General features: G+C 37.2%; 2 pseudogenes across 1 annotated transcript; one reads left to right on the forward strand and one right to left on the reverse strand.

The window, feature by feature from the left end:
• The first annotated feature begins 31,333 nt into the window (after positions 1-31,333).
• Positions 31,334-33,814, forward strand: LOC101175714 (annotated as a pseudogene). The gene has a single exon (XR_001114060.2). The product of XR_001114060.2 is annotated as a shieldin complex subunit 2 pseudogene (transcript).
• A 17,974-nt stretch (positions 33,815-51,788) lies between these two features.
• Positions 51,789-52,274, reverse strand: LOC100583122 (annotated as a pseudogene).
• Positions 52,275-72,089: the final 19,815 nt, after the last annotated feature.

Consider the following 72,089-nt stretch of genomic DNA (forward strand, 5'->3'; position numbering starts at 1 on the left):
ACCAACATGCAAGAGCTGAACCTATAAAACTCTTAGAAGAGAGCGTGGACTACATTTCAGTATCTTAGATTTGGCAAAATGTTCTTAGATATGACACTAAAGCATGAAGAAGATAAAAATAGGTAAATGAGACTTCATCATAATTAAAAACTTTTAAGATTTAGGGGAAACTGTCATGAAAGTGAAAAGATAACACGAAGAATGGGAAGAAATTTGTAAGCCACGTAAGGACCTTCTATCCAGAATATGTAAAAAAAAATCTTACAATTCAATAATAAAAGAAACCCCATTTTCAAAATGGGTGAGTGATACAAATAAACAGAGATTTATCCCAGGAAGATATACAAATAGCCAATAAGTACATAAGTGATGCTTGTCATCATTGGGTCATCATGGAAAGGCAAATCAAAACCACAATGAGATAACTAACACTTCATACCCCCTGGGGTGCTTAAAATCTTGCTTCTGTCACCACAATTCCTACATTAACTTTGGCCTTCTGACTCTCTCTTACAAAGGCCCTTGTGATTACATCAGGACCAGCTGTATAATTTAGGATAACTCTCATCTCATGATCCTTAATGTAATCATATCTGCAAAGTTCCTTTCCCCATGGAAAGTAACATATTTTCATGTTCCCAGATCTAGGATGTATACATCTTTGGGGGCCATTATTCTGTCTACTACAACCAGCCTGTTAAACAGTTGTGACAGGTATTATTTTCTTCTAATATCCATTCTCCCCCTTCTTCCATAGTGAAAAAAGTTTCAGATGGACATAGGTCAATCAGATAAAAATGATACGTCCTAACTTTACTTGCAGCAAGGAGTGGTCATGTGACTTGCATTGAACAATAAAATGTGAGCAGTAATGACGATATCACTTGTAGATGAAAGTCTTTAGGAATTGATGCACAATTCATCTCTTTTTCCTCCTGTTATGGCAGTCAGTGAAGCTTCAGCCTGAATTCTCGAATGAGGTTTATACTCATCAGGATCCCCACCAACAACCCAAATAAAATGAACATCAAGCATGAGCCTTCAGGATTATTAGTTACTAGATAATAATCTAGTTTACCCTGACTAATAGAGCATATTTACATAAAACAGTGTATATCACACATGTGGTGATATATACTGCTGGATGCCCGCTCAATAGTCATTTTCTTTCCCCTCTCCTGGTTGGCATAGTCTACTTCTTGTGACAGAGTCTATAAATGCCAAAAAGTCAATTTCCTTGCAGCAAGATCGTGGGAACACAAACCAATCTTAGTCAATAAGACCTTTTTGTGTTAGGCTGTTCTTGCATTGCTATAAAGAAATACTTGGGTGGGGCGTGGTAGCTTGTGCCTGTAATCCCAGCACTTTGGGGGGCCGAGGCAGGTGAGTGGATCACCTGAGGTCAAGATTACGAGATCAGCCTGGCCAACATGGTGAAACCCCATATCTACTAAAAATATAAAAATTAGCCGGGTTTGGTTGCACATGCCTGAAATCCCAGCTACTTGGGAGGCTGAGGCAGGAAAATTGCTTGCATCCAGGAAGCAGAGGTTGCAGTGAGCCAAGATCACACGACTGCACTCCAGCCTGGAGGACAGAGTGAGACTCTGTCTAAAAAAAAAAACAAGAAATGACTGAGACTGGGTAATTTATAAAGAAACTAATTTTAATTAGTTCATGGTTCTGCAGGCTGTACAAGCATGGTGCCAGCATCAGCTGAGCTTCTGGGGAGACCTCAGGAAGCTTTTATTAATGGCAGAAGGCAAAGCAGGAGCAGACACATCACAGGGCCATAGTGAGAGCAAGAGAGGGTAGGGAGGTACAATGCACTTTTAAACAAACAGACCTCATAAAAGCTAACTCACTATTGCGGAGACAGCACCAAGCCATAAGGGATCCACCCACATGACCCAAACACCTCTCACCAGGCCCCACCTCCAACATTGGGGATTACAATTCAACGTGAGATTTGGGCAAGGACAAATATCCAAATTATATCAAGATCTAATTGAAATCTGTGAGGAATTTTCTGGGAAAGGTTTTTCTATCTAATCAAATTTGACCATTTCCTATTTTCTCATTGTGGTTTTGGTGTTATCGTATAAAGATATGGAACTTGGAAGTAGTGTAGTCATGTTTCAACCATAAGAGAAAGCCAAAAATCTACTGAAAGTAGTTTCATAATTTCTGGCATTATCAAACTGCCAAACCAAGTGTGGTAAATAGCTAGTTATGGATGTCGTATTATGTGGGAAAATATTGTTTGGTGTCAATTAATATGGATTATGTCACTTAACACTGGAAGACAACAATCCCAGTACTGGGTATTTACCCAAAGGATTATAAATCATTCTACTAAAAAGACACATGCACACGTATGTTTATTGCAGCACTATTCACAATAGCAAAGACTTGGAACCAACCCAAATGCCCATCAATGATAGACTGGATAAAGAAAAAGTGGCACATATACACCATGGAATACTATGCAGTCATAAAAAAGGATGAGTTCATGTCCTTTGCAGGGACATGGATGAAGCTGGAAACCATCATTCTTAGCAAACTAACACAGAAACAGAAAACCAAACAGCGCATGTTCTCACTCATAAGTGGGAGCTGAACAATGAGAACACATGGACACAGGGAGGGGAACATCACACATTGGGGCCTGTTGGTGGGTGGGGGGCAAGGGGAGGGAGAGCATTAGAAGAAATACCTAATGTAGATGACAGGTTGATGGGTGCAGCAAACCACGATGGCATGTATATACCTATGTAACAAACCTGCACATTCTGCTCATGTATCCCAGAACTTAAAGTATAATAACAATAATTAAAAGAAACTGGAAGCATACAGTATTTGACATATTAGTTATTTATCTCAAATGTGGTATATCAGAAACCAAATTGATTCAGATGAGATGTATTTTGTGATAAATCTGTTGCTAACCGAACTCTTGCTTTCTCTCTCCAAAACTCAGAAAACAAATTCCTTCAGATAATGCCCAGTTCCTTGATGGCAAACAGTCACAGTTCAGACCCAGAGACTGATGATATTTAAAGGTTTATGTGTATATGGTAAAATATACACACATATCCATTCACACACTGTCAAAGTATAGTTAGAATAAGATTTTGGGAGCTGGATGAAGAGAACACACGGACACATGGGTTGGGGGAACAACACACACTGTGGCCTGTCTGAGGGTGTGGGTGGGAGGAGGGAGAGCATCTGGGAGAATAGCTAATGGATTCTGGGCTTAATACCTAGGTGATGGGATTATCTGTGCAGCAAACCACCATGGCACACACATTGTTTACCTTTGTTAGAAACCTGTACACCCAGCACATGTACCCCTGAATTTAAAATAAAAGTTGGGAAAAAAAGATTTTATTTTTAAATTAACTTTCACTCTAAGTATAAATATTGACTTTAAAAGAAGTGGTTAGTATGTTAATAAGATATGTGTTCATTTTATAAAAATATATGTATGTATGTATAAGTAATATATTGTGCATTTTATACTTGAGGTATTTTTCATAAAAAGAACAAAAGAAACTAGAAAATACCTGTTTTCTCTTTCTTTGAGTCCATGAAATGCCACTGAGAAGTATCAGTGGGGTAGAAGCAGAGAAAGGAGAAGCAGAACAAAGTTTTACGGTGTGTTCTCTGTAGCTTTCACTGTTTTAATTCAAGTGATTTCTGGTCTTTTAGGTATAACGAATTCTATACAATGATACTTCCATGTAACTTAGCATTTAAGTTTATTTTACAAAATATCTAATATTTCAGAGGCATGTAAACTAACTAAGAGAAGACAAATACGGAAATAAACTTTCACGTTCCATATGAGATAATGGAACAGAATAAGAACAACAATTTTTCCTCAAACACTTATTTTTAATAACAGCTGTTTGAGCAGATAATGCCAATTACAATGTCAGGGTTACTTAAGTCACTCTGAACTGCAGGTCCAGCATGACCTCCTTCTCAGGAAACAAACACAGAGAACAATATAAAACATTGCAGATCAAGGGTGCATCCTGACACCAGTAGCCTAGGAAATTTGTCAAGGTCATGACCATGAGATCTTTCAGCTTAGGCTACAGCATAACAATATGTGACCTTTACTGGGATAGTAAAAGATTCATGCCTTCAGATGCTCAGTGGACAGATGCGCTCTATCCACTGAGACAACATGAGCAGCCACTAAATGCTACTTGTTGAAGTTGGTAGCAAGGGTTAGATTTTTCCCCCCATTTTCCTTCATCTCTTGGTCATTTAATTCATTCTTGCAGCTATTGAACTCCAGGATACCACTTAACTGCTCTACTTCCCAAGAGGCAGCATATGCAACTTCTATTTCTAGTATGGTACAGGATTGCAGAATGTGTTTAGTTCCAACAAAAATCCTTTGAAAACCTAACCCAGTCTAGAAAGTGTATCCAAACATGTTTTATGCAGAATGAATTATTTCATGCAATATGGTATAGTACAAAATGCGAGTTTCCCTTAAGAAGATGAGAAGGGAATATAACCTACCAAGGAGAAAAGAACAGAAAATGGGGAAAAGGAAAATAACTTGACAGAGCTAATCAGGAAATAAGTAAGGTGATTATTGTCAAAAGGTAAAATTACAATAAAACCACAGTTAGAACACACTGTTGCATTATTACATTAATTTTATTATTTATATAGTATAAAATTCTTTAAAATAAGTTTTCTATTATAAATACTGATCTATGTTAGAATTAAGTTGCATAAGTCATATGCCATATTTCTGCAGTCTTAAATATTTTTGTAGTAATATTGCATTCTTTTAATCTACCTCCATGACAGTCTATATATACCAGTTCTCATTTGCTTCCTGGGCACAAAATTAGACTACATTTCCCAGCCTCCTTTGCAGTTAGATGTGGCTGTTAGACTTGCTTTTGTCTAGTGGACTGTGTAAACCATTTCTGGAACTGGCCCAGAAAATTCTTTCTCACATGATATTCTGCTTTTCTCTTGACTAGAAGCTGAAAGCAAAGGATCAAGTATACATTTCTGCAGCCCTAGAGAACAGCAGAACTACAAGATGTATAGTGGGTATCTCTGAAAAACCATAGGCAGTTCTCCCACCATCGAGGAACATCCACGTTAGACTTGACATAGCAAAAAATAGACTTTTGTTGTGTTCAGACAATAAGAGTAGTTTTGTTTTCTGTGGAAGCTACTATTAATTTCCCTAACAACAATAATACCATATAGGAGGCTTTATTGCCTTGTATGCAAATTCTTCCATCATTGCTCAATATCAACGTCCATTAGATGAAACATACAAATTCAGCAGATAGGGAAAGAAAAACCTGTCAGTGAGACACAGGTGCATTAGGAAAGATTCTATAATGTAAATAGATTGTATATCAAATTTGTCCCATTATAGGAAAATTCCAAATAGGTATCAATAATATTGTGCAAAGAGTTACTTCACAATGTTTCCAGAGCCACTACAGGACCTGCTTGTAGAGTTGATGTCTTTCTATGTTTTTCCCTTTAAGCTGTGTTCTACATTGTACAGAACCACCTGCTTGAGTGATTGAGGCAAAAACAACGTCCAAAGTGCTTGTGGGTTAAATCAATACTACAAATGGCCTTCGAAGGAAACATAAAATAACCAAAGCCTTTACGTTTCAGCTAGTTAACCATAGAAGCCACAAACATTTATTCTAAGCACAAGTAAGAGCCTGAATAAAGGAAAAGGAGTACGTTTTCTACAACAGTAACAGTGATTGTGACTTCTTTAACTTGATCTCTAGCAGGTGAAGGAGGGTGTATGAAAATGCATCAACTCCTTGGGGTTTGTTTTCAAGATAGTTTACCTCAATTTTTAAGGAATTCATTGTCCCTACATGAATAATGAGATGTTTCATTGATAATGAGGATCAAGAGTATAGAGCATTTTTATAAGTTACTTATTGTTGTGAAACAAATAACCACAAGTTTAGCAGCCTAAACAACATGCACTTATCTCACAGTTGCAATGGGCCAGGACTCTGGTCACAGCTTAACTGGGTCCTCTGATTCATGATCTCTCTTTAACCTGCAATGAAGGTCACAAGCTGGGTTGTGAAAGTTCAACAGGGGAATTATATGCTTCGATGGTTACTTACCTGGTTATTGGCAGGATTTCATATATGGAATATTGTTGGACTCAAGGACTTGTTGAGTATTGACCAGATTTCTCTTAGTTAGTTACCATATTTTCTTCTCAAACTTTTAAGATTTCTTCTGTCAGCAAGAGAGAGAGAGAGAGAGAGCATGAAATCCTACTAGCAAGAAAGAGAAGTCACAATATTATGAAGCTGAATCATGGAAGAAATATCTATTCCTGGAAGCAAATAACTAAAACCAACCCATACTCAAAGAGTGGATATTACACAAGGAGCTTCTACTTTAGCTTGCAGTCATCCTGTTTAACTTTAGTGTATAGGTTCTGGTGGACTTTTGTGGACTTTAGTTCCAATGAAAGTTTACTTACCTTGTTTTCTTTGTTCTTATTGCACTGCTGGGGCCCCAGCTCAATCCTTTCTGGTGATGTAGAAGGTATCTTCTGAAATTGCCTGCTATTGCTGATTTATGTGGTTTGGATCTTCCTCCCCACCAAATATCATGTTGAATTGTAATCCCCAGTGCTGGAGATGGGGCCTGGTGAGAGGTGATTGGATCATGGGGGGTGGATTTCAAATAAATGGTTTAGCACCCTCCCTTTTGTACCATTCTTGCAATTGTGAGTGAGTTCTCATGACATCTGGTTGTTTAAAAGTGTGTAGCACTTCCCCAGTTTCTCTCTTTTGCTCCTGCTCCCACCACGTGAGATGCTTTCCTCTCCCTTTGCTTTCCACCATGATTACAACTTTACTGAGGCCTCCCCAGAGATAGAAGCCTGCACAGCCTAGAGATAGATGCTTCCTGCACAGCCTACAGAATCATGAACCAATTAAACTACTTTTCTTTATAAATTACCCAGTCTCAGGTATTTCTTTATAGCAAAGCAAGAATGGACTAATACAGAACATTGGTTTCAGAAGTGGTACATTGCTGTAAGGATACATGAAAATGTGGATGCAACTTTGGAACCAGGTTATGGGCAAAGGTTGAAAAACTGTAGAGGACTCAGAGAATATATGAAGATGAGGGAAAGTTAGGAATTTCCTAGAGATGGGTTGAATGGTTATGACCAAAATGATGGTGGTGATATGGCCAGTGAAGGCAAGGCTGATGAGGTCTTAGGTAGAAATGAGGAGCTTATTGGGAACTGGAGGAAATGTCACTTTTGTTATGCTTAGCGAAGAGCATGGCGGCATTGTGCCCCTGCCCTAAGGATCCATGGAACTTTGAACTTCAGAGTGATGATTTAGGATATCTGGTGCAAGAAACTGCCAAGCAGCAAAGCAGGGGTGCCCTGGCTGCTTCCAACAACCTATGCTCATATGAGTGAGCAAATAAATGACCTAAAGTTGGAAGTTAGATTTATAGGGGAAGCAGAGGGTAAACATTTGAAAAATTTGCAGCCTGGCCATGACGTAGCAAAGAAAAGTCCATTTTCATGGGAGGACTTCAAGCAGGGTGCAGAAATTTGCATATGTAAAAAGGAGCCAAGTGCTAATACCCAAGACAATGCAGAAAAGGCCTCAAAGGCAATTCAGAGAACTTGTTGGCAGCCCCTCTCATAATAGACCCAGAAGCCTAGGATGAGAGAATGGTTTTATAGCCCAGACCCCATGCCCCACTTCCCTGTGAAACCTTGGGACACTGTTCCCTGGATCCCAGTAGCTCTAGCTCCAGCCATGGCTCAAAGGAGCCCAGGTATGGTTCAGGCTGCTGCTTCAGAGGGGGCAATCCATAAGCCTTGGCAGATTCCATGTGGTGTTAAGCCTGTGGGTGCACAGAGTCCAAGAAATGAGGTTTGGGAGCCTCTGCTTACATTTTGAGGATGTATGGAAAAGCCTGGATATCCAGAGAGAACCCTGCTGCAGGGATGGAGCCCTCATGGAGAACCTCTACTAGGGCAGTGCAGAGGGGAAATTTGGGGTTGGAGCCCCTACAGAGTTCTCACTGGAACACTGCCGAGTGGAGCTGTGAGAAGAGGGCCGCCATCCTGTAAACTGCAGAATAATAGATCCACAAACAGCTTGCACCCTGCACCTGAAAAGTCTGCAGGCACTCACTGTCAGCCTTAGAGAGCAACCGTGCTGGCTAAACCCTGCAAAGCTATAGGGGCAGAGATGCTCAAGACCTTGGGAGACCATCCCTTGTATCAGTGTGTCCTGGATGTCTGACATGGAGTTAAAGAAGATTATTGTCGAGCTTTAAGATTTAATGACTGCCCTGCTGGTTTTGGAACTTGCAAGGGGCCTGTCATCCCTTTCTTTTGGCCAATTTCTCCCTTTTGGAATGGAAATATTTACCCAATGTCTATACCCCCATTGTAGATTGGAAGTAACTAACTTGTTTTTTTATTTTATAGTCTCATAAGCAGAAGGGACTAGGTTTGTCTCCAATGAGACTTTGGACTTTTGAGTTAATGTTGAAGTGATTTTAAACTTTGAGGATTGTTGAGAAGACATGTTTTTGTTTTGCAATGTGAAAAGGACATGTGATTTGGGAGGGGCCAGGAGCAGAATGATATGGTCTGGATCTGTATCTCCACCAAATCTCATGTTGAATTTTAGTCCCTAATTTTGGAGGTGGGGCCTGGTGGGAGGTGATTGGATCATGAGTGCAGATTTCTCATGACTGGTTTACACCATCTCCTTGATACTGTACTTGCGATCATGGGTGAGTTCTCATGAGATATGGTTGTTTAAAAATATGCAGTACTTCCCCCCTTGCTCTCTCTTGCTCCTGCTCCCACCGTGTAAGATGCCTTGCTCCCGCCTTGCCTTCTGCCATGACTGGGAGCTTCCTGAGGACTCCCAAGAAGCAGAAGCCACTATACTTTCTGTACAGCCTGCAGAACCATGAGCCAATTAACCCTCTTTTCTTTATAAATTGCCCAGTTGCAAGTATTTCTTTATAGCAATGTGAGAACAGACTAATACACTGAGTGATCTTTAAGTGGGGAGTGAATTATAAGCTGCTGAGCCTGCCTCTTCCTATGCTATTTGGTAGAGGGTAGGGAGGCAGAAAGTTTTGCTATTGCTGTTGCTGCTGGCAGATCAGCTTTCAGACTCTAAAAGTCTGATTCCAGTCTAACCCGGAATGGTTGTGGAATGGGGACTAGTCAGCTCTAATTGTGGCTACTGTAAGGGGATCAACTGCCTGCTGATAAAATGTAATACATTATTTTATAGGAGAAATAGAATTCTATGTAAGAGTAATGAAAAATAAATAACATGGGGTTGATGATGAGAAAAATTTTCTGATAAGTGTACCTAATTTGTATGACCATATATCCTAGTTATCCCAGAATAGTTACTGTGTATGTCTGTTCTTTTGGTGTAATTATTACTAATTCTTTTGCTACTGTCAAAAGAATCTCATGTTGAACAATAAATTATGTGGTCACCCTTTCTATAAGTGAAAATAGGGATGACTTGCAGTTATCCAGATAAATGGCCAGAGGTAGAGAATTTTTTGACAACAGTAAATGTCATGCATGTAGATCTTCAGACAGAAGAAAATATAGTATGTTAAGAGTATACTACTAATAAATAATTACTGTTAATTGGATGTACAGTGTGATTGAAAACTAAAGATGAGGATAAGTAGTTAATTGGGCTTCACAAATGGAAACTACACAAGCTTACTTAAAGACTCTGCCCTTTACCTTAATACAATGGAGAACCTTTTAAGCACAGTAAAAGTTAGATTTGACTTTAGAAATATCACTGTGGTTGAACTGTAAATAGTGGATTTTGGGGATTTGAGTGAGATAGAAGAATGGCTATGACAGAATTTCTTGATGCTAGAAATGACAGATCCTGGGAGGCTAATCCGAAATACTGGCCATGGGGATGAATGAATGAAAAAGAATTTGAATAATATTTTATAGTTACAAGTTGTAGAAATGGGTGGGTTGCTGGAATTTAGGGGTTACGGGAGTGTTAAAGAAGTCCAATTGCCCAACTAAAGATGGGCCTCTCTGACTTGAGCAACTGAGTGGTTGGAGGTATCATTCAGCGAGCCAAGAGGAAAAGGAAAAGTGGTATTCAAGATAATTTGTAGAGAAAATGATTCAACTAATTGAGAGTTAAACATGGGGGAGAATGATAACTGACTGGTGCCTTATATTTCCAAATGCAGGTGGTTGGAAAAAATTATGACAGTTAGCATGTTTAAAAGGAAGAGAGAGCCCATATGGGAATAAGGAGGTTGTTTTTAGACATGTTTAGAATAGTTTTAAAGGAAGAAAAGGTTTAGGTGTTAAATTTTAACAGTTAGTTATGTCTAACAGACCATTAGAAAGGTCCAGGCAGATCTCAATAGACAGAGTAAGACCAGACACAGAAAGCAGGCATCCACTGAGAGAGGTAAAAACCCTAAATGTGGCTAATTTCCCAAGAGATCATGGGAATAAGATGCTGGGACATGAACTGTCATGGGAAGAAAGACTGGCGGTGCTAGTTATTGTAATTTTAGCTACAATTCTAGTGCTAAAGAGCAGTCAAAAAATGCAAATTTGACCATTTCAACATGAGCGATCTCTGAGAAAATACTTATGTAGAATGAAGGAGATGAAAAATTGAATGAAATCTTTTATGAGTAAAAGAGTAGTGAAAAAGAAGATCCAAAGGATCCAAATTACTTTTGTAGCAGATTTTTTTTTTCTGTAACATACAAAAAAATGACTGTAGATTAAGGCCATAGAAGAGGTGAAGCATTGTTCCTCATGGATGCATCAAATGGGAATGTATTCGTAGGTAGAGATGAACCATTGGAGAAAGAAAGTTTCAAAAGAAATTTCAAACAAATCAGTGAAAGTAATGGACCAAGTTCCATAGATTAGAATAAAAAATTACATATTATTTATAATCCAATAGAAAGACATTTTTATTTAAGAGGTAAGAGGGGAGTAAAAGTGGACTGATGAAGATATGTTGGACAGGGGTAAAAACCAATGGAGAAATATGTGAATAATATTTTTTAAACTTCTTTTGTGAGTGATGCTTTGTACTGGTTCTATCCTAAGTAATCCTCACTAGAATTCTTGTAATTATAGATCTACTTAATCAAGTTATGTTACCTGATGTAACAACAATAAAAACAACAACAACATTCCAAATATTAGTGGCTTAAATAAACTACAGTTTACTGCTTACTCACATGAAGGTAAAATGCAGTCATTTGGAGGCCATCCAGACTGACTGTCCTGGACCATTGGGTCCTTAGTATTCTCCACTGGATGGCAATGGCCAATAGACCAGGGAAAAGTGAATGTGAAATGGATTGAACCTAAGCTTTTAAGGGTCAGGCCTCAAAGTAGCATGCATCATTTTCACTTAGTCACATAGCCCTGACTCACTGGCAAAGCCTGAGAAGGGAACCTCTCTGAGTGCTTAGAAACAAAAGACCAAACAAGGCCTGGTGAGTTCATGGTAATACCCATGAGACAGCATGTATTGTTATCCACTTTGCAGAGAAAGAAACTAAGATTTAGAGAGTGCTTAAGAAACTTGCCCAAAGGTCACATGGTTTAGTAAATTGAGTCTGATCAAGTCAGTAAATCAGAGCATATTATCTTCCACAAAAAGTGACAACAGACCACAGAAGACTGAGAAGCCTTTACTATTGGGGTAAAACAAGTACATATGATGTGGGAAGAAACTCACTGAAGAGGAACTAAAGCTAGAAACAGACATCTCTCTTGAATCCAATTATCTCTGCTTTAAAGACCCCTTTCAGGACACTCAGCAGATTTTATTCATTCGTTTTATATTTAAAAACAATTATTAGATGCACACTAGCTATCAGACACTATTCCAGATGTTTAATGTACCAAACAGATTTTCTGACCTCATGGGGCTTATATTTTGGTTTGCAGATCCAGAGAAGGATAACCATGTTTTCTGATTTTGTTTAACTTATAAGAGAAAGTAAAATAATGTATTGAGAGAATATGGGTTAACTTAACGTAAAACAAACAAAAAATAACTAAAGAATTAAATTTGTACAGAAACTATGGCTGCTCTAAGTATCTATATAACAAACTAATGGGGAATGTCTTCGGTGTGGAACAATTGGGATAAATGGACTCCAAACATTTCAGTCTTTAAATACTTTGATTGACACTCAATTCCAGGAAGAGGTAATCTAAGTGAGCTGGATGATATTTCAACCTTTTGGCTAAGGTTGAAATATTTCAACCTTTTGCCTTCGAGGAAGTTCCCACCAAGACAGTTAAAAAAGAAAAAGAAAAAAAAAGGCTGGGCGTGGTGGCTCACGCCTGTAATCCCAGCACTTTGGGAGGCCGATGCTGGCGGATCATGAGGTCGAGAGATCGAGACCATCCTGGCCAATATGATGAGACCCCGTCTCTACTAAAAGTACAAAAAAAAAAAAATTAGCCTGGCATAGTGGCACGCACCTGTAGTCCCAGCTACTCGGGAGGCTGAGGCAGGAAAGTCATTTGAACTAGGGAGGCAGAGCTTGCAGTGAGCCAAGGTGGTGCCATTGCACTCCAGCCTGGCCACAGAGCGATACTCCTTCTAAAAAAATAAATAAATAAATAAATAAATAAAAAAGGTGGCCAATAATTATCTAAAATCATGATTCATGAAACAATTACTAGAAAAATAGGAAATAGATGTAAACAAACAAAAAGCATCAGAGTTACCAAAAATCCCTAAAAATAAATTAATTTTAAAAATTACTTCAAAATGTTAAATAGTATGAGAAAAAAATTGAGTGACAGAATAGAAAATAATTGAGAGAGTAAGGTAGTTTAGATAAGATGGATAAGGCAAGCTGCCTTAATTTCCTCGGCATTTGAGTCCTGAAGGAGGGGATGCCAGTCATGAAATCAGCCAGGGCAAGTCTAACAACACAGGCAATAACAAGATCCTGGGGCAGGGCATGTTTTTAGGAGCAGAAAATTTGCTACTATAGCTCAAATATAGTAAGAAGCAAGGGTAGAGAGTGTGTGGAATTCACACCAAGTTATGATGGATTGTTAAGTTTAGATTTTATTCAAGAGGCTGTTGCTATTTTTAAAAAGTGCATATTAACTCAGGAGTGTCAAATAAGTGGATTCTTCTTTTCTTTTCTAGGAGAACATAAGAATTCCTTTTGTCTTTTGCCTACTCTTCTCCTACTACCTCTTTTCTACTACAATGTTATGATAAGAGGAGCTTCCTTGGCAGTTTCTAATTGCAGGTAAGAGTCTTAGAGGTGCCATCTGTTCTTGACAGCTCCTTTGGTTGATAACTCTCCTGTCCCAAGGGTAACAAACACATTGGGAGTAACTCCTTGGAGTAACTCAACCCAGGATCAGTTCTAGCTGAGCCACTTCCTACTCACGTGGCCTTGGGCAAGTTATTTAGCCTCTCTAATCTCAGCGGACTCATTTTTTAAGGAATACAATAATACCAAATTCCCAGGGCTGTAGAACAGGCTAAATGAAATAACATATTTTAAGTATCTAGTCTATTCCCCAAAACATAGAAAGGGCTCAATAAATGGTAACATTGAAAAAACATTGTGAAACACAGAATCAGGTGCTCAAGGAGAAATCCAGCAGCACTCACTGCAGATGTCAGAGCACTTCAAAACAGAAGAATGAGATTTCTGGAGTCCTGTCACAACCAGATGATTCTTTGTGTTATTTGGAAATTGACACTCATACGTTTGTCTGCTTTTCTCTGACCATGTTTCAGCCAAAAAGGCTCGTCTGGTGGATATTGTGGGAACGTTTGAAGAAATCATTGGTAAAAATTTGATTTTCAAAAAGTTGAGATTGGCTTTATAACAGTCCCAAGCTCATTTCATAAGAGATTTAAAGTAGCTACAAAATGATAAGTGAAAATACAATATAAAAGATAAGATATACTTAACTAATACATTAAGTCAAATTTAATCAACCTTTGGTTCTTTTATTTATACCTTAACTACATTAGGAATAAAAACTACTAAAATACAGAACCAATATTATAAGTTAGTTAATGGTGAAAGGGAAAAAGAAAATAAGCAAGAAAAATAACGTGAAATGAAGCCATAAATATGGGAAATATGTTATAAAAACCAAACGGTGCAAAACCAAATAATTAACGGGAAACAGGCACATGTTATACATTAGTGAAGGAGGCCAGTATGAGGTCATGTGGGTGGTGGAGACTTTGGTCATTTACTTCCTTTAAAATTCCTCATGTTGTTGCTAGAATTCTATGCACGTGTGCTTCTTTACCTATTTCTAAACCTATGTGTATTTGTAAAATTTCTGATTGTTCAAACATAATTTACAAAAACAAACCAAACCAAAGACATTTATAGAACAAATTAAATCCCTCAGGCAACCAATTAATGCTCCCTGCACCCAAACCCTACTCCAATTCCTCATAGGCCTTAAGGTTAGATGCCTTCTTGCAGCTAGTGCATTCGGGGGAATCCTAGTCAGATATACAATTCAAAATATCTACCAAATAAGAACAAACTAATTGTTATAAGAAGAATAATTGCGATCAGAAGAAGGGAATAGAGAGGACTTTCTGTGCTGTAAGAGGCAATGCAATTCACGTATCCTTAATATAGACGTAGCAATTACTTCCTTGGTTCAATTCAACAATAGTTATCAGGTAGATTGTAGTCACTATTGATATTGGAAGGAAAAAAAAATCCATTCAGTCCCTGACAAAAGATGGCAGATTCTTAATTTTCACAAACTTTAAAAACACAGCAATAATTTCTTAATTCCTTACTTAATCAATATTTTTTATACATATCTTTCTCAAACTCGTAAAAGAAGTGAAGTATTTTTTAGAATATACGGAGCTGTGAATTTTCTTTTTCATTCATTATTGAAAATTCTTATTACATTTTGAGATGGTGCAAAATGACACTTGAATTTTTTTCAGAATGTAAAATACCTGCATTAAATACCTAAAAGGCTATAGTAATATGCATTATAAACACTGAAGATTTAATGAATGCTACTAAAACTGCTAACACTTTTAATATTTTGCATCATTCAATTTCACAGACTGGTAAAACTGTAACACTTTTGTTCATAATTTCGTATAAACTACTTAAATTTTTTGACATATACTAAATTTAGATTATATTGTTGCTGTGTAATTATTTAATTTAGGTGAATTCTTTAATGGTTTAATATTTCTGGTCCATTTGTTCCTAAATATGTTTTGCACATCTTCTAAAGCCTAATAAAAGTTCCCAGGGGGTAATAAACAGTATGGATTGTAGATAAAATGTATTTTAAGGAAATAAGGAATGCATTTTCAAAATATTTTTGTATGCTTGCAATAAAACTTGCCAGGTTTTTCTTAGGAATGTAGTTTAATGAAGACAAGTTAAACCATTCTTTGTGTAAGATTTTTCTATACATAACCAGTTATTTAACCAGAAATGGATTGAAATCAACTGCTATGTATCTGTGATTTCCACTAAAATTTAAATTTTTAGGCAGTAAAATTTGATTTATATTATATATAAATATATAACATAATGGAACTTCTCACTGTTTATGGCACATGGTAGGCACTTAATAAATGTATATTAAATAATTGATACGTGTGTGCATGGGTGAGGCAAAAACACTGTCCCTCTTTAAGCTAAAATTGCATTTAGCTTATAGCAATGATTGTATCTATGTATATGTGAGTGTGTATAGTGCTTTTATTCTGGGATTCCTAATACCAGATTGTTTTTTCTGCCTAGGGATAAGATTTCCATGCTCCAGTTGAAGCACGTTATATTTTTATAATATTAATTAAATATACAGTCTGCTCACTTTTACATCTGTACTGTTTTCTCCCTAGATACATTTCTTTAAACAAAATGGCCTTACCATTCTGTTTCCTTGTTAGATTTTTGTCAGAGGGAAAATTAATTGAAATACAAAATGAAAAAGCTAAAGAAAACAAGTGAACTACTGTGAGTCCCTCAGGTTCTTCATTCGGACCAAAGTTTTTTCCGTTGGTGAATAAGAGCCACTTACTGCTGCTGCAGTTATGGGTAATGGACACCTTTACTTAATGAATTTTTCAAGAACGACAAACTCCTCTTGTAAATTGGGAATTACCAAAAACAATGAAGCAAATTCTCCTTTACTTCTTATCCTTTACAAGGAATCAAATATAGGCAAAAAGAATTGCTACATAAAGAGAAAATAGAATTTGTATGTGCTACTTGCATTTGATTCACTCATATATTTAATATGCTTTCAGAAGCCAGCTTCTGAAACATTAAATATAAATTAGGACAGAAAGCTTTACATCAAAGACACTGAAGATTTTACCATAGTAGATAAACTATTTAAGGTGAGAGTAAGTGTGAATTTAAAGGACAGGCATTGATTGCTTCTGGACAGGGTCAATGGCTGGCAATAGGATTTGATGGGGCAGATAGTGAAAAATTCTTGTGTCCTTACATTTCTCTTTGTGAATGAAGCCATTGTTCAAATGGTGATAGCCTATATTAGTCCATTTCATACTGCTATGAAGAAATACCTGAGACAGGGTAATTTATAAAGAAAAAGAGTTTTAATCAACTCACAGTTCCACATGAGTGGGGAGGCCTTACAATCATGGTGGAAGGTGAAGGAGAGAAGCAAAGGCACGTTTTAAGTGGTGGCAGGCAAGAGAGTGTGTGCAAAGGAACCGCCCTTTATAAAACCATCAGATCTCATGAGACTTATTCACTTTCATGAGAACATCACGGGAAGAACCCACTTCCATGATCCAATCACCTCCCACTGAGTCACTTCCATGACACGTGGGGTTAATGGGATCTACAGTTCTAGAGATTTGGGTGGGGACACAGCCAAACCATATCATAGTCCTACTTTGGAAGCTTCTAATTAGAAACAGAGGTGATCTATACAATACATCTAACAGCGTATTGTGCCAAATGCACAACTCTCATAAAGCATAGAGGCCTCTGGATAAAATTTAAATGTTCAACATTTAAAACCCCCTTATTTTTCTTAAACTGGGAAGCCCCAAAGCATGAACTTCTCCTGATAAAGGTTGACCATAGGTCTCCAGTCGCCTAGACTGTTCTGGTTTATGAGGTATAATTATTAATAACATTGCTTTACATTCTCAAAATTATCTCAATTTGGGTGATAAATTATATGGTAATCCTATTAATAAGGGATTTTTCATTGGAGATTTGGGTGTGACAGTTAGGAAATATGATCACTTTGGCAGGCTGAGGCTTCATTATAGGATTTCCTGAGCAGAAAACAGAAAGGTTGACAAACAAGGTACGGAAAAGACAGAGACAACCCTTCTTCTTATAGAGGAGAAGGCTGAGAGCAAAACAGGTAAAAGGAATTCTCCTAAGTTGTGCAGTTGGTAAGTGCACATATGGAATAATAATCTAACTCCTTTAGCAAAAGCATTATTAAAATAAAAGTATTTCATAAAAAAAAATTTATTTTATTTTTTATAAATAAATTACTTTTTATTTCAAAGGTTAATCTTAACTTTGGAAATCTAGAAAGTAGAAAGCTCTACCTGAAATGTGTATAAAATAATTTGTAGTTCTGGTATTCTAAGTGTTTGTACAAGAAGACACTGCCCTCTTCTCCTAAAAAATTCAGCAGTATCTTAAGAAGCCTGGGATATGCAAAAATATACAAGAACCTAGTTTGGGATGTTTAGCATAGACAGCTAACAGAGACTCAGATATGGTTGGAAGTTGACAGCTGGGGAGACAGGAGGTAGAGAGAGGAAAAGCTCCAGCAATGTGGCAGGACGCCCAGTTGGAGGGAAAGAGGCAGCCAGTGGGGAATTCCCCATGGCAGTAATGGTAAGGGACTCTGAGAAACAGAAATGTTTAGCTGTAATTTATACATTTCAATCTCAGTGATGTAATTTTTTTCAGAACATTTTATTAAACATTCTATATTCAGAACTGTGGGAAATTAAATGATTGGAATGAGGCAGGAAGCAAGGCCTTGCTATATCATCAGACATTGGTGAAGGGCATAGATGGTAATCCACAGTGAAGAGAAAGGAGATGTTGGGAATCTCTCAGAGTCCTGGGAGGAACCCAGCGACCAAGGAAAGCTGGCCACACAACAGGCTAACCCAAAGGTGGACAGGATCCAGGCTCTATTCATCCTAAATATATTAAAGAAAGGTAAATCTCAGTATTCAAAGCCCAGCTCACACCTCATAGCTATATGATCCTTGACAAGTTATGTACTCGCCAAAACCTGCCTGCTCATCTGTAACACTGGAATAATAAAAGAACCTACCTTTTTGGTCTGCTTGGAAAATTATGTGAGATGATGTTCTTAAGACAATCAGCCATGTGGCTGGAAAGTGGCCAGAATGCTATAGAAGCTAGCTGATAGGATCTAGCATTAGTATATCATTTTGCATGATTTCTATTTTGTAAAAATCACTTGGTATTTTAGCATAAACATTCTCCTATATCACTAACTATTGTTAGAAAACATAATATTTAATGAATATCTAATAGTTTTCTTTAATGAATCACGTTAATTTAAGTAATTCTCCAGTTTTTTGTCATTTATTTTTGTTGCTTCAAATTTTTAACCATCATAAAAGACAATGTCAAATTTCCATGTTTAAAACTTGATACACATTTTGGTTATTTAGTCAGATAATATTCATTGGATACTATTTATGTGTGCCAAAATATACAAATATTTTAAGATTCTTCATACATGAACAATTTGTGTTACAGGAAAAGAATACCATATTACACCACTTTGATTATGGTGTTCCAAATTGCAAGTAAAACACAATTATCAAACTGGCTTAAATAACAAGAAGAAAGTATTAGATACTCCAAGGGTAGGGAAGACTTCAATGTTGATTAAGCACAAAATCATTAAGAACCTATCTTCTTTCCATCTCATCCACCTGTCTTTATTGGTGTTGTTATCATACTCAGGCAAATAGCAAGGTGGCTGTGAGAGTTTCAAATGTTCCATCCGGACAGAGCAAGGCCCAATGCCACTTTTATACAAACAAGAAAGTCATTCAAAGAAGCCTCCACAGACTTCTCTGGTTATTGGTCAGATTGACCATGTGTCCACCCCCAACCACTCCCTCTAAGGGAAGTTGGATGACCATAATTGACCTGACCAGTTACTTAGGATGGACTGGGGGTACAGAAATCAATAATAATAATACCCACGATTTCCATGTCAGTGTTTGTCAGTATGACTTTGATTTCATCCTCACCAATACTACATATTTTGGTAAACTTCCATTTCTGTTTATATCCCATTAGAAAATGTGTTTGGGTACAACATACTATGGTTCTGCACAAATACTGTTCACTGACCCTTGGACTGAATTACACAATTAATGACTAACTGATGTACTGGGAGTTACCAAGTCTTTCGTTCAATTGAGTTGTATTCTACAAAGTTGAACACTACTAGCTTGAGAGGAGATGGACCTTTTAAAATACAAAGGGGATATTATATGAAGTGAAAAGGTCTTGAGCAACATTACCCAATAGCTAAATCATTATTTGGGGGAATCTATAAATGAACTGTAAATTAAAATGTGAAAATGATTGTAGAAAGAAGTGAAGTTTAAGCTCTCAATGGGATAATCCTTCAGCTGAAATGGCTTCACACTGTTTTTCTTGGATTATTTTGAGGCCCATTGTATTATCTGAAGGAAGTCTATTGAACAGTGATTGAGTGGTGCTGACCTGGTGCTCCACTCACTTTGCACAAAAGCTTCTCTGCTGTAATGCTTGGTGAGGCTATACATTGAAGCCAATTGTGACCCTGAAACAAAACGAAACCACTTACTCACTCCTTAAAGGTTTTAAGTATGACACATTTTATTATAATTTTGAAAAGCATCATTTTTCCTGATGGCTAATTATTAACTTTCAAATAGATGCTGTGAAAATTGCAATCAAATATCTTTACTTTATTGAATGCATATGTTGTCAGGAAATATAATTCCACATTAAAGTGTTTCACAGATTTACTGACACCCAGATCTCTTTGTTCTGATTTTGTTCTCCCTCCTGCTGCTCCTGGCAAATTGAAAAACTACTTTATTGAGCTCCATGCTTCCAAATTCCCTGATGTGTATCACAGTACAACTAAGGTTACTTCTAAGCTTTTTTTTGTTGCCATTCTTTCTTTCTTTACTTTTACCTGAATGCTGTGGAGAACCTATGGTCCAGCAAAAGTGTTTAAATAAGAACACCAAATATTATATGTAAAGATGTTAGGTGCATATACACATTTCTATCCCAAATTTTAACTTGACCATTGTTCACATCCAGCTTTGGAATCTGTTTATAAAATGGTTAGGATCTTTGGGTCCAAATAAATATGTATACTTATGAATAATTATATGCATTTATGAATAATATGAATAGAAATGTCTATATATACAAAAATATATATGCAAATATGTATTATATATAGTATATAGAGATATTTATATGGATGTGATAAATATATATGTACATGTGTATAGAAACAGACACACATAGTATGTGTACATTGTGTGTATGTGTATAGGTATATACATGTGTGCTAAAATTGACAGTATGTTTTCATGAAATCTATCCCTCCAGGTTTAGGTAGATATTTCTTCTTTCTGTTCCTTACCACTCTGCATGTTCCTGTTCTGTAGCACTTATCAATTTATATTGCCAATGCCTATTTCACAATTAAGTTGTTAGCTTCTTAAGAGCAGGACCAGCACGTTTCTGTACTCCCATGCCATCCATTTCCTGGATCTAAGCACTCAACAATAATATGTATTACATAACTGGATTACTTAATGAAAGAAGAAAGAAACCTGTTTAATATTTACCCCCACTTGAAAAGGTACTTTTAAAAATATTACGTTGCAGGAAAAAAAAACCCATAAATGATGTCTTAAATATTGTACTACTAGATTTTTGAACTTGCAACGCAAAATGATTGAAACAACTGCTAAAAGAGCAATAAAACAAAAACATTATAATTGGCCTGGCACGGTGGCTCACGCCTGTAGTCCCAGCACTTTGGGAGGCCGAGGCGGGCGGATCATGAGGTCAGGAGATTGAGACCATCCTGGCTAACACGGTGAAAACCCGTCTCTACTAAAAATACAAAAAATTAGCCAGGCGTGGTGGTGGGCACCTGTAGTTCCAGCTACTCGGGAGGCTGAGGCAGGAGAATGGCGGGAACCCAGGAAGCGGAGCTTGCAGTGAGCCAAGACCGTGCCACTGCACTCCAGCCTGGGCTACAGAGCGAGACTCGGTCTCAAAAAAAAAAAAAAAAAAGGTATAATCTACTCTAAACAATATTGAAAAAAAAATGAATGAATCCAATAATTAAAGAAGGACAAAGCATAAACTCTAATCCTTGCACGTTCCAGTGACCTAAGTCCCTTAGATTCCAATAAATAACATTGTGCAAATTGTGAGAATATCAATGACACTAAAGACTGTAGGATTCTGTCTTCAAGAATCATTGTACATTTGAGATGTGTGGCTTCTTGGACATAATCTAGTTTTGCCTTTCATTTTATGTGTGAGATAGCAGACTCCCAGAAATAGGATATAATTTGCAAGGATTAGCTCCTGGACATGGAGAAGGGAGGAATTCAGATACTGAGTAGTCAAAAGTACACAGCATTGCTGATAACTGGAAAGGTTAGAAGTGATGACTGCAAAATTGGATAAGCAAATATTATGCATCCAGATCACTCAGAAAGCTTTTGTAAGGCAGGAGATGACACTAGTATTTTATCCTCAGGAACAGTGGTTCTCAACAGGGGCCAAATTTGCCCCTCTGGGGATATACAGTGATATCTGGAGACATTTTTGATAGACAGAAATGTGTACATGTATGTGCAGGGGGGTGGGCGGTGTGGCAGGAGGATTGCTACTGGAATACAGTGGATAGAGATTGAGGATGCTTCAAAATCCTGCAAGGCCCACAAGAGGTGAATAGAGAGAGTTTTGTTAGTCATTCTTTAAAGTGCATAGAATTGCACATACATACACAAGTATAGTCATCTGCGGCATAGTTGAGCTGTGCCCAGCAGAAGTAGCTCACAAGGTTAGTATTCACAGATGGAAAGATTCCTCAGCTGTGCCAGCATGCGAATTACTATGAGGCCATATATCTGTGAAGTTGTGTTACCCGTGGAGGAGAGCCTAGACATAAAATGGCATTTAGAATCTTAACCAGGAAGTCAGCCAGCAGTCAAGATTGCACCTGTTTTTCCCTCTACCAAGATGGCTGTGCTCCTTTATCTCCTGTCTTAGTGTGCTTTATGTTGCTATACTAGAATATCACACTGGGTAATTAATAAGGAAATAAATGTATTTCTAGCACTCTCACTGGATGGCACAAAGTTCAACATCAGGATGATGGCATCTGGTGAGGGTCTTTGTGCTGCGTCATCTCAGGGTGGAAAGGCCAAAGGGCAGGAGAGCATCCAAGAAAGCAAGATGGAGGCAAACTCACCCCTTTTATCAGAAACTCATTCTAGTGGCAACTAACCCACTCTCATGATAACAGCATTAATCTATTTATGAAAGCAGAGCCATAGCATCTTCCTGGGCAAGGAAGATAGCTCCTTCCTTCTTGGCAAAAAGGTTTCAGCTCAAACACCAGCTAGCAGCCATTTTTGACGATGGAATTTAATTTGACTTTGCCATCTTCAGACAATTTATGACATCACTGCTTTCATGATCTGAAATAAGAACCTTTGTTCATTTGTTTGCTTGTTAACTATTTTCCTCCACCAATTCAACCAAGAGTAAAATTTTTGGAAAGGCAAACCTATTTATAGTCTTTTTCATGATGATACTTTTAGTGCTTATTGTAGGTGTTCAATAAATATTTAATTTTTCCAGTTTATTCAACCAACATTTATTGGGTGCCTACTGTATAAAAGATACTCTTGGCCAGGTGTGGTGGTTCATGCCTGTAATCCCAGCACCTTGGGAGGCCAAGGCAGGTGGATCACCTGAGGTCAGGAGTTTGAGACCATCCTGGCCAACATGGCAAAACCCCATCTCTACTAAAATACAAAAATTAGCCAGACGTGGTGGAGCAGGCCTGTAGTTCCAGCAACTTGGGAAGCTGAGGCAGAAGAATCATTTGAAAAGATACTCTTTTTTGGGGGGAGGAGGGGGAAGGACTCTCTCTCTGTCGCCCAGGCTGGAGTGCAGTGGCACCACCTTGGCTCACTGCAACCTCTGCCTCCTGGGTTCAAGTGATTCTCCTGCCTCAGCCTCCTGAGTAGCTGGGACTACAGACATGCACCACCACGCCAGGCTAATTTTTGTATTTTTAATGGAGACGGGGTTTCGTTATGTTGGCCAGGCTGGTCTCGAACTCCTGACCTCAGCTGATCCACCCTCCTCGGCCTCCCAAAGTGCAGGGATTACAGGTGTGAGCCACTGTGCCTGGCCTAAAAGATACGCTTATAGTCATGAAGAAAATTAAGATTCCTGACCTCATGGAGCTTGTGAATGAGTAAATAAATGGATAAATACATGAATCTACCTAGAAAGCCTAGGTAGTAGTGACAAAGAAGAAAACAATAGGCTTCCAGAAATAATAACGTAAGCATAATGAAAGGAGGTCAATAAAAGTAATGAATCACCATACTTATGACTAGAGTTTACCAGAATGTTACTTTTACAATGACTGTGGGGCAGCTAAACGAACTGAATGTCTGAGGCAGTGTTCATCTTGTTGGTGGAAATAGTTATACCCATTGATAGTAATTGAAAATGTTATAGTATTGCAATTAAGCCTTAACATATTATTCATTTAAGCTTACACTCACAGATAATACTTCTACGAAGGGCCCATCTGATTATCTTGAGTCGTGTGAAGTCGAATGGATAACTAACATATTCATATTATAAATATGAGGACACTGAGGCTAAAATAGATAAAATAACTTGTCCAAGATCACACAACTACAAAAATACAAAACATAGCCTGTATGTATGTCATATGTATTTTCCTTACTTTTTTTGTGACCTGAAATCATTTTGCAGTATTTACTTAGTGAAGACTGTAGGTGAAAAAGGGAGATTGGTAAAGGGAAAAACAGAAGATGTGCATTTGTATAAACCAGTGAGTATAAAATTAGGAAGGGTAGTATAAATTTTAAATTTGTTTAGAAGTAGATAGACTATGAACACATCATCTAAATATGTATGTCTAAAAGGACTTTGTCTTAGGGAAATATATTTTTTTCTTTGTAAATGTCATTTTTAACTTATTTATGAATAAAACTTTTAATTTCCTTAACATCATACAGTAATAGAATGTGAAAGAACTTTAGTGATATTAGTCTTTTATTTGTTATTCTTCTCCTTTTCAAGTAATTAATTGCCATAACAAAAAGTATATATATGAGAGGTTGATAAAACTAAAGTACAGAGAAAGCAATCAGAACTATGGAAGGAGAAAAATATATTTTAAATGAAAATCATCCATGTCATTAGAATTGAATATCCCAGGGCACCTTGGGAATCAGAATAATTTACATAGTTTCCCTTATTTAAAAAAATTGAAGCAAATCAACCACTTCTTTAGCAGACATGACTTTTTCCTGGCAGTAGATTTTATAAGTATCTTATATAGAAAAGAAAATTACTTAGTTAATATTCTAACACCATATATTCTTTTTTTTTTTTTTTGAACAAGAGTTTAGGTACGTGCAGGGATAATATGTTTCATTCACTCATCCAGTGATTCGGATGACTTCTATTGATTTTGCACATGTTCCAGGAATGTAGAAACAGACCATGTCTCTGTCTTTGTGGAATACTGAAAGGATGAAAAGGATTTTTAAATTAGTAGTCTTATGCTAAAATACAGAAATACGTAAGTGTTTTGTTCTGGAACTATGGAAGTGACAGCATTCAGTTTTGTTCATGTGAGAATCCTGAGGAAGATTAGTGATTATTTTGAGTTGATTCTGGAATTGAGAATTTCACAAATTGATAAAGAATGTGATGGACATTTTAAGAAGAGTGAAGAGAAGGAAACATCAAATTGCATGAGAACTTTGGAGAAATATAAGTAATTCCATCTAAGAAAGTAGGGAGGGGTGACATTGGAAAGGCAGTTAAGGTTTTCTATGCCAGACTAAGGAGTTAGCTTTTAGGCTTTTGGAATGAGGGCCATTAAAGGATGGTAAGGGCTGAGGATTAAGATTCTATTTGTATTTTAGATGATAAGTCAGCTGTATATATTTTTAAGGTATTTTCTATATTTATAAAGAATAAACCTAAATCATTTACTCAATAAGTGTTAAACATCTGTATGTGCCAGGCACTGCACTGGATATTAGTAGAAAGAGCTCAATAAAGTAAACATGATCTGTGTACTCATGGAGCTTATAGACTACTCTGAAGACAGGTATTAAAAATGGTCATAAGTAACTATGTAAACAGTTACAAGTATGTAAACTACTATGAGGGAGAAATAGAAGGACCTATAGGAATGTAAAACAAGAGGGAACCTCACCTTGACTAGCGAATCTAATCTTGACAAAATAGGCTTCCCTGAGAAATTGATGTTTAAGTGGACATGTTGGTTAGATTTAGCTAGGTGATGAGAAGGATTCGCAAGACTAGAGGAGGCAGAGAGCATGGCTTTTTAAAGATTCCTAGAGAAGCCCAGCATGGCTGGAGACGAGAGACAGGGAAGAGTGGTGCAAGATGAGGTCGGAAAAGCAGGAGGGATTGAATCAAGGAGGCTTTACAGACCCCATTAAATAATTTATTCTTCATTTTAAAGGCATGGATGTTGGATATATTTATGGTATAAATTGCAGTGATAGTTGCATGGGTAAATATTTATCTCTACACTTATCAAGTTTACATTAAATACACAAAGCTTTTTGTATGTCAGTTTTACCTCAATAGAGTGGTTTATAAAAATTAAAAATAAATAATTTGATGGCCTCAGGAACTTGGTGAAGTCCTACCTTACACAAGATTCAGCTTCGCAATAGGCCCTGATTTGTATTTGGTTCTCTATTTTCAGCAGGAAATTCTAATGTTGAATGGACTAAAAGGCCTAAGGCATGCCAACAAGCAATGGTTTTGGGTAAATGTTGAGCCATTCTTGGGCTTCTATAGTCTGGATAATATCTTTTCTGTCAATGGAAGATTAATTTCCTCACTGAACCTGTCAGCCAATCCTTTATTTATTTAAAGGTTCAAGAGAAACATATACTTTGTGAGTGAGATATAAAATAACTCATCTGGCTTTGCCTCTTACATTTATAACAATGGAGAATGCAAGGAAAAAGCTGAATAATGTGTTGTTTTAGGGATAAGGGAAACAAACACTATGGAATCAGAAATAAGGCAGAGTTTTCACATTGGCTGAGTGATCCACTCTTAAACAATTAAGCCCCATCTTTTTCTCACCTTACCCCTATCCAGCTTCAGGGAGAGATGCTGGGGTGCTGTTGAATCACCCTACAAAAACCTGCTATTTGGATAATAATAGTGAGGAATGGAGGTTACAAAGGCCTCATGATGCAGGGTGATACTATGTTAAAATGGAAAACACCTTAACTGGTCATTTCATGTTTTGCCAGTAACTATCCTGCAGAAGGTGGCAAAATATGTTATCGTTGACTTAAAGTGGAGCCTTTTCCCTTAATGGTACAGCATAGGTCAGCACAGTGACTACTAATATTTTCCTGCATATCATATTATGCTCTGAAAGTTGTCTCATTAAATTTATATAAAATAAGGAATGAGGTTGCAGTTAGAAAACCAGTGTTGTGACTATGAAATTACAATATTTCAGTTTTATAACTTTGGCCTCATAATCACTGCAAGCATTTTTCCCCGGAGATTAGATTTTTCATCAGCCATATTCTACAGGGAACAGCAAACTCGAGACCTTTTCACGCCAGTATGTAAACATCAGCAAGAACTGGTACATAGAACAACCTGCAGGTCATTTCTTCATGCAGAAGCTGCAGAGTCCCTTCAAAGCAAACATCCCTTCCACATATGGCCACCAGTGCAGGATTTCAAAACTGTCTTCTAACTCTCTCCCTGCTTCCTGTCTGCCTTATGCCCTCAACCACAATCATCTACTTTGCATACAAATCTGCCACTACTTGCCAGATTACAATCAGGTTTTCTTACCTATAAAATTAGAGATAATATCTATACCTATTTTATAAGTATTGTCAGTGACTGTATTAGTCTGTTCTAATTTATAAAGGAAAATATCTAATTGACTCACAGTTCCACATGCCTGGGGAGGCCTCACAATCATGGCAGAAGGCAAATGAGGAGCAAAGTCACATTTTCCATGGTGGCAGACAAGAAGACTTGTGCAAGGGAGCTCCCATTTATAAAACCATGAAATCTGGTGAGACTTATTCACTACCAAGAGAACAGTATGGGGGAAACCTCCCCCATGATTCTATTAACTCCACCTGGTCCCACCCTTGACACACGGGGATTACTACAATTCAGGGTGAGATTTGGGTGGGGACACAACCAAACAATATCAATCACACTACTGTCATTATCTGGTACCCAGAGTGAAGCATTTTGTAATAATATTATTAAATATTACAAAAGTAGTTTCATTAATAACCATAAAATATGGTGAATAGTAATAATACACAGAAAAAAAACAGTGATCATTTTATTTTATTGAATTTTGTATATATATAATTATGCCAGCAAATTAAACATGAATAATTATAATAAAGCAATAAATTAATATTTTTAAATTACATTGATTTTTTGATAAAGGGGAGACTATGTATACCCATGTATTAGTCTGTCACAAAAGTGAACAATTAAGTAACAATTAAATAGAATAAGGCATTTTAATTCCAAGGATATTATTAAAATGTAGTAAACTATTTTCTGTACCACGCACAATAGCCCATCATGCATTTCTCACTATTTCATTGTTTTAAATTTTAAACTAATAAAAACTTCAACTGACCATACACAATGACAGAATAAAAGCCACTCAAAACTCACAGTATCAGCAATTATAGGATTTAAGCCAACAAATGATTTGTTTCAGGAACTACTATTTTATCATTGACATTTTAAAGAGTTACCAATATTGGTTACATGGGGATAACAATAGTTTTACAATTGTTTTTAAATTGCTGACAGAAAAATGCAACTTCTTATTGCCTATGTAAAAGGGCAGACTGACACCACTGGCTGGCCTGTGGTATGTTGCCACTTGGATGCTGAGGAGGTTAAACTGGATTAACATCTAAAGTAGTTAGAAGAGGGCCTGGCATACAGTAAATGCTCCATAAACTTTGTTATTACTATTAAATAATTATGATGCCTCAAAATACTGTCTATGCTAAATATACTTTGAACACAAGGCCTAATCTTATTGGTATATTTAAGACCATCTATTGTCTGGTCACGTTCTAACTCCTAGTTATTTATTTCACTTAAATGAGTGAAGAAAATCCTCCAGTAACACTGAAATTTTTATTCTTAATCAAATGTATCATTCATTCACTGCCAGGTCTTCTCTTATTTTCTTGCTGGCCAGCCCTGGTTCCCCTTTTATTTCCTGAGGACCATTTCATTCTTCATTCCTCTGATTCCCGCTCACTTTTGTCAACTTTACTGCTCAGATAGAAGATTCATCATCCATCTGTCCATCCATCCATCCATCCATCCATCTATCCATCAGTCCATTAGTTTTCTCATCTACTATCAGAATGTTTGCAATGCTCATAGCAATATTCTGGAAGAAAAGCGTGAACAAAAACGTGATTACTATCTCAATCAGCGAGAGTCTGCTGGGGAATATAGAGAAGTGGCAATTACAATTCGCTAATTTTAGTGCTATCTTTAGATACAAGAATGGAGTGCAATGGGAAGAATACTTGGGAGGGTAATTTAAAGTTTGGGAGTTCACAGAAGGCTTCTTAAAGGGTATCAGAGGTATCTAACCTGAAATCCGAAATCTGCCCCAGCAGAAAGAGGTTAATAAATGGGGAGAGTGGGGAGAGTGTCCCAGAATTATCAGGAGCATGAATTATAGCTTGGGGGAAAAATATACAGAGGGAACTAAAAAGAGTCTTGTGTTTTTGTAGGACAGAGAAGAAACTTGAGAATGGTGAACAAACTCTGGAGTGGTAATCTGAGGCCATATACAAAGCTCTGTCAATCCTATGTTCAGGAGTTTGGGTATAGGCTGTGAGCACCAAGAAGCCACTGAAGGTCTGAAGGTTTTTTTTTTTTTTTTTTTTTTTTTTTTTTTGAGATGGAGTCTCACTCTGTCACCCAGGCTGGAATGCAGTGGCATGATCTCTGCTCACTGCAACCTCCGCCTCCTGGGTTCAAGCGATTCTCCTGCCTCAGCCTCCTGAGTAGCTGGGATTATAGGTGCCTGCCACCATGCCCGGCTAATTTTTGTGTTTTTAATAGAGATGGGGTTTCACCATATTGGTCAGGCTGGTCTTGAACTCCTGACCTCATGATCCACCTGGCCTGGCCTCCCAAAGTGCTGGGATTATAGGGGACTGCACCCGGCCCCACTGAAGGGTTTTAAGTGGAGAAGTTATTTGATTTACAGTTTTAAATATGACTCTGTTAGTAGAATATCGATTAAAGAAGGAAAATACTCATGAAGAAAGATACTTTGGTTGTGTAAGGATCTTATCATGAGATGATGGATGGTGACTCCTTTAAAATGGGACAGTGGAAATGGACTTTAAGGATTTAGAAGTACAATGTACAGTAACTAGTGATTGGATATTGGTAGCTAAGGACAGGAAGGGATCAAGGATGGTTTCTGGACTGACTTCCCAGATGGACAGTAACACCAATTACTGAGAGGGAGGAGATCTGAAGAGATGATGCTGGTCACCAGGATTGGTCGTATTGCTGGTAGCAGGTTTTGAAGAAGGATGATGAGCTCCATTTTGCTTTTGTTCAGTGTGAGAGGTCTATGGAACATGAAGTTGGAAGTGCCAAGGGAACATCATTTGGAATTCATTCATTAAGAGACTAGAGTGAGAATAAGCTGTCAAAAACCGTGTAAAGGGTGTGAGGAGAATCTGGCTGAGTACAGAGCTCTGAGTCATGCCAGAGTTACAGGAATGGCAAGTGAGGAGAAGCCAGCAAAATAAACTGGTTAGTGGACAAAGAGGTGCAAGGAAATCTTGAGAAAAATGATGTTGGGACAACTATTTTTGACATTTAGCATTCATTAGAATTCTGTATACATTTATTCATTTTCTTGACTAGAATTCCATCTTTTGAGGACAGGAAGCATGCTTTTTGTATGCCTAGTATATATTTTAGTACCCAACACACCTTAGGTTCTCAGCACATGTAAACAGATGGAAAAAGATACCTATAGTGCCCCAAAATAGAGGTAAGTTTTCAGTCTGTTATTTTTCTGAAACAGCTAAACATGTAAATGATCAGGACTGGTGAATTTAGATAGAGCTAGTGTTGTCTGCTGGAGAGAGTATGCGAGTGTGTTATTCCTCATTGTGACAGTTTACACTAATCTGAATGATCTAAACGTGAGTAACCCTGGCTTTTGGTTAAAAGCCCTAAAATAGATGGCAAGTTGCAATTGTGCAGAAGAAAAGCAGTCCGTGAAAGAAATAGTGTCAGTCATAATAAGCCAGTGTAGATTCCAAGAAGTTCTGATCACATTAAAGAAAACATGTCAAATGCATCAGAAACCATGGACCACAGGGAAAAAGTTGTAATAAGAATCTTGCAAGAAAGAGCCTGTCCAATCAGTGAAGGCAGGAGGTATGTGCCAGGATAGAATGATTTATGTGGAAATTTTGAAAACCTAATACACACCCTATTTAAATTAGTGGATCATGGAATATGTGGTTACTAGGTCCAAAGTCAAAAGGCTTGATTTCCTATTCTCAATAGACTATCAAGTAGGTAGTGAGGAAATGAGACTATTCCTGCCGGAAAAAGGAGTGGATAGGACAGACTTTCTCATAAAAGTGAAATGTGGAGGGAGGGGCGGGGAGGGGAGGGGCGGGGAGGGGAGGGGAGGGGCGGGGAGGAGCGGGCCCACGGGCAGCCGGATCTGCCCGGAGGCCCACCCGCCGCCGGCGGGGTTCTCAGTGAATAATATACTCTGACCTGAATCCTGAATTTTCCTTGATGGTCAAAAGATTAAGAAATCATGAGTGGAGGATCTCAAGTCCACATTTTTTGGGGTGCTCCAGTTGCTCCACTGAAAATGACAGTATCACAAGACACAGCTTCTTTAATGTCCGTTGCTGACCCTTGGAAAAAAAAATTCAGCTTTTATACAGTCAACATTCTTTATATCTGAAGGATGAAAAACAGCACAAAAATCTTGAAAACTATGAAGTCCCAGAATCTATTGGTCCTCCAGATCTTAGTGGTCATTTCTTAGCAAACTGTATGAATAGACATGTTCATGTGAAAGATGACTTTGTACATTCTGTTTCTGAAACACAGAATATAGAATCCCAGAAGATTCACTCCTCTAGACTGAGTAATATAACTAGCTCTAATATGCAAATATGTGGATTTAAAAGCACAGTTCCGCATTTAACCAAAGAAGAAAAGTATCAAAAGCTTCTCAGTGAAAATAAAATTATAGATGAACAGCCTAAACATCAGTCAGATATATGTGGTCAGAACTTTAACGCAAGTTTGTTTCAGCTAGGCCATAAATGTGCAGCTATGTTGGATTTGGTTTGTAGTGCTGAACAAATTAATATAGGGCCTGAAGTGGTACAAACAGAGTGTGTGCCAGCGGAATATCATGAAATACAAAACCAGTGTTTGGGATTATTTTCCTCGAACGCAGTAGATAAGTCAAGGTCTGAAGCAGCAGTTAGGAAGGTCTCAGACCTTAAAATATCAACTGATACAGAATTTCTCAGTATAATTACCTCCAGCCAGGTTGCTTTTTTAGCTCAAAAGAAAGATAAAGGGCGGAGTCCTATAAATAAAGGGAATGTAAACATGGAGGCTGAACCAAAGGCAAGTTATGGGGAGATAAGAATACCTGAAGAGAATTCGATTCAGCTTGATGGTTTTACAGAAGCATATGAAAGTGGACAAAACCAAGCATATTCCCTTGAACTTTTTAGTCCTGTTTGTCCTAAAACAGAAAATAGCCGCATTCACATAAACTCTGATAAAGGTCTTGAAGAACATACAGGATCTCAAGAACTTTTCAGTTCTGAAGATGAACTGCCACCAAATGAGATACGTATTGAGTTGTGTAGCTCAGGAATATGTGTTCCCAACTAAATACCTTCCACAAAAGTGCTATTAAAAGAAGCTGCACCTCTGAAGATAAAGTGGGCCAGTCTGAAGCTCTATCTAGAGTCCTTCAAGTAGCTAAGAAAATGAAGTTGATTTCTAATGGAGGAGATTCTGCTGTAGAAATGGATCGGAGGAATGTGTCTGAATTTAAGGGTATTAAAAAAACATCATTAATAAAAAACTGTGATTTTAAAAGCCAGAAGTATAATTGTTTAGTCATGGTGCTATCTCCATGCCATGCGAAGGAAATAAACATAAAATTTGGACCAAATTCTGGCTCTAAAGTGCCTTTAGCAACAGTTACAGTAATTGATCAATCAGAAACTAAGAAGAAGGTTTTCTGTGGAGGACTGCAGCATTTTGGGCATTTACAGTGCTTCTTGGAGATATAATTTTACTCACAGATGTTGTTATTCATGAGGACCAATGGGTTGGTGAGACAGTACTACAATCAACATTTAGCAGTCAGTTATTAAATCTTGGGAGTTATTCATCTATTCAGCCTGAAGAATATTCCAGTGTAGTTAGTGACGTTGTACTTCAAGACTTACTGGCATATGTGTCCTCAAAACATTCCTACCTCAGAAATCTTCCTCCGAGGCAGCCTCAGAGGGTGAACAGTATAGACTTTGTAGAATTGGAGCACCTTCAACCTGATGTATTAGTCCACGCAGTACTAAGAGTTGTTGATTTCACTATACTGACAGAGGCAGTATACAGTTATAGAAGACAGAAGCAGAAAAAAGTTAACAGTGGAAGAGGCCCAAGATCAACATTATGTGCTTGTATTATGGGGTCCTGGAGCAGCCTGGTACCCTCAACTTCAAAGGAAAAAAGACGCAGAAGACATGTGGCATCACTTCCACCAAATTCCGTTCATCAGAAGTGAGTTTAGCTGCGCGTTGGAGAGTGGATTAGAATGAAGCTAGTGCAGAGAAGAGGCCAGTGTTAATGACTGTCGTTGATGGAAGACATGATGTTTGCATCCGTGTAGAATCAAAGCTGATAGAGAAGATTCTTCTCAACATTTCTGCTGACTGCCTCAACAGAGTGATAGTTCCTTCCTCAGAGATCACCTATGGGATGGTCGTGGCAGACCTGTTCCACTCCTTGTTGGCAGTCAGTGCAGAACCTTGTGTACTGAAGATTCAGAGCCTTTTTGTGTTAGATGAAAACAGCTATCCATTACAAGATTTCTCCCTCCTGGATTTTTGTCCTGACATTGTAAAGCATGGAGCCAATGCCCATCTCTGAGACCAGAGGAAGAAATTGCAGGCATTTCAAGGAAGAAGTACTGAAATGATTTGTCTTTTGAAATAAATGAATGACAGGGCTTTTGCTTTGGATTTTTTATGAAATATATTTTACAAAGAGAATTGCACTAGATATATAAATTAAAACTTTTTTCTAAGAAAATCCTATGAGGTTTAAAAAGATTGTTTTTGTCTTTTGGTTTCTTCCTTTCTTCTGGAGAAATGATCTACCAGTCAAGGCAATATGTAGCAGATCCCTGAGAATTAAAGGTTTGCCCATTTGGTCACTGTATTTAGTCCCTACTACGTTCCAGGCATTGTACTAAGAATGGGGAACCACAGGGAAAACATTCCCTCAGAAACTACTGCAGTGCTTTTGCTTATCCCTACCTAAAAAACCATCAATGTGAAATCATTTCCTTGATTATAACTATAATGATAATGGATTAGTTTATATAAACCTATGTTTAGACAAGTTCAAGACAAGCGTGTCTTTCTATAAAATATTGAAAATGAAGGAAATGAGATCCTGTTTCAATTTATTAAAGCAGGGAAGAGCATTCTGTGGTTAGTTCGTGTCTAGGATTTGAGTGCCTTACTGAGTGTATTTACCAGCAAACGTAGCAATCTGTTCTCTCATTGTGATTGTGGAAGAAGCTCATGTAAAATGGTAGTCATTAATGAGGAAGTATGGCGTGGTACTTATTCTGTAAGTTCAGAGTATGCCGAGTGTTAATAGATTATCATATCGCCTGAAAATAAATTTATGATGACATGAAAAAAAAAGTGAAATGTGCTCAGAGATAAGTAGGTTTGATACCTAATTTATAGGCAGTTGTATGTAATTGAAAGAGGACACGTTTTGGTTTTGGAGTCCTCATAACCTCAGTTCAAATCCTAGTGTAGCTACATACAAGTCATATGGCCTTGAGTCAGTTATTTAAACTCTTGGAATCTGGGTTTTCTTATTTGTAAAATTGGCATAATTTTTTCTGACTTACCATGTTTTCCTGAGGATTAGTGATGAAATGCATATGAAATATCTAGAGTAGTACCAGGGTATTAGGTGTTCAGAAAAACCTGATTTTTCTTAATTGTGACTATAACTTTCCAAAAGGCATCCAGTAGTATCAGACTCATGTGAGGGCAGCTAACTCTGGTTTGAGATTATTCTTGTTATTATGTAGTTTTAAAAGGTGTATGTTTCCAAATTATTTTTTAAGTCATTCAACTTTGTAATTTGTTTCTATTATGTAGATGAGGGTTAAAGCAATTGTTATTGCCAAAATATAGGATTACAGGAATTACAAAGTCCTGTAATCATATATTAAAATTAAAACACACAGACATACACACAATTACAAGAAAATAACCTTAAAAATATTTATTTCTGATCAAAATAAATGTTAACTTGTGATAAGCTGTTAGCACAAGTGCTAATAACTTGTGCATCATTCCTTCTGCAAAACCTGCTTCCAGCAATACGACCAGTCATAATGACCAGTGTCATCTCTTCTGGTCTCAACCCACTTAGTAACTGGTGTTACTGTCTATCTTGGGGGCCAATCCAGAAACTGTCCTTGACCCCTGCCTGTCCTTAGCTACCAATATCCAATCACTAGGTACTGCTAACTGTACTCCTAAATCCTTAGAATCCATTCCCATTACCCCATTTTAGAGGAGTCGCCATCATCTCATGATAAGATTCCTACAACCAAAGTAGTCTTCCTTTGCTGAATATTTTCCCTCTGTAATATCTAATTTATTCTACTAACAGAGTAATATTTAAAACTATAAATCAAATCACTCCTCCACTTAAAACCCTTCAGTGGCTTCTCACTGCCCTCAGCCTATATCTAAATTCCAGTCCTATCTAAGCAAAAGCTTTTCCTGCAAATGTATCCAAAGTGAAAAGTTAAGATTTTATATTATTTCAGCAACATAATGGAGGGTCAGGAATTATAAGGAAAGTCGCAGGAAATCAAAACTTGCCCCCATTTTTTTTTTTCACCTTACCTACAGAAAGTGAGAGAACTCAGGAATCTCCAAAATAGTAAACTAAGCTTTAACAGCAAGAGAATCCAGGGGCCTTAGTGATAGTAAACTACACATCATTATTGCCTACACTGTGATATAATTAAGGTACTTTTTAATGATTTAAAATTATTAGAAAATAAAGGATAGAAATAACTGTATGATTAATCTTTCCTATAACTATTAAAGTAGAATGAGAATACATAGCAAGAAGGTCATGCATTTTTATTATGAGTGATAAAGTGAATTGAACAGGCTTTCCACAAACATTATTTGAATTTGATTTTGATAAGACTTCAGAATCACCACCAACCGTTTAAGATGTGATAGTATAAGTTGCTAAACTAACATAATTTTCTTGTTTTTGGAAAATGAGATTTTAAAATATTCAGATTGCTTTATCAAAGTGTGATGTTATTTATATCTGGCCACAAATAAAAGGAAACATGTATCTTGACTAGAGTTTTTAAGCTTGATTTGCAATGCTGAGTATGGATGCCACATCTCAAGTGAACACAGTATGTCTATTATAAAGGATCTAAAGATAGTCATGGAATTTTGAAGACAGAATGGAGATTAGAGGCTAGAAACAAAAAGAAATGATAGTCAAAATGGAAGAGGAATATAAATCATAATATTCGTGGAGAGTTGTGGTTGATTAGGATCAGAAGTAAGATTGCTAATATCTAACAACTGGTATAGCACCAAACTGGGTGCCAGTCTTACTATGGGAGCTAAGTCTTGGAAAGTCAGTATATTTTCTAGAAGAGTCTGGGAATCTATTTCCCAGTGAAGGGCTGAGATGACTGGGATGGCTAAAGGTATAGGAATATTATAACAAGTACTGTGTACTGGCTAACTGTCAACTTTGGATATTCCTTACTCAATTTTCATTTGAAGCAAGCCAGAGTGTTGAGGACTCAGCCTCACGTAGGTAGGGAGTTTCACATGAAATCTTTACATACACCTAAAATCTAGGAGAATGTGATTTCTTTCCTCATTAGAATCCAAAAATCTCCAGTTACCAGCCTTGGGTTCTGGCCTGGTAGTAAGCCATACCCCTCATTCCCAGGAGAAATCACAGCATCCAGCAAAACCTCATGTATGTGGAACTCCAAATCATTCATGCAGTGTGAAAACTTCAAGCCTGAAAACTAATCTAAAACTGGCCTAAAAATAGAAATTCCTGTAGAGACTTTTCACAGACAAATGTATAAGCACTTCTTAAGAATGTCTCCAGAAACCGGGAAAAAATGTGATTCCTGTGAGAGAAACCTCCACTTAATGAGATGTAATAGATAAAATAACTGTGCACCGAAGAAAACCCACAACCAGAGACACGCAAGTCCAAAATCCAGTGGGTCAAAAATCTTAAAGCTCTAAAATCTTAAAGTCCACAATCTTAAAGGTCTGAAATGATCTCCTTTGACTCCTTGTCTCACATCCAGCTCACACTGATGCAAAAAGTGTGCTCCCACAGCTTTGGGCAGCTATACCCCTGTGGCTTTTCAGGTACAGTCTCCCTCCCAGCTGCTTTCATGGGCTGGTGTTGAATGTCTGTGGCTTTTCCAGGCACATGGTGCAAGCGGTCAGTGGTTCTACCCTTTTGGGGTCTGGAGGATGGTGGTCCTCTTCTCACAGCTCCACTAGGCAGTGCCCCAGAGGGGGACTCTATATGGGAGCTCTGACCCCACATTTCCCTTCCACACTGCACTAGCAGAGGTTCTTCATGAGGGCTCTACCCCTACACTAGACTTCTGCCTAGAGGATGTTTCCATACAGCCTCTAAATTCTAGGCAGAGATTCCCAAACCTCAATTCTTGTCTTCTGTATACCTACCTGCAGGCCCAACACCATGTGGAAACTGCCAAGGCTTGGGGCTTGCACCCTCTGAAGCAATGGACTGAACTGTACCTTGACCCCTTTTACCCATGGCTGAGATGCAGGGCACCATGTCCCAAGGCTGCATAGAGTAGGGGGGCCCTGGGCCTGGTAGACAAAACCATTTTTCCCTTCTAGGCCTTCAGATCTGTAATGGATGGGGCTTCCATGAAGGTCTCTGACATGCCCTGGAGACATTTTCCCCATTGTCTTGGTGATTAACATTTGGCTCCTCATTACTTATGCAAATTTCTGCAGCTGGCTTGAATTTCTCCCCAGAAGATGAGTTTTTATTTTCTGTCTCATTGTCAGGCTGCAAATTTTCCAAATTTTTATGCTCTGCTTCCTCTTGAAGACTTTGCCACTTAGAAATTTCTTCCTCCAGATACGCTAAATTATCTCTCTCAGATTCAAAATTCCACAAATCTCTAGGGCAGGGACAAAATGGTGCCAGTCTCTTTGCATAGCGAGAGTGACCTTTATTCCAGGCCCCAACAAGTTCTTTATTGCCATCTGAGAAAACCTCAGCATGGAATTCATTGTCCATATCACTATCAGCATTTCAGTCAAAACCATTCAACGGGTCTCTAGGAAGTTCCAGACTTTTCCATATCTTCCTGTCTTCTGAGCCCTCTAAGTCTCTAGGAAGTTGCAAACTTTCCTACATTTGCCCGTCTTCTTCTGAGCCCTCCAAACTGTTACAAGCTCTGCTTGTTACCCATTTCCAAAGTCACTTTCACACTTTTGGCTATCTTTACAGCAGTGCCCCACTCTCTGCAGTACTGATTTCCTGTATTAGTCCATTTTCATGCTGCTATGAAGAAGTACCTGAGACTAGGTAATTTATAAAGAAAAGAGGTTTAATTGACTCACAGTTTCACATGGCTAGGGAGGCCTCAGAAAATTTACGATTATGGTGGAAGGCAAAATAGGCATGTCTTACATGATGGCAGGTGAGAGAATTGAGAGCAAGAGAAGGGGGAAGCCCCTTGTAAAACCATTAGATCTTGTAAGAACTCACTCACTTATCATGAGAACAGTATGGGGGAAACAGCGCCCATGATTTGATTATCTCCAACTGGTCCTGCTTTGACATGTGGGGATTATTACAATTCAAGATAAGATTTGGGTGGGGGACACAGAGCCAAACCATATCACAGACATTGTTGAAAGGACATGATCTCTTTCTAGTTTCTCACCTTATTCAGTCAGATATATAGCAGGACAATGAAACTTTCCAGTAGAATCAGCAGGATTTCTGAAACTTCTTTATATCACTTAAGAAGTTGCTAACTCATTTGTAGGTATTGCGTGTGGTGTGAAGTAGGAATTTTTCCTCTTTTTCTTTTCCAATCCTAGACAGATAATTCAGCATTCTAGCACTATTTATTAAATATGTCATTATTTCCTCATTGAATTGAAATGTCAGTAATTGGTCTTTGCGAAGTTCACGTATATATTCCAGTCTGCCCTTAGATTGTCTTCTTTTCTACTGATGTATTTGCACTTTCTGTACCAATTGATTAAAATAGCTTTAGGATAAGTTATCTTATCTAGCATAAGCTCCCTCACAACTTTTTTCGTTCATACTTCTATTGGCCAGTCTCATACCTGAAGTATTTTAAATGGGTTTACAATTATTTCACTTACCTCCAGAAAAAAAGAAAAAAAAGGAACAAAAACTCTTATTGACTGGTAACATGCAAATTTGATGTAGAATTATTATTTTTTAAAATTTATCTATTTCTATTTATTCTTAATTTATTAATTTATTATTTACACATATTATTTCACTTATCTTTATTGTATTATATTGAATGTTGTTTTTATTCCTGTGTATCTACCACTTATATAATAAAATTAATCATTTAAGCATAATTTAAATACATATGGAGATGTATTTTCAATTGGGAAGTGAAGGTAAAAGTCAGATTTACCAAGATTTAAACCCTGACTCTTCCATGCCCTAGACGTACAGTAGTATTTTGTAAGTTGATTCACCTCACTGTCTTAATGCAGCAGTCAATTCTTTAGAAAACTTCTTTGTTAAGTTCCTTGATTTTATAAAGTCATATCATTGCATTCTTAGAATAGTAGCATAATTGGGACCATGTAAAGTTTCTCTTAGTTGACTAAAATGATATTTTTTGAAGGAAATTTCTTTAACAATTTTTGAGATAACCTAAAATCTATGTTGAATTTCATCCAGGTCCTCAGAGAATTAAGTAACTGGATTGTGTTGATTTTGCTTTGGGGGAACACTATTAATGGAATTGGACTTTGGCCTTTGGCTTTTTGTTTACATTGTAGGAACGCTATAATAAATGATGTGAGGACCTCACTGATGTATCTACTGTAGTGATATTGGCGAGTGCCTTGTTTACATTTTCCTCTCTGGTGTCAATACCAGCAATACCGCGGGCCCTCCTGAATTATCAGTGGCATTTTTGTATAAGGGATTTATTTCAATATTGCCATTGGCTAGTTTCTCTTTGCAAAGGCTAGTAGAATGCTCAAAAATAAAATTTTGAGTTTACTTCTCTTATTTGGAAAGCAAATTTTGTATATGAATCTGAATCTTTGTTTATTTTACTTCTCTACATTGTTGCCCGTTGCTTGCGATTTCTTGGTCCCTTTTTATCTTCTGTGACTTTTTTTAAGCCACCTAAAATCAATTTTGTATTACAGAAAGGGCAAAAGTAAATACACAATTATATAATAAATGAAACAATCTTTCTTAGCATCAGTTGCTTCGATTAAGACATCCCTTCTCCTCTGCTTATTGAAGCCTCTGCATCATTAGCATCTCTGCTTATTGAGGCTTTTCTTGATCACTTTCAAAGACAACACCTGCCCTTGCAAACTCTATCCATCTTTCTCACTTAATTTTTCTCTACTGGACTCACCACTATCTTGCTTGCTAAATATATATTTTACTTATTTTTGTTACTATTTATTTTTATCTCCTTCAACTACAATGTGGTTTCATATTGAGTGCTTTATCTTCAGAGTAGCTGGCACAAGTAGGTGCTCGAGTAAAATTTAATGAATATCTGCTTCAAAGGTGTTCCAAACATAGTAATAATATACTTTTGAGACAGTGTGTGACTCTACTCAGGCTGAAGTGCAGTGGCCTGATCAAGGCTCACTGCAGCCTCAGCTTCCTGAGCTCCAGCGATTCTCCTGCCTCAGCCTCCCAAGTAGCTGGGACTACAGGCATGCACCACCACAACAGGTTAGCTTTTTATTTTTGGAGACATGGGGTCTCCTCAGGTTGCACAGGCTGGTCTTGAACTCCTGGGCTCAAGTGATCCTCCTGCCTTGGCCTCCCAAAGTGCTGGAACACTGTGCCTGGCCCATAGGACATATTTTGAAATCACTTGTGCAGTGCCCAGTACATTGACCTTCCTTCTTCACATTTAGAGCAGGCTCGGTGTGAGGGACTCTGGCTGTAATCTACTGTGATGGGCATCCCCAAACTCGAGGTTCAGTGGTTGTTTTTCCTATTTCAACCCAGATGACAGACAGGGAGGGCAATTTGTATTGAATATTCAAAGATGAAATGTTTTAGAATAATAATCAAAGACAAACATCTGTATTTTAGCTTTGTGATGGCAGGAAACAACTTTGGGTTACCCTTTCATAACTACCTTATAGCTGCGAGTAGCACAAAGCTGAAGAACAATACCTATTTGTTGGTAATGAATGGATAATGATGATTAGCAGCAGCTGGCTGGGCCTGATGGCTCATGTCTGTAATACCAGCACTTTGGAAGGCTGAGGCAGGTGGATCATGAGGTCAGATCAAGACCATCCTGGCCAACATGGTGAAACCCCATGTCTACAAAAATACAAAAATTAGCTGGGTGTGGTGGCATGTGCCTGTAATTCTAGCTACTCGGGAGACTGAGGCAGGAGAGTCACTTGAACCCGGGAGGCAGAGATTGCAGTGAGCCGAGATTGTGCCACTGCACTCCAGTCTGGCGACAGAGCGAGACTCCGTCTCAAACAAAAGAAAAGAAAAGAAAACAAACAAACAAACAAAATATATATATATATATATATGTATATATGTATATCTGTTTCTTAATGGGTTGTTATCACCCTTAAAATATTTTAACTAATACTTTAATTCCTTGTATAATAATGTAAGTTGAATATTGTTACCAATCCCCTCATTGTAATCCCCATTTTACATCTGAGAAAACGAAGGCTAAGAGAAATTAAATAATAATTTTTATAAACTAACTCTGGTAATAAGGACAGAACTTGGACTTGAAACAAAAGGTTTCTGATTCTAGCACTATATGCTTAAATTTCAGCATCATTATTCTTGACATGACCTCAATTCCTTTTTTATGCCAGTTACATTTCTTTTGCGTTTCCTCCTAATTGCCTGCAACCTTCAGTAAAAGTTTTAACAGGTAAAAGTGTAAATAGCCCTGTTTGAAGATATTAAAGCCAAGTTCTAGAGCTGCAAGACTTTATTTTCCAAGAAAAAAGCAGTTGTAATAAAAATGTCTTTTGAGCCCCTTAGATTGTCTGATAAGCCACATATAATGCCTGAGCTAATCTTTTCTGAAAGCTCTTAGGGCAAATTGCTGTTAACACTCAGGTCTGACAGTTTAATACTATTACACCACAAAATATATGTCTTTTCCCAAAATAAACATGTTTTATAATAGTAATACAAATGTCGTCAAGGGGCAAGGTTATCGGGAGATAATTAGACTCCAGAGAGATTACAGGCTCTTAGATCATGAGAGTAATATAGCGAGCCTGCCTTATTAAATAATTGTAAGAAAGTCAAAGTCAACTATAAATACACACATTTCCCTGTAATTACTTTAAAAAGTACAAACCCAAGTTGCATGCCAATGTGCTGAGATGATAAGCCCTCTCTCTCTCCATTACCTTAAAATATCTAAATATAACCTAGAAAATCAACTTTCAATTTGAATTTTAAATAAGAATGAAAAACAAAAGACACCTCCTTTTTCTTTTGCTAATATTTTTAGGTTAGCTGTTTTCAGGACATTTTTAAAACCTGGCAAATGAATGGCTGGGTTTCAGGAAATAATCCACCATCCAAGTTCCTACTCCATTAAAAAAAAAAAAAAAGCTAACAACGCGCAATTCTTCTGATACAAAGCTCTATTTATTTACACCTAATATACCCCTGTCCTGAAAGATCATCCTCTCTCTAGATATTAAATTTGCAAATAGAATTTAACATTTTCTTCCAAAATAGTTTATTATAACCTTTGTGATGTCTTCTCTTACTACCACTACCTACCCCATCTCCTCAATATTCAGACATTTAAACATTTCTTTTTTGGCATTTCAATAGCATCTTATGATAAGTTCTATTAACAATTATCTGATTATATTGTCCATGAGCAGATTTTTGTTCATATTAGATTAAGAAAAAATGCATACATTTCCAGTTCCTGCTGTAGTGCTTAGCGCAATGCATTTTGCTCAATAAACATTTACTGAATAAATAAATGAAGAAAAAAAGAAGGTGAGGTTGTCCAAAGCAGGTTAATAAAATCAACTATGCTATGCAGGAGAAATTATTTTCCATAGATGACAAGTTTTTTGTTCACTGCTTCTACCCTTAGTCCCAGAGTGAGGCTATTAACTCTCTTCATCCAGGAGAAGATATATATTCAAGTGGAAGATTTGCAACCTTGAGAGTCACATTCCTATATAAGCAGCTCAAATTTACATATAAGCTCCCTGAAAGACCTGAAGGGTTGTATTTGGTCCTGCATCCCCAACACCTAGAACATTGGCACAAACTGTTTCATGCCTGATTCCAAACCTGCAGGAATTCATTTTCATCTTTTTCTCTTAAAAGTTTTCTAAAGTTTTTTAGGGTATTACAAATAATTAGTAATATAGCTGAAATTCAAATAATAAGATTTTATGTGTCCATGTATGTGCATTCTCCCTAATATTATTTCCAGCTGGCAATCAGCCCCACTTAACACAATAATCCTGTATTAGGGTTCTCCAGAGGGACAGAACTAATAGGATATATATATATATGAAAGGGAGTTTACTAGGAAGAAATGGCTCACAGAATCAGAAGGCAAAGTCCCCTGATAGGCTGCCTGTAAGCTGGGGAAGAAAAAAAGTCAAATTCAGTTTGGCAAGTTTAATATAGGCAGACAGGGTGATCTTTCAGGACAAGGACATGTTAGGTGTAAATATATATAGCTTTGTATTAGAAGAATTGCATGTAGTTAGCATTTTATTTTTTTAACGCAGTATGAACTTGGATGGGTGGAGTATTTCTTGGAATCCATCCGTTTATTTGCAGGATTTAAAAATGTCCTGAGAACAGTGGCTCAGTCTGATTCCCAAAGCCTTCAAAGTAGGGAAACCAACAGCACAGACTTTGGTCTGTGGCAGAAGGCCCAAGAGCCACCAGCAAACCACTGGTGTAAGGCCAACAGTCAAGTGGCTGAAGAACCTGTGGTCTGATGTCCAAGGGCAGGAGGAGCAGAAGGAGGCATTTAGCAAGGGAGAAAAATGAAAAGAGAGAAGTCTCAGCAAGCCAGCTTATCCCACCATCTTCTCCTGCTTTGTTCTAGCCATGCTGGCAGCCAAATGGATGGTGCCCATCCACATTGAGGGTGGGTCTTCCCCTCCCGGTCCACTGACACAAATGTCAATCTCCTCTGGCAACACCTTTCCAGACACACACAGGAACAATACTATACCAGCTATCTAGGTATTCCTCATTCCAGTCAACTTAACACCTAATATTAACGATCATGCCACCCCAAAATTGTTCCTTATCTATGCACTTGAAATTTTCTGGAATCTTTAAAGAAATATGAAGTATCTCCACCTCTTGGGGCATTGAAAACATTGTAAATATTCATGATTCTGAAATTCTGCCCTAATGAAAGATCTGGTTATTATTTTTTACTGATAATACAGCAGCAACCTAACAGAATTCATTGAATATAAAGCCTTTTTAGGCTCATGGTATCCATGAGCTGAGTCAACAGAGAATACAAAAGTTAGACTTTTCTCATTCTTTTCTACTACCATATATATATTTTTTCTTTTTTTCTTTTCTTTTTTTATTATTATATTTTAAGTTCTAGGGTACATGTGCACAACGTGCAGGTTTGTTACATATGTATACATGTGCCATGCTGGTGTGCTGCACCCATAAATCGTCATTTACATTAGGTATATCTCCTAATGCTATCCCTTGCCCATCTCCCCACCCCACAACAGGCCCCGGGGTGTGATGTTCCCCTTCCTGTGTCCAAAGGTTCTCATTGTTCAATTCCCACCTATGAGTGAGAACATGAGGTGTTTGGTTTTTTGTCCTTGCGATAGTTTGCTGAGAATGATGGTTTCTAGCTTCATCCATGTCCCCACAAAGGACATGAACTCATCATTTTTTATGGCTGCATAGTATTCCATGGTGTATATGTGCCACATTTTCTTAATCCAGTCTATCCTTGTTGGACATTTGGGTTGGTTCCAAGTCTTTGCTGTTGTGAATAGTGCCGCAATAAACATACGTGTGCATATGTCTTTATAGCAGCATGATTTATACTCCTTTGGGTATATACCCAGTAATGGGATGGCTGGTTCAAATGGTATTTCTCGTTCTAGATCCCTGAGGAATCGCCATGCTGACTTCCACAATGGTTGAACTAGTTTACAGTCCCACCAACAGTGTAAAAGTGTTCCTATTTCTCCACATCCTCTCCAGCACCTGTTGTTTCGTTGAATGTACACATTTGAACCACACACACAAATAGTATAGGGTCTAAAAAGTATATGGTAGTAGACCATATACATTCAACTCTTCCATACTGTGTTTATTTTCAATTCCACATTCAAGCAATAAAGGACTCCTTTACATTTATATTTTCAGTGATTTCACTTCAATTTAAGCATCAATGTAAAAAAAAATCCTGCCATGTTCATGAAGATTTCTTGCTGGCAATAGATATATCTGTATTTTGAAAATTGCAGTATTCAAATTGAATTTTTCAGGGCTTTTCAAGCTACAGAACAAAAGAAGAAATATATTCCAAAATTAGATTTTCCCATGAATATTTATATTAGTCAGGATAAGATAAGCTATGCTATAGGAACAAATAAGCCAAAGAGTATTAATGTATTCACAATAAGAAAAAAGTATATTTTTTGCTGATGTCACATATCAAAAAAGAGTCTTTTTTGGGATGGAAGTTTAGTTGAACAGGGGAATCTGCTCCATGTGATCACTCAGAGACTAATGCTGATGGAAGTCCCATACTTTTATAGCTTTGTGACATGGAACATGAGGACTCTGGAGTGGCTTTAAGATGGGAACAGATGGCATAGAAGTGGTACACCAAATCTTAAATGCCTCAGACTTAAATTAATACTTAGTGATTCGATTCACATTTCTGTGGCTCTTTGGCTAGAATTAGTCACATGGCCCCAAAATAACTGCAAAGAAGTTTGAGAAACGTGAGGAAGGAAATTCATGTTTATTGATCACACAATGCCTTTTCTACACTACCAAGGAGGGTTAATTTGAAATAAGTTAATGTAATTTAATATGCAAAACTAATTTTCATGACGTATGTAGATCTGCCAGTAATTTAGCTCCCAGGTCTTTATTGTACGAAAGTTTTAAAATAAGTGATGTCATACATGGTTCATACTGATAGTTGAATTACAAAAAAAAAAAAAAACCCACCATATTATAAATGTTTTGAGATAGTAACTTAGAAACAATATACTTTTGTATTATAGTACTATCTTTTTTCTAGCTGAAATATTCAAACATTAAACAAGATGCTCTCTCTCCCTCTTTTTCCTCCCTTCAGCAAACATCTTAGCTGGATGGATTCATTGGAAATGAATGACTCCTATCCACATCATTTGATTGACAGAAAGGGATTTCAAAACACAAAATTTATACTAATTTAAAAAATAAGAATTTATTCCTGTAGCACCTTTGTTTTTAGTAAGTAAATTGATTTATGGAACAATGTAAATAAATTAGATTTATTTAGGACGGCTAATTAAGTTATGATATATATTTACAAGAGAATGTTATGCAGCTGTTAAAAATGAATAAGGGAATTCGCAATGTATGGATAAAAAATATCTCCATAATATATTGAGTGTGAAACCCGTAGGCCCAGTACAGTATGCATAGCAGCTACCTTTATGTGGGAGAGCTAGAAAAATATATGTATGTGAGTTATCTCTGAAAGAATATACATGGTAACAAAGAAATTGGTATCAGTGGCAGCTTCACAAGAGGAAGACCCTCTACTATAAGCACTTTTATACTTTTGAAACTCATTCCTATATAAATGAAGATATAACCTGTTCAAAATACTAAAAATTACTAAAGAACATGAGAATTTAAACTATTCTTAAATTCCACCTTGTTGTGATAAGGAGGTCATATTATATGTGAATGAATGAATGGCCACGATGAATCATGATAGTAGATGGCACCCTTACCTCCCCACTGGGTTTACCAATAGTTTTGGGGGGCGAGTATTTTTCTTTCATTCATTTATTAATGCATTCTGCAATCAATTATTAGATGATTGCAATAGCCAGGCTTTGTTCTAACTCTGTAAACACAGCAGTATGTATATAAAAAGCTTTTTGTTCATATGAAACATAAATGCTAATATGAAAGGACAAAAAACAGACAAATAATGGAAATCCAAGAGTCATAAGAAGGAGAAAATAAAAAGAAAACACTGCAATGAAACATACAGTGATTGGTGAACAGTGTTAAGAGATATTTTCAATGTTATCTGATATGATAGGGCAGAGCAGAATAAAGGCTGTTGAATTTGGCTTTTACTGTTTTATTGGCATCTTTGCCAGTAAAATAGTAAAATAAATAGCCAATAAAATCAGATTGAAACTTCTTGAGTGAAATATGAACAAGTGATGTCAATGAATAGTTGTTATTCTTTCAAGGTTGGTAGTGAAGAAGTCAGTCAGTTGCTTTGGGAGGAAGTAATTGTGAAGGCAAGATTTTTTTGTTTCTTTATTGTGATGAAGAGGTGAACCTTTATTTCTTATAGTGCTTCTATTTTTATATACTTTTTGTAAGAAAAAAAAAACGCCTGAGCTTTAATAGGTACATCATATTCGTTGAGCACTTACTTTGGGTTTGATAATATCGCAATAATGTTACAACAACGTAATGAATTACTGATAACCCTTCTTACTTATGCGGTCAACAGACTCTTAAGGTAGTCCCATGATCACTGCCTCATGGAGTTCATGTGATCCCCTCTTCTTGGGTGTAGTTGGGTGTGACTTGCTTTGAACCAATTGAAGTAGCAAAGGGAATGGGATGTACAAGATTAGGGATATGTGATTATATTGTATTAGATCGTAGCATCTTTATTCCTAGAGTCCCAGTGCCTGTCTCTCTCTTGCTGCCTTCAAAGAGGTTTAACCCACACTGGAAAGCCTCGTGTGTGAAAGAACTACAGGTGGCTTCTAAGATATGAGAGTGTTCTCTAGCCAGAAGTCAGGATAAAACAGATCTTTGGTCCAACAGCTGCAAGAAACTAAATTCTGCTAACTCCCTGAACAAGTGTAGATGCAGTTCTTTCCCTGGTCATTTCTCAGATGAGAATGCAGATCAGGCCACTTTGATTCCAACCTGGGAGACTTGAAGTAGAGGACTCAGCTAAGCCATGCCCAGAGTTCTAACCTGAGTTCTTTTAAGAAACGTGGGTTGTTTTAAGCTCTTAAGCTTGTGGCAATTTGTTATACAGCAATAGATGAGGCAAATAATTTAAAAATTCAAGCACAGATAATTTATTTGATCAAAGATAAAACAACTAGTGTTGGAACCAAGGGTTTGGAATGAAAAGGAAGTTATACAGATCTTGGATTTGCTAATTACAATTATTTGGAGACAATTTACCAAACTCAGGCTTTGTTTTCTCATCTGTAAAAACAACAATATCAATTTTAGCTTGCTTTGATGATCAAATGATGTATCAAATATACGAAGTCTGAAACCATTTAGATACCTAATAAGTTGTTTTTCATCCCTTTTATTTCTGCACCGTGTAATACTTGCTGTATGAGCATCACAATAATTGAATGAGCAATTTCAATAATGTTCTAGACTCTATTTTGTTTGTCCTAAGGAAAGCAGTACCTCTTTTTAAATATGATGCTGGCTTTTTATATTTGTCATAGGTGAATGGTAGAATTATGTGCCCAAAGACTATACATAAATATGGCACCTTTATAACCAAGAAGGGTATTCATCTTGGCTAGCTCTTTCTAAATGCCCAGAGAGCTGGCAGGAGGCAGGCATGAAGGAGTTAAAAGAGAATGCTGCTGGCAAGTTTCCTTCAATCAAGTGCCTTTCACCAAAAATGGAGAAGTAGTAAATGGGGAGGGGGGTGAGAACAGGAGGAAGTGAAATAAATAGTCCTTCTCCCTAGTGCAGAACTCACTTCTATAGGCAAGAGAGGAAGGGCAGAGACAGTTATAAAGGGTCTTTTATGCAAAGCATTTCAAAGGGCTATGATGAAAATACAATATAAAATACACTCTTAGCATATTAGCCGACAGCTAAGCCTAGACAAATAAGAGCATTTTCAATTTGTTCTTAAAAGTCTCCAAGGAGCTGGGAGTTCTTACAGCTGCAGAGAAAAAAAAGGTGAGTTTGAATGCAGCCTGAAGAAAATATTCTTGCCCTTATTGAATCAAGTTGAACAGGGTCACTAGTGGAAAGTAAATCCCTGAAGATGGATAGCATATAAGCAGCAATATTCTCTGAAAAAGAATTGAGGTCTTGGTTGTAGAAATCTCTGAAAACCAGGAATGAAGTGTACAAATGGGCCCAAAGTCTGAAAGACACGAAAGATTATTCCATTAAATGCCGAGAAAAAAGACAACTGGGTCTCAGGGAGGACCCTCACTAATCCCAGTGTCTCTGGAGTTAAATATGAATGCTGAGTGTGACATGCGTACCAGCCATAAAGCAACACACATTTATTATCTCAGGTTTTGAAGGTCAGGATTTTGCAGTCCCATCTGAGGAATAACTAGGGAAAGATCTGCTTCTACATTTGTTCAGGTAGTTAGCACAATTTAGTTTCTTACAGCTGCAGGATTGAAGATTTCAGTTTTATCTTGACTGTTAGTCAAATGCCATCCTCATCTCCTGGAAGCCACCTGCATTTTCTTGCGACATTTCATTTCCTAGTGACATTTCATTTCCTAGTGTGGGTTCCACCTTCTTGAAGCCAGTGGGGTGGGGGGAGAGAGAGAGAGAAAGAGGGAGAAAGAGGGTGAGAGAGACTTCAGCCAGACAGGTGCTACAATCTAACACAATGTAATCAGGTAACCATAATCTTGTACCTTCCATTCCCTTTGCTATTTCTATTGGTTCAAAGCAAGTCACATGAAGCATATTATATGGACAACTGATATCTGTTATTATATGAATGTATTTTCTAATTTATTAAATACAGGTGTGTTCTATCATTTAGGTTGAATTAAAAGGCTAAATCAATGACTATCTTTAAGATTTTAAGGTGTCTAACTAGTTCTTTTCCTTGTCTAGCTGTTCTTTTTCATTTGCTTTTGAAGTTTTCTTTATATGGATGTTTTTCCCTTACTTATCCTTTTGAGTAACCCAAACATACTTATCTCAAAACCCTTGTCAGCAAGTTCTAAAAAAAAAAAAAGTTTCACTAAACTGCATTCTTAACCTAATAATTAATTTTGGTGTCTGTTTCCTAAGGATAATTTTAACACAATTATTTGATATGGTTTGGCTCTGTGTCCCCACCCAAATCTCATCTTTAATTGTAGCTCCCGTAATTCCCATGTGCTGTGGGAGGGACCCGGTGGGAGGGTGGGAGATAATTGAATCATGGGTCAGTTTCCCCCATACTGTTCTCATGGTAATGAGTAAGTCTCACAAGGACTGATGGTTTGATAATAGGAAACCTGTTTCTCTTGGCTCTTATTCTCTCTCTTGTCACCACCAAGTGAGAAGTCCCTTTTACCTTCCACCATGATTGTGAGGCCTCCCCTGCCATGTGGAACTGTAAGTCCAATAAACCTCTTTCTTTTGTAAATTGCCCAGTCTTGAGTATGTCTTTATCAGCAGTGTGAAAATGAATGAATACCTTATTCAAATAGAGATTTAAAATAGTAAACATTCATTACCTCACAGTGTCTGTGGGTCATAAATTCTGGAGAAGATTAGCTAGGTGGCTCTTGCTTATGGTTTCCTATGAACTTGTAATCAAAGTATCAGCCATATTTATATTCATCTGAGGGCTTGCCTAGAACTGTAGGATTCTTTTCTAGGATAGCTCATTCATGTGGCTATTGGTAGAAGGCTTCCTTTTATCAGCAAATTGACCTCTCCATAGGGCTTCTTGAGTATCCTCTAACATGGCAACTGGCTTCCCCAGTGTGAGTGATGCAAAAGAGAGTAAGATGGATGTCATGCATTTTGTATGACGTCACTCTCGTTTCCACAGTACCTCACTGATGATAGAAGGCAGCCCTAATCAATATATGAGGAGAGTAAACAAGGACATGAACACCAGGAGGCATATTGGGGCCCCACCTTGGACAGTGGTTACAACAATTATCTCTTGGTTTTGCAAGATCTGTAATGTTGAGTCACAGGTCCTGCTCAAAATTGGTATGGGGACATCAACATAGTGGGTAGATGTGTCTAAATTTTTCTTGCTAGGTACAACTTCAGCTTTGTACCTATGGTCAACAATCAAGGGATGGAAGTGGTTTTTTTGTTTGTTTGTTTGTTTGTTTTGAGACAGAGTCTCGCTCTGTCACCTGGGCTGGAGTGCAGTGGCGTGATCTCGGCTCACTGCAACCTCCACCTCCAGGTTCAAGTGATTCTCCTGCCTCAGCCTCCCAAGCAGCTGGGATTACAGGTACATGTCACCGTGCTTGGCTGGCTTACACCATGTTAGCTAGGATGGTCTCGATATCCTGACCTAGTGATCTGCCTGCCTCGACCTCCCAAAGTGCTGGGATTACAGGCATGAGCCACTGTGCCTGGCCTGAAGTGGTTTCTTTCTTTTTTTTTTTTTTTTTTACAGCCCAGAGGTCCTTTTTTTTTTTTTTTTTTTTTTTAAACACCTATTATGCCATGAATTCATAGGGAATAGGTTCCAGCAGCTCAGACTCCTTCCCATTGGTTCTCACAAAGTGTGCTTCTCTGGGTGGAGCAGGCTGGCGCTTTAGCGGAACCCAGGTACCTTTCTCTTTGGCGTCTTTCTTTTTCTGATCATTTTCCTTCACGCGTCTCAGGAAGCTATCTCGGCTCTTAGAGTGCTTAATGTGCTCAATACGCACATTAATTCTCTTGGCAAGAATCTTGCCCTTAACTTGTTTGTTTACAACAATGCCAACAGCATGCTGGGTAACATTGTAGACTCTTCCAGTTTTGCCATGGTAACACTTGTGGGGCATTCCTTTTTGAACAGTACCCATTCCCTTGGTGTCTACAATGTCACCTTTCTTATAGATTCGCATATATGTGGCCAAAGGAAAAACTCCATGTTTTCTAAAAGGCCTAGAGAACGTGTATCAAGTGCCTCTCCTCTTTCCCTTTGTGTTCGTCATTTTGGCGAATTACTGGTTGCTTAAACAGCTGCTCAAGAATGCTACTCCAGCCTCTGGTTTCCAGCAACAAACCTTTCCAGGCCTTCTTCTCACATGGGGCAAGTTTTAGCCTCCACTTTCTTCATGCTTATGGATACAGATTCCATCAAATATGTTCTTGGGTTCCACACAATGCTTTGTATTTGGGTTCTGATTCTGGTTGTCCTGATCCCCAAATATTACTTTAAAAAATTAAATATATAAATATAATTTGTATCCATCACTACCAAGTATTTGCCACAAATAAATACATCATATTGCAAAGTTCTTATTATAAATGGAAGTTTTCCTGATACAAGCTGGGCAATTTTGTGCATGTTTTATGCTGGTATAGTGCAGTATTAAAATCAGTTGATATACAGCTTCTGAAAGAAATGGATAGAAGTGGGCATCAAGAATCACTATTAATGTGCCAGAATGGTCTCTGGGGAATTATGAAGGTGTGCAGAAAAAAATGTTTGGTTACTTGACCTAGAAACAATTCAAGACATGTTACCAGAATAGCATATAATTGGTCATAAAGATTAAGCAGATCTTTGACTTCAGCAAAGGTAAAGGTAAGAAAGTAGCTCTCCTGGCACGCTGATACCTATCACAAATTTGCATTTAATTATGGCTCTTTTATGGTTAGAAAGTCTAGATTGGGTACAAATACAGAATAGAGTAAAATCCTAGACTGGAGCTGTGTTCATTTGTATAGTGGAAATGAATTTATTTCATTTGGCTTCTTTCTGATATTGTTTGGCATTTCTCCATTACTGAATCTCTTTATATTAATTGCAATTCCACTGCTTGACTTCATCTGACACTTGTGATGCATATGATATCTTATTTACTTATTTATAAACTGTCCCATTGTAACAAACTGTGAAATCCATGTCCAAATGACTATAATCACTCAGTCTTAGAAAAAAAATGAACACCATTAGAAACATCAGTGCCCAAGCAGAAAATTATTTTGACTAGTGAAGTGGAGGATTTATTGAGAATTATCCTTCCAGATATATCTCTACAAGGTCAATGTATCCAACCAATACGATGAGAGCATAGAGAAATTTAAGTACACATTGACTGTCAATTATAATTCTCTTAAAGAGTGAATAAACTTTTACATAAAACATTAAAAGTGTTTAGTTTGCTGAGAAATAGTGTTTATATTCACAAATGAAATAAGAACATGACATTAGAACACAAAAGAAAGTGGAAATTTCAGAGATGATTTAGGATTCATCAAGAGAAAGAAAAATGTTAAGATTTCTAGAGAATACACATTCAGACTGAATATCAGATATAAATAGTCATATCCTTGACTTTTATGTTGAAATAGACACAAATTTTCAGGAAAGTGGATGGTGTTGAAGAGAATTTGATTTTGCAATCCTTAAGAAACTAGAGTGCTAGGAAAATAATTAAAAAGAAAGATCTATTTCAAAATTTAATAAGCATAAATGAACATACTAAAGATCAAGTACCTCAAAAGGAAAGAGCTCCATCTAAACTGAGTGACAGCTATCTTCGAGGTACTGTGAAGGATGCTTTGGCATAGAGGATGTCAGTAATTTTCAAAAATGAAATGCCTGACTAGGCATTTACACCTATTGCATAGGTGACAATGAAGAATAAATCCCTTCCTAGATCCTTCATTCATTACACAAACTAAATTTCAAGATCGTGGTGGCCTTTAGTTTCCTTAGTTTGCTTAAACAATTTAGTAAGTTACTGAAAATAATATCGAAGGAGAAAGAATTACAACCAGACTCACAAAGAGAGAAAAGATAATTTACATAGGAAAAATTAACACACATCAAGATGGAAGGATAATGTTATGAACTTGATATATTGTTTGGATTTCTCAAATTCTAACACTCAGATAATGATTTTCTTGAATCAAAGCGAAGCTAATGTGTAATATCAAAGAAAACCAATAGGGAATTATTTAGCAAGCATCTTGAAATCTCTGCAGCACAAATAAATATATACTTGGGTCAACTGATAAAGTTACCAAATCATCAAAATTGACAGAGTTCATTCATCATGAAATCATTGCTTATTAATCACTAATCATTGCTTATTCTGCCCAGCACTGTGAAATAATAGGACAAGCTGCTAACTTAATATTACAACTATAATATAAATACTTAATTTTAAAAGTGTGATGCTTATCTGTATTGTGTATTATAAAAATAACCATATTTTTGAAATATTTGCATTATGATTTACATCTATAAACACCTTCTATCCTGATAGAAGTTTTGCAAGTAGTTGAGGCAGGGAGAGTTATTTGCGTTTTATGGAAGCCACACTCTGCATTTTGAGATCACATTAAATTTACCCAAAGCTGCGTGTTAAGTTGGTGGAGCATGTTAAACTGAAACATAAATTTACTGATTCCTAACATAGTGCTCCCTCCATGAAATTCATCCTTCATAATGCAGCAGAAAATGCCCTCTCCTCTGCAGAAGGAACACTGGATGCTTCTTCTTTGGTGCTTGTCAACGCTTTAGGCATATTTCCAATACATCACTCAACATGTTGTTTTCAAATGCAAACAGAGGGATAGAACTGAAGCAGATTGTTATTAAATGGACATTGCAACAAATTAGGAGCTAGTGTTTCACACAGTTCTTTAGATCAGTTAAGACATGTAAAAAAAAAGACAACCAAAACCCTTACTAACTAAGAACTAAATATTATAGGGGAACCAAGAAGTGATTAAAAGTTTGTGAATATAAACACAGGGATTAGTTAGGGGCAGCCATTTTTAATTTTCTTTACCAGTTGAGAAATATATCTAGGGCACTTTATTTAACTCATTAACATATCTTAGAAGCCAAATGAATTATTTGTCAGAAAGAATTATCTGGAAAGAAATTACTGAGTTCAGTGTTGCATATCTTTGTGGATATTGCCACACCAAAATTAATTACAATTATTAATAACAGTTTTCTCTGGGGATGCTTCTCCTGCTACCCAAATAAGTCATTCAGTGTTTAGGCTGCTTATGATCTGTATTTTCCTTGAATGCTATTGCATATTTTAAGAAGTCTGGAAATAATGGTTACTCTGGATCACATATCTTAGAAAAGTAAAAATGCATTAGTAATGTAGCTGCTCAAAAATTGAAATTCTGCAGAAATAGCTCCATAGGTTAGCAAGATCAAAGATGCAACTATCCTCTGCAAGAGGTACTTGGCAATATTTCTCACCTAGAGATGTCTGTTGTTAATAATTCCATGAATGTTAATGGGAGCTTTCCATTTACATGACAAAGAAAATAGTCTTATTTGATGTGGGATTATTAAATGACCATCTATCATAGTTGAGCAAGACTGGTTGCCTTTACATAGATGCTGGCTGAAATATTAGACTTCAAATAAATGAAACAAGTTATTTTTCTACAACCATTTTTTTCTTGTTTGCCAAGAGCTCCTTATATTTGAGCAAATTACTTATGTGTTACACTTGATATTTTGAATGAGTTTGTCAGAAAGCAGATCTTATCTATAAGTCAGTCATTTTCTCAGAGGTTTAGGGGAGATAAGAGATTTGTGTGAGGTCACTTAGCCAGGGAACCTGGGGCTCTCTTTACTGAACAATTTCAGCAAGCTTTTTAGTCAGATCATTGGAAGGTCAATGATATTTACTGCTATATTCCAGACCCCCACATTTTTTAAAGTTTATTCAGTTCTAAGCACTCAAGAAAAAACCTAGAAAAATGGTAGTTGTCTCTTTTGAACATTCTACCACAAATTTTTGGAATTATATCTATCTATATAGATGTCATATCACAGTAATTTCATATATACGTCTTAGACCAGAGATTTATTTACCAGTGAGGCTACTGATAAAACATTTTCTGACAGTTTTGGAGGTAATAATAGCTATTGTGTTTATAGTATATAAGCACATTATGTAGTCACACTATAAACTATGTTACATTTTGTTGTTTAAAAAGCCTCTTACCAGGTCTGGAAAGGAAGGCTTTCAGTTGTCTCTGAATTTTTGCTAAGGCCTGTTAGCTGCAGACAAAAGATAATAGAGCAGTGATAGCCACATCTAGGCTTTCCAAGACAGCAAAACTGGTACAGACATTATCAGCCCATTACTCACTGCCAATCTTTAAAGAGACATTTAGAAATCTGCAATTTTAGATAGAGAATCAAAGAGTGAGGACGTTTTTGACTCAGGAGACAAAGATCTGGTGTTTCCCTTGCACATCCAGTCTTGGGGGAAGAGAAAATGTCATTCTAACTTACCTCCAGGCAGGAGAAGACGGTTCTGAGAAATGCATTCCTGAAGATTTAGTGGGTACTAGCTGAATATGCACAGAGCTATGAAAACTAGGGCACTCTTTGTGCCAACGGGCAAGGGCAAATATGACAAGAAAGTTCTTGGAAGAACTTGACTTATGTCTTCTGGAGTTTGGGGACACGCGTGACCAAAGATGGATATTTTGTTTCTCGCATACGTAACTTTGAAGGCAGGCAGTTACCAGGATCATACTACAATGGCCAGAAAGCAGAATCTGAAGGAAAGAAATTGTGCAGTGACTATGAAAACTTATCATAGAGCCTGGACTCAGAGGCCCTCTCTAATGAAAACATAATGGCCAAGAAAAAATGATTGTAACACCAGGATGTGAGATTTGTGCTCATTTTCTTCTAAAATAATCCCCTCCACTGACCCTAACAGTGAAAGACCACACAACAGCCAGTGTGTATTCCATTATTAGGAAAGATTACACTTCAGTTGCAGAACAAGGAGAATAATTAATTATATGTGAAATTGAGGTACAGATAAAAACCTAGGTCAAAATTCTAAATTCAAAAAATTGAATAATAACATTTTCACTTATCTCTGTTTTTTTTGTAATCAAATTATTAGAGCCAAGATATCAGCCCAATTTATGACTTTGGGTTAGGAGAGGGAAACCCAACATAGTATAGATGGGTGGCATGATGGGAAAATGATAAAATTAAATCCTATTTGCACATTCATCAGATTTAACTTATTACATTCATTCCGTGTGTATCAGTTAATCTTTACAACAACCCTGTGAATAATATCACCAACGCTTTCTTTACAGATGAAGAGTCTGAAGAATTCAGGTAGTCAGGAAGGATCTGGCATTAAACCATTTGTGTCTAAACCTAACACTTTAGCTTTAGTAACTACAATTTAGCATTGCTCACTAGAACTTTCTGCAGTGATAAAATATTCTTCATGTGAAATATTCAGTATGATATTCACTAACATATCGTTGCTTTTGAGTACTCAATATATGCCTAGTTTAACAGAGAAAGTGAGTTTTTAATTGCATTTATTTTAAATTAACTTAGAGTTGAACAGGGGCATGTGGATAGTGGTTTCTATATTGGACAGTAATACTCTGGATTGTTCCACATGTCCAATGGTCTTATTTCTGTGGATCATATATATGTGAGACAATTGTTCTAGCTCTTAGTGGGGCTTCACATTTCTCAGGCATTGAGAGCGTAAAGACACACACATACACACACATGCACAGATACACGGATACACATTTAGAATCAGTTTAGAAGAGCACTGTTGGAGTGTGAAACTGTTGAAGCTACCACACTCTGTGCCTCTGTGAGAGGAGTAATAATTGTGAGCACTCGAGGATGGGACAGTGGCCATAGGACCTTGTCCTTTACCTCTGATGAAACCTGACCAAATTTACTTTGTTATGTCCTTGGCTGTATAAAATTTTATTTGAATTATATGAATTATATATTATTTATTTTATTTAATTTTATTTGAATTATATGAATATATAAATAAATAGATGGATACATAGACAAATAAATGAAATCTATTTCAAAATGCATTATGAATTCTGGAGAGCTTAGATTTTTTCACTGACTCTTTAAGTTATTAAGAGTGTAACCATAGGCAACTTTGTCAACCTCTTGGGTTTCTAATATCTCATCTGTTAACTGACGAGGATACTAGATCTGCTTCCCTCAGAACCTTTCCTGACTTTTTGTTGATCATAAATGAGGTGCTGCATGAGAAAGGAATGTGTGAGCTGTGAAGTGTTACACAAGTGTGGATTATTATTCATTTGTTGCCACAGCAACTGAAGGGCATCTCTGTGACAACAGAACGGCTAACTGAAAAGCAGTGATTAAAAAAAAAAAAAGTATTGTCAGAGCTGAAGTACATGATACTTTAGCAGCCAGAAAGCCCTAATACTTATATTTTTCTCACGTCCTTTATTGTTTTTCCAATCAAGAATGTATTACATATACATATTGATGATTCAGAAAATATGGAGAACTGTAAAAACAATCGCTGTTTTGATGTGTCCTTTCAATGTTTTCTTTTTGCTTATAAATATGTCTATATATAGATAGATATAACATCAAATTTTGTTTTTCTTGAGAGTCTACTGAATATGCATATTCTACTGTACATTTATATTCTGTTTATTATCTTTTGTCATGTTTGTTTATGCAGGTTATGAAATATTTTCCTAGAATATCACATTTATAATTAATTGCATAATATACTATCATATGGCCGTGTCATAATTTTTAAATAAACCCTTCATTAGATGTTTTAGAGTTTTTTCTATTTCTCTCTCCTTTTTTTCTTTGTGGTTACTTAAGAATGCTACAGCAAATATCACTGGCTTCTAGATATGCATAGACAAGAGCTCTCTCAAGGAGTGGCATTTGAGCCGAGTCTGAATGACCAAAAGAAGCCAGACATTAGGACAGAGCACTCAAGGCAGAAGAACCAGCGAGTATAAGGCCTTTGTAAAAGCTGTGTTAATTGATAAGGCACTGTGTTACCTCTCCAAGGAAGATGTATACCTTACACCTTATTCTGACCATGTAGTGGATTGGATAAAGTTATTTCCTTATTCCATTCCAGACCAAGGCATTTGGGATTGATGTTGTCTCCTATAGACTCTTTACGTTGTACATATAGGATAAATGCTGAAGCCAAGATCTTTATACATCTCACATTACCATTAGCTCTTAAAATACTTGCCATACATTGTCTTGTTAGGAAACATGCACTGAATGAGAGCAGGGGGGCAAAATACTTGCAGTTTCGTCTACTATTTTATAAAGTAATAACTTCAAGACAGATTCCCACCACATAGCGCCTATTCAAGAAGAAAATATTTTATATGCTAATAACTAATATTTAATTCATTTATAGAAAATATGAGGAAGAGCGAAAAAGAAACTATATAGAACTCCAGATCAATTAATTCCTTCTAAATATAAATTTCTGCTATCTCATACCCATATACAGAGTAAAAATATAAAAAAAAGGAAAAATATTTGGAAGAGAAACTATGCAGTGATACCAGTTATGAATAAAGTGGTGAGTCTCATATATTTTAATTCTATTTTCCATATTGATAATAATTCATAGTTTATATATTTATAGTCAAGTGTAACATATAGTATGTTTATTTCAAGATTAATGCAATTAGCATAAGCATTACCATATGTTATAACTTATTTTCCAAACAGATTTTTCTCCCTTGGCCGGTAGAATGCATTGGAACGCTTAGGGCTTAGAAAATATGTTGCAATATTACACTCTGATGGCGGGCAAGAGAGACACACTTAGCTTATAGGCATCACCACCTATACCCTCGACTTCTCCATCTCCTAGCTTAGTATTTATTCCAGTCCTCTGTTATCCTAATATGCTAGAAAACCAAGTTATTGATACACAAAAATGTATATTGTTTGTGCTGAAGACCAGCTGCAAAGCTATTTTAATACACCAAATTCATATTTAAACCAATTGCTAGAGAAAATAATGCTTAACCAGTTCATGTCTGATTAATGCAGATAAAAATGTCATCTAATCATTTGATGGCAGGGATAAAGACCAGGTGTGCTATTCAGTTCTCAGGTATCCTCAAGAACGTCACTGCTAATAAAACAGTGATTTCAAATAATCAAGGGACACTGGCACTTGCTGTGGGCTGAATTTTGTTTCCCCCAAATTTATATGTTGAAGTCTTTACCTCCAGTGTGATATCTGGAGATGAGGCTCTTGGAAAGCAACCAGGGTTAGATGAGCTCATGAGGGTGGGTCTTCATGATGGGACCGCTACCCTCATGAAAAAATACATCTAAGATCTTGCTCGCTCTCTCCATAAAAGCACAAAGAAGAGATCATGTGAACACGCAGTGAGATGGTGGCTTCTGCCACTCAAGGGAAAATCCCTTAAATTTGACAATGCCGAAAACCCGAGTTTGAACTTCCAGGATCCAGAACTGTGAAAAAAATAAATTTCTGTTGTCCAAGCCACCCAATCCGGCAGTATTGTGTTATGGCAGCATCAACTGACTAATACAGTTCTCCACTGAGGAAAAATTAAAAGGAAACACTGAGAAGTTTGTTTGTTATGGTATATTAGTCCATTCTCATGCTGGGTAATTTATAAAGAACTGGGTAATTTATAATGGAAAGCGGTTTCATTGACTCACAGGTCTGCATGGCTGGGGTGGCCTCAGGAAACTTACAATCATGGTGGAAGGGGAAGCAGACATCCTTCTTCACATGGGGGCAGGAGATGGAAGTGCCGAGTGGAGAGGGTGAAAAGCCCCTTTTAAAACTATCATATCTTGTAAGAACTCAATCACTATCATGAGAACAGCATGAAGGTAACTGCCCCCATGATTCGATTACCTCCCACTGGGTCCCTTCCTCAACACATGGGGATTACAGGAACTAAAATTCAAGGTGAGATTTGGGTGTGGACACAGCCAAACCACATCATATGGGTATCTCACTAAGAGACCTACTCCACAAGAGAACTGGAGAATTCCAAGAAAGCCAGGTCATTCACAGCTGCTCTCAACAGAAATGCATATCTCCCCTCACACAGCTCTCCAAAGACATGCACATCCACTGTGGATTATGAAAAAAGCCAAAACAAAAACAAAGAAAACTTCATTCTAATTGTTTTGATTGTGTACTCTATGGTCAAAGTAGGGGCTATTCTGGGAAAATCAGTGAGTATATCTCTGGGCCACCCTAATTTAAAGACAGCTGAACTGAGCTGAGCTGAACATCATCCCTGTTGATTTCCTCATGCCTTAAGACAGTCTGGCTGGTAGACCAGGCAATAGGACATTCTCCCTTTCACCTCCATGGAGACCTGTATGGATATTTGAAAACTGCCTTCCTCTTCTCAGAACCTGAAGCCATCTGAAAGTCTCTTTTATGACTTGTTTCCTTTAAAGTGTTATAGGAGAGGAGTCCATTGACCTCAGAGAGCCTCAAAGAAAAATATAACACTGAAATACAGTAAATACAAATTTGAAAGTCTTCATTAAAAAGAACACTGGCAGAGAACTTGGCCCAGTTGTTTTCTAGTGTTTTGTGGAAAGCAGAACTTTTAAATAATGATGAACTTGAATATTTAACTGAGGCAATATCTAAGCAGGGTTGAAGGCACAGCCTGATTCTCCTTGCTGATTACGGTAAAATCAAGAGGAAGGAGGTGAATCAAAGAAGAAACTGTTAAGCAAAGAACATAACTTGATGACTGAGAAGACTCTCAGCCTACTGAGATAGTGTGTTCTGGAAATAGGACCAAGTTTGTGGATGAACAGTTGTTCACTAGACAGACTAGATATGTGATTCATGGATCCAATAAACTATCTCAGCAGAAGGCAAAAATGGAGATGCATTTATCTATGAGAGATCTGTTAAGGACTCTCTCTTTGATGGCTTTGACTTCCATGAATTCTTTCTTGACATCAATGTCAGGAACAAAATTACTGTCAACCTGGATTGAAAAGGGTAGAAATAGGATGGAATGAAGAACATAGGACTTTGTGAGCAGTGCCACGGATACAGAGACAAGGAGTCTCTGTATCTGGAGTACTCTTACTGTCACCATAAACCCAGAGGGCATAGTCCCAAGGGGTAGAGCATCTCCTCCTGGCTACAGAAGGACAGAACCATCTCTTAGGTTCTAGAAAGAGTCCCACCTTCCGAGCTGTTGTTCAGGCTACCACCTGTTGTTCAGGCTACCACCTGTTGTTCAGGCTGGGCCTAGAGGCAGAGCATCAAGCCAAAAAGGATGTTTTTTTAAGCCTTAATATCTAATGGAATTTGTCCTGAACATTTTCAGATTTGCTTGGGAACTGCAACCTCTTTTTACTATATGATTTCATCCTTTTGGAACGTGAATGTCTCTCCTATGCCTATCCTACCATTGTATTTTGAAAGCACAGTAACTTGTCTGGTGTCACAGGCTCAGAGATGAAGAGAAATTTTGCCCCAGGATGAACCATACCTTGTGTCTTACCCGTAACCGAGTTAGATGATGTTTGGAGGAGACTTTAGACTTAGAGATGATGCTAGAATGTGTTAAGATGTTTGATCTTGCAAGTGAATATATTTTGCATATAAGAAGGACATGACTTTTAGGGGAGTCACAGATCAGACTGATATGAGTTGAATTATGTCCCTGCTACCAAATTCGTATGTTGAAATCCTAACCCCCAGTAGCTCAGAATGTGGCTTTGTTTGGAGATAGGGTCCTCACAGAGGGAATTAAGTTAAGATGAGGTCATTAGAGTCGACCCTAATCCAGCATGGCTGATGTCCACATACAAACGGGGAAATGTGGTCACAGAGACATGCATGCATGTGGAGATGATATGAAGAGACATAGGGAGATGATGGCTATCCAAAAGCCAAGGAGAGAGGCTTGAAATAAAACTTGTATTCATACCCCTCAGAAAGAACTAACCCTGCTGATACCCTGATATTAGACTTCTAACATCCAGAACTGTGAACAGTAACTTTCTGTGGTTTAAGCCATGCAGTTTGTGGTACTTTTTTATAGCAACTCTAGCAAAGTAATATAATAAGACATGATTGAGATTCACTAGTTCTTTCACAACCTGTGATTAAACTTATAAAATAACCTCAGTGTTATCAGTTCAATAAATAATTAAATGCCTACTCTGTGTGGTGCTTTGTAACAACAGCTAAAGAGAATAATAATAAAAAAACACAGTCCATGCTCATGGGTTATGGTTTGGAGTAATCAAATTCTAAACTGTCTGAAAAAATGTGAGTTGGCTGCTAACAAATGGATTCTTAGAGTAAGTCATACATTTGAATGGGAAACATTTTTTTTTTTACTTTTGCATTGGAAAACATTTTTGTTGTTTCTTCAAATGACCTGACTCCCACCTTTAATAAGACTCAAGCAGCACTGCTAGAAAGTGTAAAGTTATTTTCAGTAGGGTGACGATAGAATGTCAATGAAAGCCATTGACATTCTCATAGTGAGTACAATATATCACTGCCTGCTTCACAATTGTGCACAGAGCTATATCAGTTTTTCAACTCAAATATATGTGAAAAGTATAGTTCTTATTTGTTCTATGCTTCTGGATATGTATAAAGTATACGCCAGTTACTTTGATGAGTTGTATTGCTACTGAACAAAACTACCTAGTGACAATCTGTGAGCTCTTTGTTTTAAAGTATTTTTTAAGTTTTTTTTAAATTTTTTTAAAAAGCATCACTTAAATGTAGTTGTTTTAAGAATTTGAACTCCAAATTCTTTCAGGTATGATTTGCACATGTTCTTCTATTTTATGTAGAGGCAGGTTTTACAAGTACTTTACTAAGCATTCTTTGATTTTTATCTGAGGAGCTAGATAATTACCATTATGTTGTACTGCTATCATTTTTCAAAATAAATTTGGTATTTGATGACAATACGTCTGCCTAATATATTATAATATATCATGTTGTGAATCACAGGACAATTTGTTGATAAATTCTGCTAGTAATGATGGCAATCATTCATAGAGACAATTCATGAATCAGGACAAGACTACAACCTTTAGATTTATGAAACAATAAATTTAAGAATAGAGGTAGTTTAGGAAGAAATAATGGTACTGACAAAGCTTCATACATTTATGAAAAGTTTAGTTGTAGAAACAAGAGTAGAGAATAAAGTTTGTTAGTGTGGCATCTAGACCAATCAAGCAGTAGTGGATTTTTGATAATGAAACGTCTGGGCCATATATTGCTCCCAGGTATACCGGATTTTCATAGTGCGAGGAAATTCTAAAAGCTAAGAATGGAAAAGGATGAGCTAGGTAACAACCTGGACACTTGGGTTATTAACTTTTAATGGGTGAGAGTGGTCATAGCTATGGAGGATTCATGTATGCAGGATTAATGTAGACTTTTTAGCACTGTTCTACCAGGATGGTTTAATGTGGCGTGTGGGGCATAGCAAGCTCTTGACAAGTACTAAATGATTTCCCTTCTTTCACAATGTGGTGAAATATTGGGAAATAGGTTTGACTTTTAGGAGAAAGGGATATTTTTATAAATAAATCTTTGTGTTGGTGCTACCCAAATGGTTTGAAATTCAAGATTAAGATTATGTTTCATGTAACATATTAATTATTAAATTCATTTATAGATGTGGAATCTATTTCAAATGAGTAAACTCGCCAAAGAAAAGTGTACTTTTTTTTGGCCACAAGAATCTTAAGTGACTTAAGTGGCATTGCTCCTGAACAGAGCTACCTAGCATAATCTGTGTTACCTTTGCTTTAAAATGTTCTCTTTACTCCATTTTGTTAGTTGATATGCTTGAGGCATCTTGTTGAATCCATCATTTATTCACCCACTCATTCATTTAACATGTATTTGCAGTTGCAAAGCAGGCAGTAGGAATAAAATTAGGATCAAAATAAGGTAGTAGTAACGAAATTTGGTGAGTATGTTCTGAGAGAATAACTGAATATACATTTCTAAATGGACGACAAATCCATTTGGAAGTCTTCTCCTCCTGTTATTTTGTAAATGTCCCTGCTCCTCACAATTGGGTAAGGTGTGATATGGTGAGAGTAGTAGGATTAACCGGAGAGGGGATTGCATAGCATTGCACTGGGAGGAAGGAACTTGTCACATACATGATTCTCTGTAATGATGGATAAAGTTCCTTTCAGGTGTGCTTGGTGATAGGTTTTAGTTACGTTACAAGGACCTAAAAGAAGTGAAGACTACTATAAGTCTGGTATCACAGTATTTATCTCTCTTCCCTTACTTCTAGAGTAGCCAGATTTAGTAAAGAAAAGCAGAGGTACCCAAATAAATTTGAATTTTAGATAACCAATGAATAAATAAATAAATGAAAGTGCTGTGGCGATCATACATCCCACATAAAGCTCATTACTTCCTTCTACAACACAGACCCTTTAAGCAACATCTAGAATAGTGCCTTCCAGTTGAAGATACGACCTTCTCCATCAGTAGCAGTATATTAACTCTGACAGTAATTCTTAACTCAGGCAGTGGGCACGTTCTCTGGGGGACAAGTTTTACTTAGCTTGTGAGCAAGAGGGTAGTCATGTTTGTTTCTTAAAAAGAAGTCTTCTTCCATGTGATTGCTATGTAACATGTGGTCCCCAGAAGGATCATATCCAGCATCCATACTCATCTACTCTGAAAGGGATCACTGTACTGTGGTAAAGACAGCAGTGTGTATTTTCTGTCATTCTGCAGACGGGCACATTGCTTGGAGCCTTACAGTAGTTATACCGTTATTATATTAAGTTGGATGACTGCTGTTACTCCTCTTGTTACTGCTGCTGTTACTCCTGCCGCTGCTATTACTAAAATTATCTAATGAGCCTTTAAACACATGACTCTATTTTAAATCCTCTTAACTCAGTAGCCCTGTAAACTATGACTATGTGGTCATTATTAGTGCTATTTTATAGACAGAGACACAAAGACTCAGAGAGATTAAGTAATTCACTCTCTGTCATATAGATAGGCAAAATCAGAAATGAAATTCATGGTCATAACTAAGTCTTCTAATTCAAAAACTAAATCTTTTTCTACTACATCACACTGCAGTTAGCATAGTCTTTTCCCTTTTCCAAGAGATAACTAGAAAATTGAAAAAAAAGGAGATATTCCTCCTTTACATTTGTAATACACTCCTAATGCATAAATGATAAATAGGCCTTTTCATATCCTTCTGTTTTTACAAATTTGTAAATTATAAAATTAATTAAGAACACAACTATATCTGCTCATCTTCAAAGATGTTCTCTCATCAAAGAAGCAAGATCAGAACACTAGACACGGAAAGGCACATACTAAGTCATAAGAGAATATTTTGCTCCATCATCACTAATACATTAACTGCTGTCAGCTAATAAAAACAAGTTAAAAGTATGTTGCTTTTCCTGAATATTTTAATTATGTATTGGATGATATATTTATTTAAGGATTATCTAGGAAATTACCTTATTAATTATACCACATATTATATTAATCAACGGAATGTAATAAACAAAACATCTCATTACAAATATCTAATTAAATAGTGTCTTTCTGTGATTTGATGACAATTCAGTTGGGGAGGCAAAATGTGAATATAGAAAATGTTAATTATAATAAAAACAAAAGTTCTGAAAAGTAATATAAGGTAGATCACAAGGTAAATATGGCAGCATCATATTGAAAATGATGTGGAGTCACTGTGATCCCTGAACTTTATTTCTTATGGCCGATGCCTAGAATATTACCTTATTCCAACTGTCTCCAGAGTAGTTATAACAATCTAATATTTTCTCTATGTTTATTAGTTTATGGCTCCTTTCTTCCGCTAATGTGAAGTCTTTATGAGAACAAAGACCCGGTCTGTATTTTTCACCGTAGTATTTCTAGAACCTACAAGAGTGTATAACACATAACACGTGAATTAATGAGTGAGCCAATGAATAAGTAAAATTTCTAATTACAGCTCCATGGTCTTGAGCTTTTCTGGGCTCTTAGTTTTTCTATTTGTTGAACAGCATTAAATAATCACTTTCTCAAAATTTCTGTTGATTACTAAGTACAAAGTAAGCAAATTATACTCCAGAATGACACCCAGTATATAAAGGTTCAGCAAATGGTAGCTATTAAAATAAATGTGGTGGCCAGGCACAGTGGCTCACACCTGTTATCCCAGCACTTTGGGAGGCTGAGGCGGGTGGATCACCTGAGGTCAGGAATTCGAGACAAGCCTGCTCAACATGATGAAACCCAGTCTCTATTAAAAATACAAAAATTAGCCAGGCATGGTGGCACATGGCTGTAATCCCAGCTACTTGGAAGGCTGAGGCAGGAGAATCGCTTGAACCAGGAAGGTGGAGGTTGCAGTGAGCCGAGACAGTGCCATTGCAGTCCAGTCTGGGCAACAAGAGCAAATCTCCATCTCAAAAACGTAATAAAATAAAATAAAATATGGTACTCTCACCTTCACAATAGATGATTATACATCCCCTCCTCATCGTTAGGTTTGCCAATTGTCATAGCCAATGCAATATGACATGTGCTACATCTGAGCAGAAGCTTGACTTCTCTCACTCTTCCCTCTTTCATGAGAATGTTCCTTTTCCACATCAGGGCTGTACCTTAATCCTGGATCCAAGAATAAAGATACATGAGGCAAACTCCAACCTAATTGCCTGCTTGAACCTGAGATTCAGGAATAATAAGCCAACTTGTTATATGAGAACAACTAGTTGTTGTTGAAAGCCACTGATATGGTTTGGATGTTTGTCCCCTCCAAATCTCAGGTTGAAATGTAATCCTCAGTGTTGGAGGTGGGATCTGGTGGTAGGTTATTGGATCATGGGGACACATCCCTCCTGAATAGCTTAGTACTATCTCTTGGTGATGAGTGAGTGCTCACTCTGAGTTCTCATGGGATAACAGTTTGTTTAAAAGTTTGTGACACCTCCCTCCTCTCTCTCTTGCTCCTACTTTTGCTGTGTAATACACCAGCTCCCTCTTCGCCTTCTACCACGATTGGAAGCTGTGTAAGACCTCACCAGAAGCAGATGCCAGCACGATGCTTCCTGTACACCCTGCAGAACTGTAAGCCAGTTAAACCTCTTTTCTTTATAAATTACCCAGCCTCAGGTACTTCTTTTTTTATTATTTTTTTCTAAAAAAAAAAAAAAAAAAAATAAGGGGGCGGGGGGATACATGTGCAGAACATGCAGGTTTGTTACTAGGTATACGTGTGCCACGGTGGTTTGCTGCACCTATCGACCTGTCCTCTAAGTTTCGTCCCCTGACCCTCCCACCGCCCAACAGGCACTGGTGTGTGTTGTTCCCCTCTCTGTGTCCATGTGTTCTCAATGTTCAACTCCCACTTATGAGTGAGAACATGTGGTATTTGGTTTTCTGTTCCTGTTTTAGTTTGCTGAGGATGATGGCTTCCAGCTTCATCCATGTCCCTGCAAAGGACATGATCTCATTCCTTTTTATGGCTGCATAGTATTTCATGGTGTATATGTACCACCTAAGAATTAACACAGCCACTAAGGCTTTAGAATTGTTATGCAGGATAAGCTATTGAATACTGACTATTGACACATTCTGTGGAATCCCAGAAGGTGAGCTGTCCAACTCTGCATAAAATATTTCTTCAAGAAAGACTGTTTGGTAGTGGGACAATGGAGTTGTGTTTGAGTTGACAAATGAAAAGAAGCAATACCTTCCTGCCATGAAAGGATGACATAAAAATTGGCCGGCCCCTGTTTCAGCATGTCAGCATCTTATTTTGTTTTATTGTCTTTAGGCTTATGCTCTTTTTCTCACTCTCCCTCCCCCTAATTCAGTCCATTAACCATGAATCTCATAAATCTGGTCACATCACTGTTGGCAGACCAAGCACATTGTGAACGTGGGTCACTTCCTCTGTCATTTCTATTCTGGAGTTTTGCTCTTGCTATACTGAATTACTTGAGTCAGTTAGTTGCTTGTAACTCTCATGCTATTTTCTGTTTTACATACTTTGCATAAGCCTTCTCTTTGCCTGACATGTCCTCCTTCTCCTCAGAAACACCATATTCCCAGCTTCCGTAAGTGAGGTTCTCCTTGTTTCAACAATCCAGTTCAAGAGCTGGTCAGTGTTTAATTACCATCATCACTGTAACATCTTTTGAAAAGGGTGATTATTGAATTGCCTTCATTATCTCTGGTTATTAACACAGAGCCTGGCCTGTAATATGTGCACAATAAATACATGTTGAAAGAGATGATTCACAGGTCACTTCAAACACCAAAAAAGTTTAAATATGTCACTCTGACTAAAATCTAGCCTGTTAAAAATGTGATTCTAACCATTGCATTTCAATGAATTAGGTTGGGGACAGATGTTTTTAATAGATAAAATGGCATTTAGAAGGATTCTTAAGCCCAGAATATAGATCTCTTTTCCAATTATTCCACCAGCAATCAACACTATGTTGTCTGGTCTTCAAGTCTCCAGTTGGTAGGTTAACATCTTCGTGCCAGGACTGCATTAAAAACTAGACAAATATAATAAAAATAAGAAAGAAAGAAAAGTGAAAAATAAAGATCTCTGCTCAATTTCTTTCATTTAAAATCACAATAATAACATTTTGCTACTATATCTCATAGGGTTGGTATTAGCCCATGAGAAATCGTGATACAAGTTGTTATAATTATTATTACAAAAAATGAATACCTCCTCATTTTTTACATATTCTCCAAGCAGATATGAGCAGGCATAAGACACAAGAAAACCTGAGAGTTTGTATATATAGAAAAAAAGCTACCCAAGAGCTAGATAATGAACCTGTGAGAGGTGGGAAGCATAAAGGCTGATTTTTCTGACATTACAATTTACCCTCAAGGTCAAGAGTTGAGAAGTCATAAAGAAGCAAACAGAAAACAATAAAGTTGTATTTTCAAAAAGAAAATGGTGAAGAGGAAAAGTAAATCCCCAAAGGCATGAAGAAAAAAAAATGAGAGCTGTATTTTCCATGCTATATGAAGTTTTATTGTAAAGGATCTTTTCAGCTAGGCTTACAAATGCTTACTCTTTTGACATATGATGCCTTGCTTATATTCTTTAGAAAACATATTAATTTCCCATTTGCTTTTACATGTCCTCAGTAGGAGAAATGCATTTGATTTTAATGCCAACAAAAGCAAGTAACTAGGAAGACCTAGTTGGCTGCCACAAAGAAATAAAATGTTGAATAGAGTCATCAATAATTCACATGCTCTGTGTAGAAGGAACAGATTACATGACTGTATAAAGATTATTTCTGCCTTGATGCAGAACCAATGAGTCTCTCCTCATGGGTTCTTTTGACTCCCTCTTTGACTGATGGTCACCTGATAAAATACTACATAGGAGAAAAATAAATTTTATAAAATGTAATGTCACTTAGATCACTTCCTGCTTAAATCCTATCCTCAATCTCTAAATTTAGAGATTGAGATAAGTCTTAAACTGGGTTGTATGGTCTTGTGATTGCTGAATCAAAGTATTAAGATTACTGGGTTGGATATACTTCCAATCAGTTTTTCCATATTCTCTATGCCACAAGGCTATCATGGTTAGAATGAAACAAAACCCAACCAACATAAAGTTTGAAGAAAATTTACAGATCTAAGAGGCACATTGGCAAAATTCTTTGAAGTTTCTCAGCTCACCTATCCCTCCCCACAAAATTGCCTTGACTACATTAATGGAAGCTTGTAGTCCACCTTACCTTTCCTGCTTTGAGGGAGAATTGTTCTTATAAGTATGCTGTGAACAAAAGGACAATTAATACTTTAGGCAGTGAAAGAGGAAGTAAAATCTACTGGATAAAGGAAAAGCCAAGAATTAAAATGTTCCCAGGAATTTTGGCTGAGCTACAATAGTGTATGTAGGATTATTCCACAGAAGTAATTTTGCAAGTTTTTTTGTGGCAAACATAGAATGATAGGGAAACACTGTGATGTATAGGATGTTTCCATTATATTCCATAATTTTGCATTAGAAGTTGAGAGTAACATAAATAATGCATGATAAGTTATACCAAAAGAATTTCTGGCTGGGGTGAATGCACACAGGAATCTGCTTGTAAGGCCATTTAAAAATGGCCTGGCTGGCCTCTTTTACACCCATAGAAACTCTGGGGTTTGCAGTTTGTCAAAGATTAATAGAGAAGCAAGATAAGTAAATTTGGTTGGATCTTTAAGCTGGTTTTCAATGTGAGGAGACAGAATACTAGCATAGTACTGTTAGTACTTCCATCTCTCTATATAAAGAAAGTAACATAGCATTGAGACTGATGTAAAGTTAATGTAACGAACCCCCTGATCCTGTGTCCTCTTCTCAAACAATAACTCGACATTGAGAGAAGAAGGTTTGGCTGCAGGAAAAGGGCACACCACAGGCAAAGGTTGGTGAAGGACAATAAAGATTGAGAGCTGTATTAGTCAGGGTTCTGTAAAGGGACAGAAGGTATATATGAAAGGATATACATATATATGAAAGGGAGTTTATTAAGGAGAATTGACTCACATGATCACAAGGTAAAGTCCCATGATAGGCCATCTGCAAGTTGAGGAGCAAGGCAGTGAGTGGTGGATCAGTCTGAGTCCCAAAACCTCGAAAGTAGGGTAGCTGAAAGTGCAGCCTTCAGTCTCTGGCCAAAGGCCCGAGAGCCCCTGGCAAACCACTGATGTAAGTCCAAGAGTCCAAAAGCTGAAGAACTTGGGGTCCTATGTTTGAGGGCAGGAAGCATCAAGCATGGGAGAAAGAGGGAGACCAGAAGTCTACTCTTCCATCTTCTTCTGCCTGCTTTATTCCAGCCATGCTGGCAGCTGAGTAGAAGGTGCCCATCCAGACTGAGGGTGGGTCTGCCTTTCCCAGTGCACTGACTCAAATGTTAATCTCTTTTGGCAACACCCTAA

The sequence above is a fragment of the Nomascus leucogenys genome, chromosome 20 (genome assembly GCF_006542625.1).
Source record: "Nomascus leucogenys isolate Asia chromosome 20, Asia_NLE_v1, whole genome shotgun sequence".
Classification (NCBI taxonomy): domain Eukaryota; kingdom Metazoa; phylum Chordata; class Mammalia; order Primates; family Hylobatidae; genus Nomascus; species Nomascus leucogenys.